The 72089-nt window shown below is 34.8% G+C and overlaps 2 protein-coding genes and 1 non-coding gene across 3 annotated transcripts; 2 read left to right on the top strand and 1 right to left on the bottom strand.

Annotated features, from left to right (window-relative positions):
* Positions 1–19277: 19277 nt before the first annotated feature.
* LOC124924494 (putative ETHYLENE INSENSITIVE 3-like 4 protein) lies at positions 19278–20504 on the bottom strand. Its single transcript, XM_047464526.1, has 2 exons — positions 20287–20504; positions 19278–20049 (listed from the first exon to the last, which is right to left on the bottom strand). The coding sequence occupies exons 1-2, from the start codon at positions 20502–20504 to the stop codon at positions 19278–19280; spliced, it is 990 nt and encodes a 329-aa protein (XP_047320482.1).
* A 21807-nt stretch (positions 20505–42311) lies between these two features.
* On the top strand, positions 42312–42393 carry TRNAS-UGA. Its single transcript has one exon. It is a non-coding gene; the product is annotated as a tRNA-Ser (tRNA).
* Positions 42394–45732: 3339 nt separating this feature from the next.
* Positions 45733–47467, top strand: LOC124925950 (nascent polypeptide-associated complex subunit beta-like). Its single transcript, XM_047466095.1, has 6 exons — positions 45733–45848; positions 46317–46384; positions 46503–46651; positions 46899–46955; positions 47039–47077; positions 47154–47467. The coding sequence occupies exons 2-6, from the start codon at positions 46317–46319 to the stop codon at positions 47318–47320; spliced, it is 480 nt and encodes a 159-aa protein (XP_047322051.1). The 5' UTR covers positions 45733–45848; the 3' UTR covers positions 47321–47467.
* The last annotated feature ends 24622 nt before the right edge of the window (positions 47468–72089 follow it).

Raw genomic sequence — 72089 nt, 5'->3', positions numbered from 1 at the left:
AGTGAACTGCTGGACATTTAAAGGCAATTCAATGATGAACGTCACAAGGAGACCTTAGAAGAATTCAGTCTGGTGAAGAATCAGATGGTGGAAATTCAGGGCTGTTTGAGTAGAAATGACAATGAACGACAGGAATTTGCTGACTCCATTGTAAGGAAGTTTCAAGCAAAGGAGAACGCAAAGGCCAATGCTGAATGTGCTCAACCTCGACCCGCTCAAGGTGAATCAAGTAGAAGAAACGACGGTGTGTCAACCGGAACTAGATCCAAGAGAGATCCAAGCACCGATGATAATCCTAGGCCAACCAAGAGAGGTGGAGGTCGAAGCGGTGGTGATCGTGGAAGTCGAAGTGGTGGTGGCCGTAGTAGGCTAGCCAATGTTGATCAAGGAGGACGTGGCAACGTTAATGAACATGGTGGTAGATCAAGTGGAGGTGGTCGTGGTGGTCGCGGTTATCCTACCTTCTTCAACATGGTTCCCGGTCAAGAAATGAGTAACCGATCCTCAAGTTAAAAGGGAAGAACAATAATCTGTTTTTATACTCTATTCAAGTCTTTCAAACAATGTTTCTTTGATGGTTCTCTGAATACTGGTTTTGAATGTTTGATGTAAGTGAACAAGGGTTCTGTTTATTTATATGATGAATGCATATTTTGGTATATGTATGCAGGTTTCCAATTTCTTCATCAAAAAGGGGGAAATTGTTGGGTCAAATTATTTTGACTAAGTGTTGAAATAATTTAACCACTGAGATTTTGATGATGAAATGACTTATGAGTTTTAATGCAGGTGTATTAAAACAATATTTCATAAGACTTGGCTCTAATGAGGGTATACTAGCCTAGTTTAGTTCACTAAGAACAACCGACATGTGTTCGATAGAATACATCAGGATTTCCCAAATGGAAATGTTGGCATTCGTCTTTTTAAGCTGAGCAAGAAGACTATTGTTAGGGTTTAGAGCTTTAGACTTGTTTTCCTTTCTTGGGTCATTAAATGGTCTAGGAATATTAACCGTAGGGGTTGTTTTCATGAAACTAGGTTAAAAATCATCTCCACTACGGGTTGTTGAGACTTTTGGCACACCTCTTCTTAGAGAATTAGTGCTAGGATTATCAGGAATCTACCAATTACGAGCTACGAGCGGTGGAGGTGGGATTCTTCGATTCTCCTTTTTGGGCAATAGATTGACCATATTAACCTCCAGAGGGTTAATAGGTTTGTATGTAGAGATCAGGTGTACCTTATGATTGGGTAACAGATTGCTCGCAATTTTAGTCTTGGAAATGATCTTTTGGTAAATCAGGTATTGACACTGATGCTTAAGGGCACCACAATTATCAGTAGAATGACCCTTCATTTGATGATATGTACATAATGCCCCTTCAAACTTTTCAAGGAACTCTATACCCTCTCTAGGAGTTAAGTGGATTGGAGGAGACGAAGCTTGTGAGCTCAATCGTTGTAGTAATTACTGAGACAAATAATTTATGTGACCGCGCATAGTGTTGCGACCTAATTCCATAACTATGACAAATTAACTATTGTCCACACAGCATGATGATAAGATATGAACCAATTCAAAAGACGGTTCATTAATATCATTATTAGATTATGGTGACCCAGATGTGTTGTGATAAAATAAAATCCTAACTATTTGATATTGGGCCCACTAGGCCTAACTATGTGAGTATAAATATATGGTCTTAGTTAGAGTTTTATGTACAGCAAACACACAGAATATTTGTCATTATTCTTTTCTCTCTCTAAGTTGTAATCTTCTACTTTAACTATAGTGAATTTTTCCTACTCTGCTCGTGGCTTTTTTCGTCTTGAGTTTTCACGTAAATTTTGTGTTATTTATCATGCTTTCTTAGTTTATACTTTATCTTTTTTTTATCTTAATTATTCATAGATTCATATCCTTTTTCGGCAATTGATATCAGAGCCTAATTTTTTATTTATTTTGAGAATATATCTATTTTTGAAGATGTCAAGTATGAAGTACAATATTCCATTATTGGATCACAACACCGGCTTTTCTTTATGGTAGATAAAAATGTGAGGTTTGTTCACTCAGATGGATTTGAACGAAACTCTATTAGGGTTTGATAAGATGCCTAGTTTGTGGATAGTAGAAGTGAAAAAGAGGAAGGATAGAAAGGATATGTCTCATATTCTACAATATTCTGCAAGGTGTTCTATAGAAGATGAGTGTTTCTGGGTTATGGATGAAGGTAGAGAAATTATGTTTGACGAAAAGTCTTACCTGTAAATGTTGCATCTGAATTAGAATATATATTTTCATCGTATGTCCAAAGGTATGTCTCTACAAGAGCATTGATCAGTATTTAAAGAAACTGTTGTTGATATAGAGGACTTGAAAGTCAAATATAACTATGAAGATCTAACTTTAATTTTGTTTCGTTTGTTCCCCCATCATATATCACGTTTCGTGATACTATATTATTTAGTCGTGATATTATCACGATTAAGAATTTTTATAATGCATTATTCTCTAAGGAGAAAATAAAACATCATGTTGATTATTCTGATGGTCCGACAAAGAGATTTATTTCTGAAGAGAGAACCCAAGAAAATAGTTCAAAATGTTATCAAACAAATGGATCAAATTCAAGAAAACTTTGAAAGACTTGCAATTACTACAAAAAAGGAGGCCACATAAAATATGAGTGTTTGAAGCTACAAAATAAAATTAAGAAAGATGATCATATTAAGCAAACATGAATTTGCGGCAAAACAAGTATTACGGACGCCAAAGATAGTGAACTCCTCATGGCTTCTGTTTGCGATGCAAGGTTGTAAGATGATTGGATACTCGATTCTGGTTGTATGTATTATGTCCCCCAATCGGGAATAGTTTTTAACATATGATACAGTTTCTAAAGGTGTTGTGTTAATGGGAGACAATTCATCATGCAAGGTTATAAGTATAAGAACAATAAAAATTAAGATGTTTGATGGAGCTGTTCGTACACTTGATGATGTAAGACATGTTCTTGATTTGAAGAGAAATATCATTTGTCTTAGTACCCTCGATTTAAAAGGTTACAAGTACACTGTTGAAGGTGGAGTTATGAAGGTTAGTAGAGGTGTTCTTGTCGTGATGAAAGCTACAAGAAAACTTGAAAAGTTATATGTTCTTAAAAACTTCACAATTGTAGGCGATGGTGTTGTCGTTACCTCCTCATTATCTGATGATGATGTCACAAAATTATGCAATATGCGACTTAGTCATATAAGTGAGAATGACATGATAGAGTTGAGTAAGCGAGAACTTCTTGATGGACAGAGTATTAGTAAATTGAAGTTATGTGAGCATTGCATCATCGACAGTTAGAAAAGAGTTAAGTTCTTTAAAGTAATCCACAACACAAAAGGAACATTAGATTTTATCCACTCTGATCTTTGGGGACCGTCTAAGGTGTCTTCTATGGGAGATTCTTATTATATGCTGATGATTATCGATGATTTCTCTAGAAAAGTTTTGGCTTTCTTCTTGAATCAAAAGAGTGATGTGTTCTATAAGTTTAAGGAGTGGAAGACTGGCATTGAGAAACAGACATGGAAACTAATAAAACGTTTACGTACTAATAATGGTTTGGAGTTTGTTGGGTCAAATTATTTTGACTAAGTGTTGAAATAATTTAACCACTGAGATTTTGATGATGAAATGACTTATGAGTTTTAATGCAGGTGTATGGAAACAATATTTCATAAGACTTGGCTCTAATGAGAGTCATTAGACCGATTTTGGCATTAGATGCATAGAATTAGACGTACAGTCTAACTCATCGGAGTTAGAAGTGTAGTCTAATGAATGCATAAAATTAGACGTACAGTCTAACTCATCGGAGTTAGACGTGTAATCTAATGAATGTATAGAATTAAACGTACAGTCTAACTCATCGGAGTTAGACGTGTAGTCTAATGAATGTATAGAATTAGACGTACAATCTAACTCATCAAAGTTAGACGTGTAGTCTAATGAATGCATATAATTATACGTACAGTCTAACTCATCAGAGTTAGACGTGTAGTCTAATGAATGTATAGAATTAGACGTACAGTCTAACTCATCGGAGTTAGACGTGTAGTCTAATGAATGCATAGAATTAGACGTACAGTCTAACTCATCGGAGTTAGACGTGTAGTCTAATGAATGTATAGAATTAGACGTAAGTCTAATATACACGGAATTAGACGTGAGTCTATTGTGTTCGAAATTAGACGTACAGTCTAACTCATCAGAGTTAGACGTGTAGTCTAATAGACTTGCAATTAGACGTACAGTCTAACTCATCAGAGTTAGACGTGTAGTCTAATAGACTTGTAATTAGACGGATGGTCTAATAGATATTCGGAGTTAGACGTGTAGTCTTACATATTTGCAATTAGACGGATAGTCTAATTTATTCGGAATTAGACGTACAGTCTAACTCATCGGAGTTAGACGTGTAGTCTAATAGACAGTGAAAGTTAGACGTGAGTCTAACTCCTTCAGACAAGTCTGATGTAGAATCGGAATTAGACGTGCAGTCTAACTCAGTGAAAGTTAGACGTGCAGTCTAATGGTTATTGGATAATTAGACGTGAAGTCTAATTAGTTGAAGTTAGACGTGCGTCTAACTCATGCAGACAAGTCTGAGGTAGAACCGGAATTAGACGTGCAGTCTAACTCAGTGGAGTTAGACGTGCAATCTAATGGTTATTAGATAATTAGACGTGAAGTATAATTAGTGAAAGTTAGACGTGCGTCTAACTCCTTCAGACATGTCTGAGGTAGAATCGGAATTAGTCGTGCAGTCTAACTTAGTGGAGTTAGACGTGCAGTCTAATGCTTATTATAATTAGACGTGAGTCTAATTCTATTAGACCAGGCGGTCTAATAGACGTTACTATTTGAAGGAGATGTTTGATTTCATTAGACTGATTTTACAATCCGTCTAACTGAAATACGTCTAATGCTCAGCTTAAGTAGTATGCTTGAAGCTAGCATTTCACCTACCCACGTGCTATAGCTGTACCCTACTCCTGTTCCACTTTCTAGTGAAGATTAGTACAACAGATATATGCAACCAATCAAAGAATGCCACATAAGAGAATTTTCCTCACAAAACTTGTTTTGTAGGTACATCCCTGATGGAATATTCGTCGTACTACTAGTAATGTACGACCACGATCCTTGTGCTCAGAACCTGTTGTGTACAATGGAGGCTTTCTAATGGAAGAGTGCCACATATCATTCTAAAAGATTCGACCGTTAGCTCATGCACTGTATTTAACAAATCTAAAGGACAATGGACAATCTGCTTTAACAAGCACAACTACTAACCTAACGAACTTGCCGATCTTGAGAGAATTCAAGCCTTTGAATATTCATACTGTGAAGCTGCTTTCTGATTGTATTGTGTGTGAATCAAGAAAGAGCTAGAATCAAAACACCTTTAGCTGAGTGATATTCTTCATCTTATAATTGAACAGAAAGTGTTCTGTTCAATAGTGAGCTAAGTTTGTGTAAATTGTATTTGATTCGAATCATATTATAGTGAATCCTTCCGGTGGTTGGAAGAAGGGGTGACGTAGGAGAGTTTCTCCGAACATCCATAAAAAAACTGATGTGTTCTTTCATATCTGTCATCTTTTCATATTTCATCTTGTGCTTCAAACCCAAGTAAACAATTCCGCCTTGAATTCGTTTCAAGTGTTTACAAGTGTTTGCGTAGAATAGAAAGTAAATTAAATCCCTAAAAGGATTTCTTTCAAACCGTTTTTCATAAACCTTCATCCTTAGCCAGACCCCTGTCTCTATCGATAAAGCCGATCCTATCAGAGTTCTATTCTGTAGAATTTTATTCTTTATGCATAACTGATAAACTCGTAAGGCACCACACAATGCATAACAGAATGGTGTAGTAGAGAAGATGAATAGAAATTTGATGGAGAATGTGTGTTGTATACTCCTTAATGTTGATTTATTAAAGTCTTTTTGGGCTGAAGTTGCAACTTTAGCATGTTTCCTCTTCAACCGTTCTCCGTCAACTGCAATTAGTAAACAAACTCCACAATAAGTATGGTATGGTATTCCTTCTAGTTATTCTAATTTGATAATTTTTTTTTTTCGGTATATGCTCATGTTGATGAAGGAAAATTAGAGGTTCGATCTATGGAGTGTATTTTGATCGGCTACAAGTCTGGTGTAAAGAGGTATAAATTATGGTGTCCTGAAACTAGAAAGGATATAATTAGTCAAAAAAACTTTGATGAGACACCTATGTTACATGACACACCTCTTATATCTTCTTATGATCAGATTGAGAAAAAATTTAACCATTTTCGAGATAAAATTCAACAAGAATTTAGGAAGAAGATGGAGTTTGAGAGCATATAATAATTTGAACTTGCAACACTAACGTCAACTATACTAGAGTTGTCAGATACTTCATCGCTTGCACCACAATAAAATATTGTTGTAGATAAGTTCATATCTAAAATTAGACCTCCTCAAATACTCGTTGAAGAAGGTTATATTCAAACTCCAGAGATTGATTTTACTGACTTATTTTTTCTAATTTGAATATTACTTGGCATCGTGGTGATGCATATTTTTAAATTAAGTTAAAGGGGGAAATTGTTAAATTAAATTAAAGGGGGAAATCGTTAAATTAAGTTGAATTATGAAAAACGTTTTAATGAATTAAAATGAACTTAGGATCTTTAAAATGAACACACATGGTTTTGATGAATGAATAAAATTAAGTTCAACAATGTGTCAATGCGCATGTAAAATCAAAGACTCGCTAACAGCATAGTTACTATCAACTTAAAATTTGCTAAAAACAGAGTTTCCATCTGCAGACTCGCTATCAGCTGAAGATGCCCTAATAGTAGAGTTGCCATCGGCAGACTCTCTATGAGCTGAAGATGCAATAACAGTAGAGTCGCCATCAATAGACTTGCCATCAGATGAAAATGCGTTAACAGTAGAGTTGCCATTAGCAGACTCTCTATCAGCTGAGCTGCTCCATCAGCAGAGTTGCTCAAACATTAGAGTTGCTCAAACAATAGAGTTGCTCAAACAACAGAGTTCGTTGACCGTAGAGTTTCTTAAATAACTGAGTTCGCTATCAGCAGAGTAGTTCATCAGCATAGCTGAACAACAACTGATTTCGCTATTAGCAGAGTAGCTCATCAGCTGCGTTGATCAATAACTGAGTTTGCTATCAGCAGAGTAGCTTATCAGTAGAGTTGATCGACAATTGAGTTCACTATTAGTAGAGTTGCTCATTAAAAGAGCTGATCATTAGCTGAGTTCCACAGCAGCTGAATGCGTATCAGCTAAGTCAGGTAGAAGAGAACTAATAAACTGCAATACAACGAAATGTACAACTAGTTCTCTATTCTGACATGCAAAACGACACACAAATATTCCATTATCATGTGCACTAAAACCCCATACGCCAGGCATACAACAAACGTACCATTTCCACGTATTGACAAAATGGATTTGGCCGTTGCCATGCTTCAAGTATAAAAAGGCATCAGAGATCAACGGTGAATTCTCTTCTCTCAACTTAGTTTTCATCTCTCCAAGTGCTGGTTCTTTGTAAGACACGAGACAATATATGTTGAGAGACGTAAACATACACGGCGGTCACACAAGATAGTTTACTCGATAATCCTTTATATTATTCGATAATTATTTTACTGGTGTAAGTTGAACATAGTGTCGTCTGTTCAATAAGATAGTGAGAGAGCTAGAATTTTAGACAAGCAAGTGTTAAGACATGTGATCTGAGTGAGTTTGTGTAACGTCTATACAAATCAAAGTCTTCTAGTGGAATCCTTCTGGAAACAGACGAATGGATGAGTAGGAGCTTTATCTCCAAACATCCATAAAATCTTGTGTTGTCTTTTCGTTCCTTCATTCATTTTTATTTTTGCCGCATAAATCCTGCAAGCATTTTCCGCACATGAAACTATTCAAGAGCTTGCTACGATTTGTCCAAGAATAGAAAAAGATTTTCAATCCTTAATAAGATTAAAATCGCATTTAAATGAAAAATAGAACAACAGTATTCAACCCTCTTATACTGTTGTCTTCAATCCTAACACATATTTTGGAGTTTGAGTAGCTAGATGTGAAGACCGTATTTATACATGGAGTTTTAGATGAAGACATTTATATGAATCAAACTAAAGGATTTATGGTCTCAATAGAAGATGACTGTATTTTTTATTTAAAAAAATTCATTTATGGCTTAAATCAATTGCCAAGGCGGTGGTATAAAAATTTCGACTCTCTTATGACCACTTATGACTTCAAGAGAAGATTTTGATAGTTTCGTCTACTTCAAAATCCTTTATCTATTCAACAATTTTTATGCTAGTTCTATGAGTTCTCTATTTATAACTCAATTTAAACTCTCTTCAATTATGTCACCTCAGTCTAATGAGGATATCGAGTATTTGTTATGAGCTACATATTTCATTGCAATTGGTTCACTTATGTATGCAATGGTTTGTACTCGATTAGATTAGATTTTGACATATTTAGTAAATACAGTTAGTAGTTGCAAATATATGGAAAATACAGTTAAAGAATATTGGAGAGAAGTTTGGTGGATCTTACGTTATTTAAAAGTTCAACGGACATTCACCTACAGTTTGGTAGGACTATATATGAAGTTGTTGGTTATGTCGACTCTAATTATGTTGGCGATCTTGATAGAAAAAGATTGCTTACAGGTTTTGTTTTTTGTATTGGCGGTTGTGCGATTAGTTGGAAAGCTACTCGACAAAGTACAATCGCGTTGTCTACTATAGACGCAACATACATGGCCATTACAAAATCTTGTAAATAAGTTATTTTGCTGAGAGGACTATTGGGGAACTCAAAAAGGATTTAGATATGACGACAGTCTTTTGTGATAGTCAAAGTGCTCTTTTCTAATGAAATATCAGATGTTTCATGAAAGAACTAAGCACATTGATGTACGATATCATTTTATACGTGTTATTGTTTGTTGTGATATTGATGTGAGCAAAATTAGAATTGTTGATAATCTTGCTGATATGATGACGATGATGCTTCCCATTGCTAAGTTTGAACATTGCTCGAACTTAGTTGGTCTTAGTTGTTGAAGCCCATAGGACTTTTTAGAAGAGGTGGAGACTACTATGGTTATTGTCTATATTTTGAAGATCAGATTTTCTTTTGACATACTGAATTTGTGTCAAGGTGGAAATTGTTAAATTATGGTGACCCATATGGGTTTTGATCGGGGTTTGGTCTTAGGCTCGCGATATAATAAAATAATATAAAATAAAATCTTAATTGTCTGATATTGGGTCCATTAGGCCCAATTATGTGACTATAAATATATGTCCTTAGTTATAGTTTTATTTACAGCAAACACACATAATATTTGTTATTAATCTTCTTTGTCTCTCTAAGTTATAATCTTCTACTTTAACCATAGTGAATTTTTCTTCATCTGCCCGTGGTTTTTCCCGTCTTGATTTTCACATAAATCTTGTGTTATTTATCGTGCTTTTTTGGTTGATACTTCATCTCGTCTTTATCTTGATTAGTCTCATATTCATATCCTGTTTTTCAACAATTATCAATGCCTCTTCTTTAATTAAAGTTGACTTAAACGACAACGTATATTATCACCTTAAAAATAAGTAGGTGTATAGAAATTTAGATAATAGGGATAAATAGATATAGAGTATATTTTTATGACTTTGAATTTTAAAACATTTTTTTCACTCTACTAGTATACAAGACACATTGAACAACAATTCTTTATCCTTTTCTACTTCTCATTCTTCTTTACTAAGAATGTCTTATTCTCTACCTTATTCTCTTAATTCATCTAAATATTTCTAGTTATAAGTTACAATTACTTGCTTAAATACGTTTGTTTGAGATCATGATCAAACGGGTCACGTCAATTGGTATTAGAGCTTTCTGTCCTTAAAAATAATTTCGTTGAAAATAATGATGAGGTCGCAAGCTATAAAAGATTTTTTTAACATGGAGAACGGATCGACAATATAAAGGCAACCATCATAATTAAATTCAAAGAGGTACATAAAGAAATCCAAAAATAGCAAAAGAATGACAAAATTAATTATTGTTTTCCAATTTGTTTATTGCAGCAAGAGAACATGAAGCAATTTGAGTTCATACAACAAGAAATCGCAAGACAACAACAAAACCTCAAGAAAATTACAATATACAACTAGACAACTAGAAACAATGCTTTCACAATTCTTGGCGAACAAAAAATCAAATCTAAAATCAATAACGATACCTACCAATAAGTCGATGAAGGATCAAATGGAGAAATTCTTCAAGTGTAGGGAAGAAAAACAATAGAATATGAAAATTTTCGACGACCGAATGGAGACATATCCACCAATAAATCATGTTTAAACTACATAAAGTTCACATACAACAAACTGGGTGGACTTACAATCAGCATGAAATGTATCGTTAAAATATTCGAGAATCGATCTTGATAAATTTGATGAAAATTTCATAATTGAGGATTGCACCAAAGTGAATTATGATATATATTGTTTTATGGGACGAGCTGATATTTGGATCATAGACTATTTTTTAGATCATAATATTCAATCCTAGAACATCTTTACTAATGAAGTTCTACTAGCATTATAAGAAGAGGTCACCATAATGTTATTATATATTAAATTTCATCAAAGACACATTTGGACATTAACAAATTACATTGACTAGTGGAGGGAGTTACGATAGTTAGTCATAGCCAATAATGTTTCTTAAAATGAAGGTTATTATGTTAAACTATTTTGGAGGTTTGTGTGATGAATTGAAGGATGCATTAAATTGCTAAAACCTGAAACTTTAAACAAAACGATTTGACTAGCAAATGTTAAGGATAAATTTTTGGTTCCACTACCAAATAATTGTAGACAGTTGGAAAGATCTAAATAAGAAACTATAAAGAAGAATAATCCATATCCATCATGGAAGAATACCACTAAAGATAAGGGGATAACATCATGCTCACATTGTAAACTGGGCATTTATATGAAAGAACAAACATAAAAGGATGTGTTTTAAATTTAACGAAAAATACACTAAAGGCCATATATTTGGAAGTCGATAACTTTTCATGATTGAAGGCTTAGATCATGAATTTGAAGAAATATTGAGATTGAAAAAAAGAGAGGATGATGATACAATGGTGGATGGGAGAGAGTTTTATGTTAAACCAGATAAACGATAGTGCAAGTTATTCAACTCTAGATTGTGGGACAATTCAAAAAAGAGTAAAACGAAATCATTATTTCTTTATTAATAAAGAGATTGATCGTCAATTAGGATGTGAACTTATACAAAATAATCTACTATCATTAACTATTTTAGATGGAGGAGTCTTTATAGTCAACATCTTATTTCTAATCTTAAATGGTGAATGTAAGAATATGAATGCATACTTAACGTAAGGACAATCAAACTAGGGGTTTTAATATGATTTTAAGAATCGATTGGATGACAAAGTTTGGACCAATAAATTAGAATTATCTGAAAAGATTTATGAAAGCAAGACTCAGCGGATTAAAAAATTGTCGTTGTCATACTAAAGAGAAAAACATTTTTAAGTTGATGAACGGAGAAGTGTAAGAGTATCAAGAAATCGTTGAGATGCTTTGTGGATCAAATATATCGTATAGATATTAAGGTGACAAAGAAATTACAAAAATAAAAGAGAAAATCGAGATAGAAGAAAACCTAATATAAATATTCAAAATTTGATCAACAAATATGAGTCTATTTTCAAAATTCCAAAAGTCTCTCACATGTGAAATCATTAACCTTAAATTTGGTTTGAATCCACCCAAAAAAAATCTATTGATATTCTTTTATTCTGAAGAGTGAGATTGAATCATTAGTGGCTAAAATGTAGACAATAGGCTTTATAAGAAGAAACACAAGTTTATTTGACTCTCCGGTGATCTTTGTCAAAAAGAAAGGTTAAAAAGAAAATTGAACATGACGGTTTTGTGTGGATTATAAATTGAATGAAATAACAGTTAAAAACAAACAAGAGAAGGATGTGCATAAAACAACTTTCAGAACTCATTCTAGAGTCTATGAATTTCGAGTAATGCCATTTGTATTATCCAATTCACATGCAACTTTTCAATTCACCTTGCCTTAATGCCGCTCGGGCTCCCCCAATCCGGTTATAGAAGGGATCTCATTGCTCTTAAAATAGATGATATAAGATCTTACTTTTTTTATATTGTTACTACAATGCTAATTTGGAACTATATCTTCCTTGCCATTGTGGGCGGGTTTTAAATTTCAGGTAAACGGGTCAGAGTTTTCTGTTATGAAAATGGGTTAGAGTATAAATTCTTTTTTTTGGTATTTTTTCTCATAATACATTAAGGGTGAGAGAGAGTGAACAGATCTAGGTTTTTCTACTTTTTCTTGTTCTTTGTTTGATCCAGAGTTAGAGGTTGGGGAAGCTTTTGATTGTGGAGGATTCCAATCATTCCTAGTGTAATCACTTCTTTCATTTGAGAACATGGCATGTAAGTTTATACTATTGACATTTCTTTAATTTAGTGAAACTTATCCTTCCCGTGGACGTAGGTCGTTTTTTACTAAGCCACATATATTGTGTTGTCGTTTATTACTTTGTGCTATTTCAGTTTTTGTTAAATTTGTTGTTCGTCATAGATGATTTGGAAACTGATTTGTTACAGGTTTGATTTCTAAGAAGATCTGTAGTTTTGCTATTGCAAAACCCAATAGTGGTATTAAAGCAGTATTGACTGGTTATCTATTTTAACATTAGAGTAGAGTGCTCTACTGGTTACTTGACGAAATTCAAAGAGGAGATCAACTAGTTTTTTTGTTGGGGGGTTTTTGTCAATTGTTAAGGCAGTAATAATGGGGAAATCTAGACCTGATATGGTGAGTCTAAATGGTACAAACAACAAGCAATGGAAACTGATGAATAGTGATCTGTTAGTTTCAGATGATTTGAATGAAGTAATAGAAAATGAGGGTGTTAAACATGAGACTACAAAAGAGGCTGATTGGAAAAAGATAGATAGAAAGGCCTGCAACTTTATTCATTCTTGGGTTGGTGTAAATGTTGTGCACCATGTTGAGAATGAGACTACGGTGTATGGTGTGTGGAACAAACTTGAAGCTCTCTACGTTGGGAGTTCAGTAGGGAATAAAGCAGTACTGATACAAAGGCTAGTGAATCTGAAATACATTGATAATAAATCAATTGTTGTGCACTTGAATGAATTTCAAATTATTTTGAATCAGCTGAGTAGTATGAAGATAAATTTGATGATGAGGTGCAGACACTTTTTGATAGAAAAATTAAGTAAGTTAATTTTCAAAACGGCCACACATTACAATTTTTGAATATTTATTCTAAATAATCAAAAAGGGAGAAATTGATAGAAAAATTAAGTAAAGTTAATTTTTGGAAACCGGCCAGAAAATTGAACAACTATTAACTTCTATGTGCAGGAATAGATCGAATTGCACAAACCGGCTGGAGCCTCACAAACCGGCTAAAGAACACTTCAAAGAAATCCAGTTCCATGTGATCAAGTCAAGATCAGAGGAACCGGTTTCAAACATTCTCAGAGAGACCGGCTAGCAAAGACAAGTCTACATTCTAGCCGGACTATACTATGTAAGAATCAACCGGAAACTAAAATCTACAGAGATGACGTAATATGACGAAATAGACGTGTCTCGAAAAGATAAAAAAAGATAAGATCCGATCAGAAGCATGCGATAAAAACAATGATGATTTACTGATCCGACTTCGACAGTCGGAGGGTGCATGCCTGACACGTGTTCGAATCTGCAAACCGGTTACGTCATCTTTACCTGAGGAGCATCTGCATGCTTGCCAAGTGTTGAGGAAGGTGAAACGTGCAAGCAACCTCTCTACACCGGCGTGACTCTGGATTAACCAATCCTACGGTGAGAGAAGAAAGTGACCGTTGGGATCATCTTCACTATAAAAGGAAGACGAAGCGACCTCATTAATGACAAGTTACGAAAATCTTAGAGAGATAAAGAAATCTCACGCGCGATCCAAAACCGTTGTGTCATTTACCGAGAGCTATTATTGTTGTGTTGTGTTATTGTATTACATCAAGAGTGAGTTGGTGTAACCGACGAGTAGCGAGTTAGGCTCGACCGGCTGTGTAACTGTTGTAACTTTGAAAGTTAGTGGAGATCCTTCTCATAACCTGAGAAGAAGGGGTGACGTAGGAGGGTTCGCTCCGAACATCCATAAAAAATCTTGTCTCGTGTCATCTCTTTTATTCCGGCTTACTCACTATAAAAACCGAACTATTACCAACCTAAACATAACCCCTAATCAAACCGATCCATATAGTTCATCTAACCGACTCCTTGTTAATCTCATCAAAACTAAGTCGCATACGTTGCTTCAGACTGAAACAGACATTTCCGCCCTTGAACCCGGTTCAAGAGTCTGTGACAGTTTGCGAAGTGCTGAGAACGGTTATAGTCTCTAACCGGACTATCACCAAAGTGTTGTGTGTATTGTAAGCGGCCACCCTTCCTGAAACCGGAAACACCCCGGTCCTCCAAGGGCGTCCCCGATCCTAACACTTTTTGTCCTTGGATCTTTACCTACAAGTTGGGAGACACTTATAATCACTCTCAGTAACTCAACACCAAATGGTAAAGTCAATATGGCATTTGTCACTAGTTTCTTACTTTATGAGGAGAATCGAAAGGGGGATAAACCCTCTAAGTCTGATATGTTGGTGACTGATAGAGGAAGAATAAAGGATAATAGAAGTGCTTCGAGCAGGGGCAAGTCTAAAGCTCCAAAGAAGGATGGTGCTTGTCATTATTGTGGCAAAATGGGTCATTGGAAAAACGAGTGCTGGAAATTTAAAAAATATAAAGTGAAGGGTACGGTGAAGCCCATAGAAAAGAAAGAACAAAGTGCAGATACATCTGCTTATGCTTCAGATGGTGAACTGACATATGCTTCTAACTATCAAGACTTTTGTCTTAGTACATCTTCAAATAAAAAAGCATGGATTGTTGACATAGGTAGCTCATTCCATATTACTCCACACGAAGGTTACTTCCAGTCCTACAAAGCTGGTGATTATGATGAGGTTCACATGAGTAGCAATTGTGTGTACAAGATAGTTGGTCTTGGTGATGTTAGAATCGAGACAAACATGAGTTGTTTCCTGACATTGAGAGATGTAAGACATGTTCCTGATTTGAGAATGAATTTGATTTCAGCAGGTAAGCTCGATGATGGAGGCTACCATAATGTTTTTAGTGGTGGAGCACGGAAGCTAAGCAAGGGTTCATTAGTTGTTGCACAAGGTAAGAAATGTTGTTCCTTATATAAGACAAATTTGAAATTATTTATGATACAGCATATTCTATCATGATGGAGTCATCTTCTGAGTTATGGCACAAGAGACTAGGTCACATCAGTGAAAAGGGGCTGAATGTTTTGATAAAGAGGAATAAGTTGATGAATCTCAAGGATGCTCATCTTGAAAATTGTGAGCATTGCTTGAAGGGTAAGCAAACCAGAATCTCCTTTAGTAAGTCGAAAGTGGAATTGAAAAAGAATGTCCTTGACTTGGTCCATACAGATGTTTGTGGTTCTATGAAGATTAAATCCATATGTGGTGCATCTTATTTTATAACCTTCATAGATTATGCATCTAGGAAGGTTTGGGCCTATACTATAAAGTCCAAGGATGAGGTTGCAACAAAGTTTGAGGTCTTTCACAAGCTTGTTGAAAGAGAGACATGAAGAAAATTGATGAGGGTGTGGTTAGATAACGGGGGAGAGTACAAAGGCTCATTTGATGATTATTGCAAAGAGCAGAGTATTCGACATGAACAGACTGTGCCCAAGGCTCCATAACAAAATGGTGTGGCAGAGAGGATGAACAGAACAATGTTGGAACGGATGAGGAGTATGCTCTCCCATGCCAATCTGGCTAAGCATTTCTAGGCTGAAGCCATGAGCACTACAGTGTATGTGATCAACCATTCTCCCTCCAAGCCATTGAATAATAAGTGTGTATAAAGCGTCTGCTCAGGTAAAGATGTTAATTATGATTATTTACGTTTTTTAGATTGCAGAGCTTTTGTGCAAGTTCCAAAAGATGAGAGGTCTAAGCTAGGTGCAAAACCAGGCAATGCATATTTTTGGAGTATGGTGATGAAAAGTGGGGATACAGGTGTTATGACCCAGTTGACAAGAAGGTTTTGAGAAGCCGAGATGTGGTATTCCTTGAAGATCAAACTATTGAGAATTTTGAAGATGGTGAAAAACTTGATGCATACATACGTGATCTTTCTGGTCTTGAATTGTCTCGTGATGTTGAGGAGACAAGGCCACATGTAGCTTCAGAATCAGATAGTGATGATGATGTTCCTTAGGGTTAAGCTATAGGCCATGGAAATGATACAGCAACTAATCTTGGTGATAATATTGAGGCTGATTTTGAAGTTCAGCAAGAAGATGGAAATCAACAAAATCAACAAACAGAGGTACTTAGAAGGTCTATTAGGGAGAAAAGATCAAGTTCTAAGTACCATTCTACAGAGTATGTCCTTCTAACTAATTGTGGAGAGCCTATATGCTATAAGGAGGCTCTTGAGGATGCTCATAAGGAAGAATGACTAGCTTCCATGGATGAAGAGATGAAGTCATTGCTGAAAAATGGCACATATGAACTAGTTGAAAGACCAAAGAATAAAAAAGTATTACAAAATAAATGGGTGTACAAGATCAAGCAATAAGGTGATGATAGTAAGCCAAGATACAAGGCTAAGCTGGTTGTCAAAGGTTTTGGCCAGAGACATGGAATCGATTATGATGAGATTTTATCACCGGTAGTAAAGATGACTTCTATTAGGGTGGTATTAGGTCTAGTTGCTTGTATGGATCTTGAGGTTGAACAACTTCATGTCAAGACTGTATTTCTCCATGGTAATTTGGATGAAGATGTTTATATGGAGCAACCTGAAGGTTACAATAAGAAGGGTGAAGAAAGAAATGTGTGCAAACTTGTCAAAAGTCTGTACGGTTTAAAGCAAGCACCAAGGCAGTGGTATCTTAACCATCCATGGGTACAAGAAGACGTCTACAGATCACTGTGTCTTTGTGCAAAAGCTTGCTTCTAATGATTTTATTATACTTCTCCTACATGTTGATGACATGCTGATTGTAAGGAGAGACAAACTCAAGATTGCCAAGTTGAAAAAAGATTTGGCTGAGTATTTTGAGAAGAAAAACTTTGGTCAAGCAAGACAAATTCTTGGAATGCAGGTCATTCGTGATCGGGTGAAGAAAAGACTATGGTTGTCTCAAGAGAGAGATATTGAGAAGATTCTGAAACGATTCTGTATGGATGAGGCAAAACCGGTTGATTGTCTATTGGCTACACACTTGAAAATAAACAAGTCAATGTCTCCCAAGGATGAAGAGGAAAGACAAGAAATGTGCAGTGTTCCATAGGAAGTCTGATGTATGCAATGGTTTGTACAAGACCAGATATAGCTCATGCGGTTGGAGTAGTTAGTCGTTTCCTTTCAAATCTCGATAAGACACACTAGGAAGCGGTTAAGTGGCTAATGAGATATCTTCGAGTGACCTCCAAATACGCTTTGTGTTATGGTACTCGAAAATCACATGTTGAAAGGTTTTCTGATTCAGATATGAGTGGTGATATTGACACAATGAGATCAACTTCAGGGTATTTGTTTACCTTTGGAGGAGGAGTTGTATCATGGCAGTCTCGTCTACAGAAATGTGTGGCTTTGTCTACTATAAAAGATGAATATATTTCCATTACTGAATGTTGTAAGGAAATGAGATGGATGAAAGAATTGTTGAAAGAAATAGGCATTGCACAAGACATATTTGTTGTGTTTAGTGACTCACAAAGTGCTATGCATGTGAGCAAGAATCCAAGTTTCCATTCACGTTCAAAACATATCCAAAGAAGGTACCATTGAATCCGTGAAGTGCTCGAGAAGAAGGAGTTATACTTGGAGAAAGTGCATACAAATGAGATCGGGTCAGATATGATGACAAAGGGTTTGCCAAGAGGCAAACATGAGATATGTTGTGCCAAAGCCAGAATGGTTGTGGCAGGAGCGTCACGATGATGAATGTTTATAGCAACATTCTCCCATGGCTCGAAAGGGGGAGAATTGTTGAGGTGTTCCTTGCCATTGCGGGCGGGTTTTAAATTCCGGGTAACGGGTCAGGGTTTTAGTTATGAAAATGGGTTAGAGTGTAAATACTTTTTTTGAGTATTTTTTCTCATAATACATTAAGATTGAGAGAGAGTGAATAGATTTAGGGTTTTCTATTTCTTCTTGTTCTTTGGCTGATCCAAAGTGAGAGGTTGGAGGAGCTTTTGATTGTTGAGGATTCCAATCATTCCTAGTATAATCACTTCTTTCATTTAAGAGCAGGGCATGTAAGTTTCTACTATTGACATTTTTTGGTTTAGTGAAACTTATCCCTCCTATGGACGTAGGTCGTTTTTGACTTAACCACTTATATTGTGTTGTCGTTTATTACTTTGTGCTATTTCAGTTCTTGGTAAATCTATTGTTCGTCATAAACAATTTGGAAACTGATTTGTTACAGGTTTGATTTCTAAGAAGATCCGTAGTTTTGCTATTGCAAAACCCAACCATTACTACCATGCTAATTTGGAACTACATCTAGCACATCTTGAATAAATTTTGACTACTTTAAAGGCCAGCATAACAATTTTAAAGGCATGCAGAAATAGGAGTATCTTGATCATTTTATTAGTGGTGAGTGGTTAGTTTGGCATACAAGAGTGGTTAGTTTTGGAAAATATAAAGGCTTAAGGAAATTTCTAAAGTGTATAGATATTAGAAAAAGTTTGTATGCAACTTTCGTATTAGTCTTTGCGGAGGTGTTAGCAAGAAAAAGAAAATAATATAAGAGAAGATATAGATAAATGTTCGATATGATTTATAAAGGATTGTACACTTACCGACAACATTTTATGTTACAAGAAAAGAAAGGGGAGATGCAAGGTGATGGAGTGGTAGGAAGTAAAAGTAGGCTGATTTGGGTTCATGTTTTTTTTTCATTTCAAAAGTAAAGACATATATGGCTTTAGTATTTTCACCGTGGAGAAGGAAGGAATTAAGGAGGGTAATCATAAACAGACTCTGTTCTCTCCTGATGAATTTCTTTTAAACTGAATCTGGGTTCTGAGTTTTGGCGCTTCCTTTTGTCACCAAAAAACACAAGTTGTTGATCATCTTTTGTTGTTGTTGGTAAATTAGAAGAGGTATTGTTGTTGAGATTCAAAACGGTCTCTTCTTGGTTAACTACTATTGACCAAGTGGATGACTCAGTTGCAGTCATCTTACTTTGCAAACACTTTGACTGACTAACCAAATTCCTCATTCTACTGAAACCAGGGCTTATATGCTTTATTATAGCAGCCAAAACAGACACCTTCCATCCCTTCTTTAAATCATGTGGCTTCTTATAAGCTGGTGGACCTTGTTTTCCGGCTATAATCCCTTGTTCGCCCCACCATATTTCAAGCCCATTAGGCCACCAAGGCGGTGATAACCCCTTCTCTAAAGGAAACCTCCTTTGGGGAGGGTAACAATGTGGCATTAAGGCAGATATCAATGAACCTAATGTTTTGTCCTGTAATTCTTGAAGCAAATGGATGCATGAGGAGGAGGAGGAGGATATTTGATTCATCACGGGTAATAAGCAATTGGAAATGGCGCTAGGGGCGCTATGCTCAAATTTTACCTTCTCCGTCCACCACCCGCGGAGGCTGTTGGAAGATCCCGTCATCGATTTCCCCTTCTCCGGCACGATTCCGTACACGAATCCTTTCCCTTTGCAGACTTCCATTATCTTCGTCATATGCTTTAGGATAGTGTTTTGTGACCTACTCAGGGGCGGAGCCAAGTGCAAAGCTGGCCCGGGCTGTAGCCCGGGGAGCCTTATGTATTTTTATCAATAATGACGGTAAATTACCGTCGTTATTGGTTATTTCCGTCGCTAAAGGGTTATTTTTCGTCGCTAAAAGGCATTAGTGACAGCAAATTATAAAACTAGCCCGGATAGATTTTTTTAATAAAAAATTAGCCCGGGTAGTTTTCAAATCCTGGCTTCGCCCCTGGACCTACTTAACTTTTTTCGGCGAGATCTCTCTAGCCAGAGTTCAGTTGGTTTGGGGCCGGAAACACAGATCCTTTCGCGCTCGTCCTCCATCTTCCGAAGCCGGCACCGGTCCTTCCGCATGCGCAGCTTCAGTTCGTCGTAGCTGAGCTCATCATCTTTGTCATCTTCATTTACTTCTTCTGGCTGAAGTTCTAGATCTTCGTCGGGAATTACTACCATGTTTGAGTATTTCCTATATCGATGAAGATTCGGAGAAATATGGATGGGTCGGTGTAAGAGGAGATGTATCTATACATTTCAGTATATATATATATATAAATATGGCGGTGCGGATACACTTTATTTTTATATGAATTTATTTGTATTAAATATATATTATCTTGAAGGGGTTGGATCAGTGATAAATGACAATCGCATTCGCTAGAAATATTTTTGTATTTTAATAAAATAATTATAAATTTAAAAGTTTTCTGTTTAAACAATTTATTTGATATTTTGTACAGATCGATTTGAATGAAAACTATTCAATAATTTGTTTAGATATCGATTTGATTTCAACTTTTAACATCTTAAATGAAAAATAAAGCTTTCAATGAAAAATTAAAAAGTATGACTACTGCCTAGTGTATAATATCCTGCACTAAAACAAATCAAAATAAATAAAAGTTGTCAACTAAAAAGTTGGTTTATTATCAGATTTTTTAAGAACAATAATGTAGAAAGAAAAATAAGGAAACTAGGAAGAACAATTATATATATTGAAGATGAAAAGTTTAAGGAGTCTTGACTCTTCAGTGTTGTATATCAATATTTGCAAACAATCCTAGACTAGCCTGAAACCCTAACTACTTATACATACAAGCCCAAAACTATTAATAATTAAATAAGTCCAAAAGGCATAAAAAACAATAAAGACCAATAACTTTCAAATTTGCTAACAATTAATGCTTAGACATACAATCTCCCCCGTAAGCTTGATTTGGTTAAAGATTTTTAACGCCGAGCAGCTCTCACATCTCCACGAATTTGACTTTTGCTAGCACATTGGTGAAAATGTCTACATGTTGATCTCTAGTGCTTACGAACTCTACGATGATTTGTCGATTCTCAACACATTCACGGATGAAGTGGAACCGAGTGTCGATGTGTTTATTGCGCCCATGAAACGGATTTTTCACTAATGTTATTGCGGACTTGTTGTTGACATAGAGAGTTACCGGCCTCGGCTCGCATCCGAGCACCTCACTCAATAAGTTTTTCAGCCAAAGTCCTTGACACGACGTTGTAGTGGCTGCCATAAACTCTGCCTCACATGAAGATAAAGTAATAGTTCGTTGCTTTTGAGATTGTCAAGTGATCAATTCCCGTTGAGATAAAACACCATTCCTCTAGTGCTTTTTTATCGTTTGTGTCACCGGCTAGGTCACTGTTAGTAAAACCAATGAGTTCTTTAACTTCTTGTCCTCTTCTTAACTGAATCACATAGCTTGCCGTTCCCTTCACGTAATGAATAATGTGTTTTACTGCGTGTTGGTATAGAGTACTAGGTTGCTTCAAATATCAACTCACTATGCTAACTACATAAGAGATATCGGGTCGAGTGTGCGTAAAGTACCTAAGACACCCGATGATACGCCTATACTCATACGGATCCACTAAGCTTCCTTTCACATCCTTTCCGAGCTGCAACTTTGCTTCCATCAGATACTTGCTCGGGTTGCAATCCTCCATTGAGAGTTGTTTCAACACCTTCTTCCCATAAGTTGCATTCTTCACATCGATGCTACCTTTCTTTTAGTATACCTCAATACTAAGGTAGTACAAGAGTATCCTGAGATCACTCATCTCAAACTTCTTCATCATCTTTTTTTAACTCCTCAACGTCCTTGATACTTGATCATGATACAACCAAGTCGTCGACATATACGCCAACGATGAGTACTTCTTCTCCATGGTTTCACGTGTTCACAACCTGCTCTTGAGAGCATTTTACGAAGCCAAGACTCATCATTCTCTTGTTGAGGCAAGTGTTCCACGCCCTTGGTACTTAGCGTAGTCCGTAGAGAGCCATGTAAATCTTGTACACCTTGTGCTCTTTATTATTTATGGTGAAGCCTTCATGTTGAGCGACGTAGATTCTTCTTCGATGTCACCATTGAGAAATGTTGATTTGATGTCCAAGTGGTGGATATCCCATCCGCGGTGACCTGCGATGGCAAGTATTAGCCTAACTGTGTCAAGTTTCGCCACCAGTACAAATGTCTTCTCAAAGTCAACGCCTTTCTTCTACACATAACCTTTTGCTATCAATATTTATTTTTGCTTGACGATGTTTCCTTCGTTTTCTCTTTTCAACTTGAAAATCCACTTTAACCCGATAGTCTTGTGACTAGATGGTAAGTCGGTGAGCTCATATGTCTTATTCTTCCTGGTGGACTCGAGCTCTTTCTTTATGGCCTCCGGCTCTTCAGCTACCACCTTGTGATATGTTGTTGGCTCGTCGATGGTGAGCACAACAATTCATTAAGATCCATCTCTACCAGTGATGCCTCCGCATAGACATCGGTGAGGGAACGAAGTTTGATGGCCAGTTCAGTTGTGGACCCACCCAATCTCTCTTATTAACGAGGGGAGTTCAATGTAGTTGTTTCATTTTTCCAACTCCTCTAGGTTTTCATCATCTGTAGGATTTTGAACACCGCGAAATTTTGTATGATCTCGTTGTTTTCGTTGCACCACTTCCATTTCTTCTCCTCCTCGAACATGGCATCTCTATTCACACGGATTTTCCCGCAAGCTGGATCAAGAAATCCGTGCGCCTTGATTCCATCTTCGAACTTCACATTTCAGGTGATTTTCTCATCGAGCTCATTGAACCTCTCTAGATGGCATGTCATATGGTTTCTTTCTCCATTGTCAAGGTACCACATGTCTATGTGATTGTACTCATCTCCACTTGTGAGGAGGTTCGCCATGAATTTCTCTTCATTGAGCAACAACACCTTTAGTTCCTCCTTTAAAAAATCTTGCACGAACTCTTCGAGGTTTGTCTCCTCATCTTCAAATAAACAGTTCGTCACTCCCTTAGCAAACATTAATGGTGGCTCCTCGTCATGGAAGCTAGTGAGGTTTTCCTCATCATCAGGCCTTTTGCTAGGGCACTCAGTCGTGTAGTGCCCATATTTTTGATAAGCATAATACTTCATTGAGCTCTTGTCTTTGCGGTGCTTGGTGTCTTCTTGTTGATGTGAGCTTTCTCCATGACCTTGCCCTCGACCTCGCCCTTTGCCATGACCTCGGTTATCTCCACGGCTGCTATTACGACTCGACGATCCAGAAGAAAAAATGGCTTCTCCGTTTTTCTTCATTCGTGACATTTATTCATCATGTGTGAGAAATAGGCACTAGTGAAAAAGGGTCATTACCGAGAGTAAAAATTGTCGGTATTGACCTTATATCTGTCGGTATAACTCAATACCAAAAGATTAGAAAATTGTTGGCATTCGTCGGTATAAGGGCTTTCGGTAAATCTTTTTAGGCGTTTCTCGAGAGATTCGTAAATCTCTCGGTATTTCTCTCAAGAAAAAATAGCGAAGGTTTTTCGAAAATATTTCGGTATTGCCTCCAAGAGAAAATACCCAAGGTTATTCAAAAATCTCTCGGTATTTCCCCCAAGAGTAAAAATCGAAGGATTTTAAATTTTCTCTCGGTATTTCCCCCAAAATAAAATACCGAAGGTTATTCGAAATACTCTCGGTATTACCCCGAGAGAAAATACATAAGTATCCCCGCGATCACGATCCATCTTATCTGTGCAAGCAAGTTATAGAATGACTTTTTTAGTTTCTTTGGAGTTTTTGTAAACTCATCCAAGTATCCCCGCGACCACGATCCATCCTGCAAACACATACCATTAGTATACCATAATTAATCTAGTATAATTCCCTAATTAATCAAGTAAAACAATACCACTAATAACCTAATTATACTCAACAAATCAAACATATTCATCAAATTAGATCAAACCCTGGAATCATCATAAATGAAGTAAGTAGATTCAAAATCAAAATCAAACCCTAATTAATTAATTATATTGAAAATATAACATAAATGTTAACAAATTATAACCTAAATCTAACAAAATCTAACCTAAATTTAACATAAATCTTAGCATAATATAAACTAAACTAACTTTGAAGAAACGGCATTGAAGAGGTGGAAATGGCAGTAGGAAGCAACGGCGCAAGGAGCTCGAAGAGGCGGTGGAGCGAGGAGATCAACGTCGGTTGGTTGGCATCAGCGGCGAGAGGAGATCGGCTTCGGTATGTTGTTAGTCGTCAATCGCCTGTAGAGAGCTTGGGAGAAGAGAGAGAAGCGCAATTGGGTAATCGGGGAAGAAATGATTTCGATCTAAATTATAAAGGTTCTTACCGAGAGGTTTACAGATATCTCGGTATTGACCTTAATTGTTAACGAGAGATATACAAATATCTCGCTATTGACCCCATCCAAGACTTATATTATTTTTGTGTTTTGGGATGTTATCAATAGAGAGAGATTTATAAAAATATCTCTTTATTGACCTTATCCAACACTTAGAAATATTTTCATATTTTTGGGATATGGTCAATAACGAGAGATTTATATAAATATCTCGCTATTGACCTCATTCAACAATTAGAATTATTTTCGTGTTTTGGGGATGTGGTAAATAGTGAGAGATTTATGTTAGGATCTATGTCGACAATAGAGACGAGAGTCTAACTATTGTTAACAGCTTACAAACTTCGATTCGATTTTAACTCTGTTAGAAGTTAAAATCTATTTCTATTCTTCAAAATATTCACAAAGTCTTGAACAAGTTCAAGTGCGGAATAATTTGTTGGATTTGAAGCTTTAGACAGATGAATGCAAATGGAAAAAAGTAAAGAACACAAGAAGTTTTATGGATATTCGGAGATAAAACTCCCACGTCACCCCTTCATCCTCAATAAAAAGGATATTTACTAGAAGACTTTGATCGGTATAGAACACACTACACAAACCCAGTTAGAAACCACATGACTTAACAACTATCTGCTTTTGAACTTCTAGCTGAGAGATATTAAACAATCAGATAGCAAGAGCTTAAGCAAGATATGACATATAGAGATTGTTGGATCAAGTTATGAGTTGTTCGTCTGTTGTCCTTAAGCTTCTATTTATACTTGAAGAGCACCAATAGTCGAATCTTCTTTGTGGACATGTGGCATGTGTCCGTTGGACGCCCGCCAATAGTACAATAGTACAACAGACTATGAGCATATAGATCGTGGTCGTACATGATTGATAGTACGCCGAATATCCTCTGATATTGTGTTGAACTGGATAGATACAACGTGGAAAATTTGAATGATAAATGCATACGTGTCAGTCTTTCATTTGTCGAGATTAGCTGACTTATTAGACTGCTGATAACGAACACAACAGACGCTCCTTCGGACGTGATTAAGTTGGAAGACGTCTAACTGCGCTTCTTCTTCATACCACATCTAACTATGCTTCTTCTTCAGACTGTGTCTAAGAATGTTAGACAATGTCTAACTACGCTTCTTTTTCAGACCGCGTCTCAAAAGATTAGACGACGTCTAACTACACTTCTTCTTCAAACCCCGTCAAAAAAGGTTAGACGACGTCTAACTGTGCTTCTTCTTTAGACCGCGTCTAAGAATATTAGACAATGTATAACTACGTTTCTTCTTCAGACCGCGTCTAAGAAGGTTAGACGATGCATAACTGCACTTCTTCTTCTGACCGCGTCTAAGAAGGTTAGACGACGTCTAACTACGCTTCTTCTTCAGACCACATTTAAGAAGGTTAGACGACGTCTAACTACACTTCTTCTTCAGATCGCGTCTAAGAAGGTTAGACGACATCTAATTGCGCTTCTTCTTCCGACTGCATCTAAGAAGGTTAGACGACGTCTAACTACGCTTCTACTTTAGACCGCGTCTAAGAAGGTTAGAAGACGTCTAACTACGCTTCTTCTTCAGATCGCGTCTAAGAAGGTTAAACGACTCCTAACTACACTTCTTCTTCAGACCGCGTCTAAGAAGGTTAGACGACGTTTAACTACGCTTCTTCTTCAGACCGCGTCTAAGAAGGTTAGACGACCTCTAACTACGCTTCTTCTTCAGACCGCGTCTAAGAAGGTTAGACGACGTCTACTCGCGTATTACTTAGACCACGTCTGAAGTAATTAGACAACGTCTATTCGCGCATTACTTAGACCACTTCTAAAGTAATTAGACGACGTCTACTCGCGCATTACTCAGACCACGTCTAAAGTAATTAGATGACGTCTACTCGTGCATTAATCATACCACGTCTGAAGTAATTAGACGGCGTCTACTCACGCATTACTTAGACCACATCTGAAGTAATTAGACGATGTCCGAATAGACAAACTTCTTCAGATCTGTACCTCCACAATAGTAAGTTACCTAACTTAGTTTTGTTCAAGTTACAACTTAGTTTTATTTAAACACATCATTAAAATTATGTCGTTCTTATCTCTTAAGTTAATTAATTTACTCTTTTTCTTATTTAATTTAATCCAACAGATTGCATGAAATATAAATTTGAAAACTTATCTCCTCGAGCTACAACGAGGTTACCTTTCGAAAGTTTCCATTTTCTAGAATCAAAAGAGCTTAATAAATCATCATCACCAAGTTTTCCAGTTGAAATCAAATTCAATCTCGTGTCTAGAGCATGTTAAACATCTTTATGTAGCAACTTCGACCCATTGCTAGATTCTAGGAAAACATCGCCAATACCAATAACATTACTTACGGTATTATTACCCATCTTTAATACTTCAAAATTACCAGAAGTATTAGATTTAAAGTAATATTTCTTTGGTTTAAGCTGTATGGAATCTCTTATGTCAAACACCCAAGTTGACTCATCGCATATAAGATTAATTGTATTCTCGTTGTGGATAGATCATAGGTAGTTGCTGAGATGCAATCTTCATAATCAACTTTCTTTTGCTTAGATCCGTTCGCTTCATTTTTTAGCTTGTAACAATTCTTCTTTATGTCTGCACTTTTATTACAATGGTAGCATTTAGTTGGATTGTATATTGACTTAGACTTGTTCCAACTCTTATGTCTCAACTTATATTTCTCACATTTACTATCATGTCCCGATTTTTTAACAACAAACACATTTGACTGTGATGAAGAACCTTGAGATTTTTGTCTCAATTCTTCATTCAAGACACCACTTTTGACCATCCCTAATATTGATGCACCATTAGAAACAAAGTTACATAGAGGAAAATTTAAAAGTCTCCCATGAATTAGGCAAAGTAGTTAATAACCAAAGCCCTTGAACATCGCCTTTAAAGTTCAGCAACATTCTTGACATCTGATCAAAATACCATGAAACTCATTCAAGTGATCATCCATAGAAGTAATATAATTATATCTCAAATAAATGATCTTTTGGAGCAAAATTAATTTGTTATTTTCTATCTTTGAAGCATACAAATTCTCAAGCTTTCTCCACAAAGTAGGTGCATTTGTCTCATGTTGTATCTATTTATAAACATTCTCTTCAACGAATTGACAAATTAAATTACATACATATTCATGCTCAAAAGTTCAATCCTCATCATATTTGGAGATGGACTTCTCATTACCAAAAATAGGCAAATGCAAAGACTTCACCAATAGAAGATCTTTCATTTTATCCTTCCAAATATGATAGTTTGAACCATTCAACAAAATAATTATGTTTGTGTTAATCTCCATAAACCAATCAAATTAAAAACGCTTAGAACCAAACTCTAGTACCACTATGCTTGGAATAAAGCAGATTATAATAAACTATTTCCACTTGATTGAATCTTTAGGAGTGAGAAACAACAAACATAAAAGGAAATATAATGACACAAGAATACTAAGAATTTAACGTGGAATACCTTCTCAAGTAGTAAAACCACTAGACTTTTATCCAAAAGAAGCTTCATTATAATTAAATGTTAAAACACGAAACAAGTGAAGATAAGAGCCAAACAAATGAGAGATGTCACTATCCTTCTACAAGTGTATAATAGTTGTCTTTTAGATGTGTTTTTGATAAAGACGATTCCTCCAGCTTCTATAGCAGTACGAGAATAGCTCAAGAGTCTTTTTCTAATAAAACAATGCCCCTGTTTAACATAAATGGGTTTTGGGGCTTCTGGACTTTTTAAACAAACTGGAATTTTTATTACATAGTTGAGAGCCCAACAAGTTATCATATTTGATTTCTATTTTCCAATAAAATATATATAATTTATGATTTAAAGAGGGGTCATTAGTAGGATTGATCGTGATAATCATTCCTAGAACAAACCCGGATCACAACAATTCTTTTAAAAAAAACTCCTAATTAATATTCAAATACTCATTTCTTAAAGTCATTATGTCTCATCACTTCCTAATATAAATTATATAATCTCCTCTCAATGTTATTTTATTTTGTTTCTGTTTTTTTCATTCAAATGTACCTAAATTTCTTTTAAGAGTTTGACATAGTTATTAGTGTTCTTTTTATTCTCTTTTTTTTGCTTTCAGTGTTTAGAATTTCATATTAGGGTAGGACCCTTACCTAATATTTGAGGTTATTTCTTTTTCATTGTTCTTCTTTCAAACCCCTCTTTCTTTATTTGTATGTAAGAATCGACTTCATGTCTCGTATTTACAACAATTCACAATATGCGAAGTTTAACTTAAAAATATTTATTTTAAATTTGTGATATTTTTCCTTTTCAACTAAAATATTTTATAATTTTGAAAGTGTCAATAAAGATTTTATTGAAATATTAAACAAAAATACATGTAGTTTAAGTCTACTTTGTACTTGAACAAATTCATATTTGTTTATATATATATAAAGGAAAAAGAAAAAAATTTGATATTTATGTTATTCAATTAATGGATTAGAAAACTGCTAAAAAAAATAGACAACAGACTTTGATAATTTATTATAAATAATTAAATAGAGAGAATTTGTTAAATTAAAGTAGCTAATTAACTTAGAATAATTAGCCAACGATTATAAAATTACAATGTTTTGAATATTTAATTTAAATAATTAAAAACGGAGAAATTGTTAAGTAAAAATTAAAAATAGGCAATTAATTATTAGTGTTAATTAGATATTAAATAAGAACTTAATTATGGTAATTTAATCATGTGCAGATTAAAGAAAATTGGAAAGAAAAAGATGACCGGTATTTAATTAAAGTCGGTTTTGACCAAAGTTCGGTATTATCTGCAAAATCGGTATCTTACAGGATCGGTAATTTGTGAAGACGCGTATCCGGTATTATAAGAATTCAGTATTATATGAAGCTAACCAGTTTGTTCGCTCTTTGGTATTTTATCAAAGCGTAGCCAGTAGTTTATGAATCGGCATTTTGTGAAGCGTAGCCGGTAGTCTATGAATCGGCATTTTGTGAAGCATAGCCGGTAGTTTATAAATCGACATTTTGTGAAGCATAGCCATTAGTTTATGAATCGACATTTTGTAAAGTGTAGCCGGTAGTTTATGAATCGGCATTTTATGAAACATAGCCGGTAGTTTATGAAATTGGCATTTTACAAACATGTAACCAGTATTCTATATCAGTTCGGTATTTTGCAAAATCGGTATTTTGTAAAACACACGTCCGGTATTTTTCAAATCGATATTTTGCAAAGCATGTCAGTTTTATCTTCCGGTATTATATAACTTTGGTTATATAAGAAGAGCGCCCGGTATTTTTTTATTAGAGCTCTTTCGTTAGTCATAGACGTCAGCTTTATGCGTCCTCAGTTTTTATTTCCATTTCGGTGCAAAGACTGATAAAGATCTTTTTGGCAGCGGCAGAGTTATGCTAAAAGAATCAAAGACAAGTCAAACCCTCTAATATACGCTCCTCATACATCGTGATCCCATTAATGACAATTTGGCTTACTATCATCCAAGTACAGACAAGATCAAAGAATATCTCATCTGATGCACTATTCTGGAACTCAACCAATCAAGATCAAGACAAATGTACTATGAAGCAGATATATCCGTTGAGCAGCAAAATATGTTCGTTGACATATACCTACTTAAGAGAACAAAGGACAACCTACTTCAAAAACCTTTTAACAACATTTTTACGAGCCTTGCATTTGTGATAACAAGCTATCAAGTCTCTCAAGCTCAAAAGTTACAAAATCTTTCACGTGTGTTAGAGTGTTAAAGTTGTATTACAATACTACATATTCTGTGTGAGTTTGTTAACATTGTAAGTTGACAGAATCCGTTTATGTTCAATAGAGTGTGTGTGCTAGGAGTTCGAAAATAGGCAGTAACTAAGTCTTGATTGTTCGACTGGGTTGTGTACAAGTGTTGTATTCAATTAAATCTTCTAGTGATTATCCTTCTCAAGGTTGAGAAGAAGGGGTGACGTAGGAGCTTTTACTCCGAACATCCACAAATATCCTTTGTGTCGTGTATTTCTTCCTACTGCATTACTCTAATCTTATTGTGTTGCTTCAAGTCGAAACAAACATTTATGCACTTAAACTCGGTTCAAGAGTTTGTGACATCTTGCGAAGAATAGAAATTGATATTAACTTCTAACATGGTTAATATCAACTGAAGCGTGTATAAGCGTTCAATAATAGTCAGACCCTAGTCTCTATTGTGTATCCCGATCCTAACAAGTGGTATCAGAGCTGCTAGTTTCTATTCTCATGCATTCGAATATAATCATGACTTCTTTCACGAAGCCTCCTATGTTCAAAAGTGAAGATTTTATTGACTAGAAGATACGTATGAACGTGTATCTGGCATCGCTGGATGATTACATGTGGTATGTCGTCACTGAAGGCTCGATCAAGATTGAGAATGAAAGATGCGATTGGACTAATGATGATAGAAGGAAAAACAACCTCGATAACTTAGCCAGAAACGCTATATATGGTACTCTAAATAAAAACACTTTTGCAAAGATCAGAACATGTACCAATGCCAAGGAGGTTTGGGAGAAGATCATTCAACTAAATGAAGGCAATGAACAAACCAAAGAGAACAAAATCATGGTGGCCACTCAGAAGTTCGACAACATCAAGATGCACCCCAGAGAAACGATAAACGAATTTGATGAACGCTTCACCAGCATCGTAAATGAGCTTTCCATCCTGGGAAAGGATTATGGTAATAAGGAAATCATAGTCAAAGCGTTGAGGGCTCTTCCTAGTTCCTGGGAGGTCAAGACAACGGTGATGAGGGAGTCTAGAAATCTCCACAAGATGTCGATGCATGACCTATTCGATGACCTGAAAGCCTATGAGTTCGAGATGAACTCAAGGAATGAAGATGAACCATCATCCTCGAACGTAACCAGAGCATTGGTGACATCTGTGGAACCAGCAGCTCCTGAGCCTATCAAGTTAGTTGAGCAGTTCAGCGAAGATGCAATGGCCTTACTTGTCAAGAAGTTTGGCAGATTCATAAAGAAATCCAACTCATCCTACCATAACAACAACAACTATTCTAATGATTATAAGGCTAACATTCGTTGTTTTAATTGTGATATTTTGATCACTACAAGTCAGAATGTCGAAAGCCAAGGAGAGACGACAAGAAGCCATCCGATCAGAAACCCAGGGAGGATCATCAACTATCCAAGAACAACAAAGATCAGAAAGCAATGGTGGCAGAGAAGAGAAAAAGCAAATGGGATCAAAGTGATTCTGATGAAGATGAAGAAGTTAAATGTTTATGGCCAACGATAAAGAGGTATTTGACTTTTCCTTTAAAGAGTTTACCCGAGATGACATAGTTACCGCACTCAATGACATGGTCATTGAGTACAAGAAATTGACTGTCCTCGCTTCAATTCAACCAGACAACACAATCAGGGAAACAGATAAACTATCCTCTAAGAACGAAAAACTCAAGGAGACAGTTCAACGATTGACAAAGGAAAACAAGAGAACTAACTACGTGATTGTTGCATGGACTAATTCTAGTAATGCGGTCAACTAGATGACGAGTAATCATAGGCCAACCAGCTGCAAGTTTGGGCTAGGATATGACAACAGCAACCCAAACAAGTCATGCAAAGAGTTGAAACCAAAAAAGGCAAACTTCCGTTCATAAGTTTTGTCAAGGGTACCTCAACCAACACTCAAGCAAGTCACGACGCATATGAGTCAATAACTAAAAAGGAAATAAAATATGTGGATCCAACCAACAAGTCACGGTGGCTTAGTCCTGAGAGAAGGAAAGACAGTCGGTTGGTTGGACATGAACATGATAAGCGGTCAAAAAGGTATCATCATAACTCATCTCCAAAACATTATGACTCATCTGAAGGCAGACAGAGAGATGTCAAACCTAATGTAAGTAGATTCATTAAGACTAACACTAGGAGGTTCATTAAGATAACACAAGTATAGGTCCCTAAAGGACTGATCAACCGTGGACCCAAATAAATATGGGTACCAAAAGGGTGTGAATAGTTTTATTTTGCAGGCTAAACAGGTCAGTTGCCTGGAAGACTCAAAATGGTACTTGGATAGTGGATGTTTAAGGAATGTGATCGAAAATCGCAAGCTTCTAACCAACATTGTAAAGGAATCTGGATCAAGAATCACATTTAGTGACAACTCCAAGGGTAAGACCGTGGGAAAGGGTAAGATTGTCCATGGTAACCTCACCATAAACAACGTGTTACTTGTTGAAAATTTGTACTTTAACATGCTTAGTATAAGGTAAATGTGTGATATAGGATATACTGTTGAATTTCATAAGCAAGCATGCTTAGTTAAGAATCAACAGGGAAGTACCATGTTGACAGGTCATAGGATAGGTAACGTTTATAAAGTCAAATGGAAGAACAAGACATCTAATTCCATTTGCATGATAGCTAAGAATGATCAAAACTGACTCTGGCATAAGAGACTGAATCACTTAAACTTCAAGAATATTAATTATATATGCACTAAAGAACTAGTTGTAGGTATGCCTAATTTGAAGTTTTCTAAAGATAAAGTCTGCTCTCTGCCAGATGGGTAAACAGATCAAGTCAACTTTTAAAAGTAAATGAAATATTCAATCTGAAAGATATTTAGAACTTCTACATATGGACATGTTCAATCCATTTAAAGTAACCAGTTTAGGAGGCATGGAATATACCTTAGTAATTATTGATGATTACTCTAGGTTTACTTGGGTTATTTTCTTAGCTTTTAAATATCAGGCTACTACTAATTTGATTAAAATACTTAAGAGAGTGCAAAATGAGAAATCGGTAAGTGTTAATAGAATTAGAAGTGACAGGGGTACTGAGTTTACTAATAGGACTCTTTCATGTTATCTTGAGGAATCTGGTATTAGACACGAGTTGTCTAGTGTCAGAACCCCTCAGCAAAACGGCTTAACTGAAAAGAGAAACAGAACCCTTAAGGAAGCGGGCGGATTTATAATAGCTGACTCTAGAGTGGCTTAAAAGCTTTGGGCAAAGGCTATCAATACAGCATGTCATACTCAAAATTGGTCAATAATTAATAAAAGATTTAACAAAATGCCAATTTACCATGGTAAAGTCCCTAATATCCAGTATTTTAGGATCTTTGGTTGTAAGTGTTATATTCATAATAACGGCAAAAACTATTTGACCGCTTTTGATGTCAAATCTGATGTTGGTATTATGTTAGGATATTCTGAAGTTAGTAAAGCGTATAGAGTATACAATACTAAAACTCTAACCATTGAGGAATCATCCCATGGTGTGTTTGATGAATCTGTCGAAAGTAACACTTCAACATCCATTGATTTGTCTAACAAATTAGAGGATGTCAATCTCAAATCTAATAGTGAAGATGAAGTCATAGTCATCTGAAACATTGTTTCTGACTAGACCGCTGAGAATGTTGAAGCTCAATAAGACCAGACCGCAACTCAGCAGGCTATTAAAAGCCTAGTTAACTTTGAGCAAATCGGTCAGTCTGATTCTGATCAACCTACTAGTTTATCAAATCTTGATCAAATAACCGGTCAGTCAGAAAATGTTTTAGGACCAAACTTTAAATAGAACAGCAATCATTAGATGAATTCGCAAACTCGGCTTTCATCTCACAGATTGAACCTAATAAGGTTGATGAAGCACTACAGGATTTAGATTAGACTCTTACAACGCAAGAGGAACTAAACCAATTCGAAAGAAAGAAAGTATGGAATCTGGTTCCAAGACCAGCAAATCAATCGGTCATTGGATCCAGATGGGTCTTTCGAAATAAATTAAGTGAAGATGGTATGGTCACGAGGAACAAGGCTAGACTAGTGACCTAAGGATACAGATAGGAAGCCATTGACTTTGAGGAGTCATTTTCTCATGTTGCCAGACTTGAGGCCATTAGAATTTTTCTAACATTTGCTTCTTTTAAAAATTTTAAAGTTTTTCAAATAGATGTTAAGAGTGTCTTTCTTAATGGAATAATAAATGAGGAGGTGTATGTTGAACAACCTCCCGGTTTTAAAAATCCTGCTTTGAAAATTCATATTTTAAATTGGATAGAGCACTTTATGGTTTTAAACAAGCTCGTAGAGTGTGGTATGATACACTTACTAAGTTTCTATTTGATCATGACTGTATCATAGGAACTGTTGATAAGACATTGTTTAAGTTTGAAAAAGACTCTCATATTCTACTTGTTCAAATATATGTTGATGATATTATATTTGGGTCAACTAACCCCAAACTATGTGAGAAGTTCTCTAAGTTAATGAAAGATAAGTTTGAGATGAGCGTGATGGGGGAGTTAAGCTTCTTTTTAGGCCTTCAAGTTTGTCAAATTGAAGGAGGTACTTTCATCAATCAGGTCAAGTACACAAAGGAGCTGTTAAAGAAGTTCAGCATGGAGAGTTGTTATGCTGCCTCAACTCCAATGAGCTCATAAATCAAACTTGACAAAGATGAAGATGGTCAAAGTGCTGACATCACTGCCTATCGTGGAATCATCGGCTCTCTTCTCTACTTAACAACAAGTCGGCCAGACAACCTCTTTGTTGTTAGTGTTTGTGGGAGATTTTAGGCTAATCCTAAACAATCTCACTACGTAGCTGCGAAAAGAATTTTGAAATATATTAAAGGCACTCAAAATGTGGGATTGTGGTATCCGAAAGATTCTAGTTTTAATTTGACAAGTTATTCTGATGCAGATTATGCATGATGTAAGGTGGACAGGAAAAGCACTAGCGGAACATGCCAATTCCTTGGTGATCGTCTTGTCTCTTGGTATAGCAAGAAGCAAACATCCATTGCAACATCAACGTCTGAGGCAGAGTATCTTGTTGCTGGAAGTTGTTGTGCTCAGCTATTGTGGATCCAACAACAATTAAAGATTTCGGTATCCATGATGAGGTGTCCCCAATCTTTTGTGACAACATCAGCGTCATTGCCATAACATACAATCCGGTATTGTATTCAAGGACCAAGCATATAGATATAAGGCACCATTTCATCTGAGACCATGTGGTGCAGAAGCACATCCGGTTGGAATATGTCTCAATCGATCAATAAGTGGTTGATATCTTTACTAAGCCACTCCAAGAGACTAAGTTTTCTTACTTTAGAAATATTTTGGGTCTTGCAGATATTAACTAAATTTTTCTAAAATACGGCATGTACTTAGGGAGAACCTTTCTCTTTTTTAAAATGTTCATTTTGCATATGTTTTCATATAAAATTGGGCATGCATTGAGGGAGAAGCTCGTGATTCTCAAAATTATTTGTGTTAAAACTGTTTTCATAAGAACACCATGCACAGATTTAGGGAGAAGCCTCCGCTTTTCAAAATGTTTTTGTTGCATGATTTTATAAAATATATGTGTGCATAAATTTAGAGGGAAAATAAAATGATCAGATAGATAAAACCAGACGGTTTTCTCCTTTTGAAACCGACAAAATCATTCTGCCGAAACAACTGTAGATAAAATCGAACGGCTTACGCAAACTGAAAATCAAGCTGATTGGTTATGTTTTTATGAGATTGAACAACTACCGTTTGGTTAAATCTCCGCTTTAAGCGGAAGTGGTTTTTCTTTAACCTTAAATAACTAATCTCTTAAGTTCAGGATATGCAGATAGTTGCTTTGGTTAATTTACATGAATGTTTCGGTAGTTTAATCTTCAAATCAAAATGGGGCAGATGTCTAGTCTTTGTCATTATATGTCTGAATATATTCCCTCTCACAAATCAAACAGTCATACCTCAAATAACGTGAAAACTTTTGTCTCACATCGTTCAAACAGATGACTAGCATACTTGTAACGGTTACCTTCATTTACTGTAACGGTCATTTCCTTTGCCCAATAGACGTTAGGATGAATCTTAAGCAATAATTTTTCCCTATTTAATGATGTCCTCATTAAGATTAGCCCACACACTTGAAGCTTTCCAAATCTCTATTAGTAAATCTAAGTTCTATACTCTTCCTATCTAGAACTCTCTCTCACAAATAAAAAAAGTCCTCTCCTTTCTTCGAAAATCTAGAAATGGATCTTGTGTTCGCCCGTAATACACTCATCATCGATTTTGACTCTGTCCTATCTATCGATGATGAAGGAATCACATCCATGTTTAGATCCCTAGAAAACTCAGGGCTAAGAGAATTTCTCGAAAGCTCACAAGTGATTCGCGAAGACATCGTTTTCGAATTCTTTGAACAAGCAATGGTACTTGATGATTCAAGAATCCTCTTAGGAGTGGCAAGAATGGAATTTTGTCTATACAAAGAAGACTTTGCTCATTCCTTCGATCTTCCTACGGAAGGGTTCTCCGAGTTCCCTTCTTCTCCGGATGACATTGTCTACGAAATGTCACTCCTGTTCTCAAATACTTCTACTCGTGTTAGAACCCATGGGGTTAAGTCCTCTCTCATAATCGAATTCCAAATTCTCAACGACATCATTGCCAAATGCATTCTGGCAAAAGACTCTTCACACATGTACTCCAAATTTTTCGATAAAAAGACTTAAATTGATATATATTAATATATAATAAAAAAATAATTTTAATATTTTGATAAATGAATTAAGTGATATAATAAATGAAAAAAAGAGTGAGATAAATATTTTTTGTATTTAGTTATTTAAATAATCTAAACTTAAAAAAAACAATTAATATTAAATCATTCCTAAGTTTTTATGTAATATGGTAAGTTATTTTTAATACTTTAACTTAAAAAGAATTTTCTTTTACTGTATTTTTCTGTGACAAATATACTATATATATGATTATCAAATAAAAATAATAATTCTTTTCAGTTTTTTTAAATAAATAAATGGAGGATATATATTTTAGCGTTTTTCTGCTTTAACAAAAATTATTGAACCAAAGAAATCAAAACGATCATAGTTTAATTGTGCTTAGATGAATTGTTTGTTGTCTTTGTGCTTGAAATGTAAAACATTCAATGTTTGATTCATTTTCTGCAGTCTCACCACAAAATAATTGGGTCCAGTTTAAAAAATAAATAGTTATTTAAAAAATAATAATTGATTATGATTACAAGAAGATAAGTTTATTTTATTTTTATTATATATATATATTTATAAAAAGACTTAAAAACATTTAGAAATTATAATGATAAAATAAAAAATAAAAAATTTTTAAAATAAAAATTAATTTATTATTTTGATTAATATATTGAATAATATGAGAATGAAAGAAAATTATATGATGCTTTTTTATTTGTGTTATTTTTGTGTGTGTAATGAATGGTAATATTTTATTTAAAATATATATATATATATATTGTGCATTGAAACGTTTACATCCTTATTTGAGTTTATTAGTTGAATTACTAGGTTGTGGGGACGAATTTATAGTCACCCATGTGAAAAAAATTATTTCACGTTATTGATTTTTTTAATTTAATTATTTTTTTAATTCTAAAAAATGAGTACTAACCTACACTAATCTATCCATTTCATTCATAAATTTTATTAAAATATTTCAAACTCATCCTATTTTTATATTTTTATAAGTGCACCCTAACTTAAAATCATGATTCTCTGTTCTAAGCTTTTTTTCCCTAAAATTACCAAATTAATGAAATTACACCAAGATCTTGTTAGGGAGGAATTTCAAACAAAAATAAATGTACAAAGAACAATTTCAAACAAAAATAAATATATAAGGAGTAATTTAAAATAATATGATGTATAAGAATATATTTCAAACTTAGTTAAATATTTAGGAAGCATTATACCTATTAGACATTATACTTATTTTTAGCTTATACTAATTTTGTGAGTCGTCTAACCTTCTTAGACGCGGTCTGAAGAAGAAGCGTAGATAGACGTCGTCTAACCTTCTTAGACGCTTCTGAAGAAGAAGCGCAGTTAAACGTCGTCTAACCTTCTTAGACGCGGTATAAAGAAGAAGCATAGTTAGATGTCGTCTAACCTTCTTAAACGCGGTCTGAAGAAGAAGCAGAGTTAGACGTTGTCTAACCTTCTTAGACACGGTCTGAAGAAGAAGCATAGTTAGACGTCGTCTAACCTTCTTAGATGTGGTCTGAAGAAGAAGCGCAGTTAGACGTCTTCCGACTTGATCAGACGTCCGAATGAGCTTCTATTTCTTTACTCAGCTCGTTTGTTGTATTCGTTATCAGCAGTTTGACAAGCCAGCTAATCTCGACAAATGAAAGACTGACATGTATGCGTTTATCATTCATACTTCCCACGTTGTATCTATCCATTACAACACAATATCAATGGATATTCGGTACACTATCAGTCTTGTACGGCCACGATCCATATGATCATAGTCTGTTGTAATATTGTACTATTGACGGACGTCCAATGAACACATGTCATGTGTCCACAAAGAAGATTCGACCGCTGGTGCTCTTTAAGTATAAATAGAAGCTCAAGGACAACGGACGAACAATTGATAATTTGATCCAATAATCTATATTTGTCATATCTTGCTTAAGCTCTTACTATCTGATTTCTTAATCTCTCTCAAGCTTAAGTGTGAATTAACTACTCACTATGTGATTACTCTATAATTCATTCATTGTTACTCTATAATTCATTCATTGTTATTTCTGTGTGAAACTTCAGTGTTATAAGTTGAACAGAGGTTGTTCTTTTCAACAAAGAGTTAGCTAGAAGTTCAGAAGTAGGTAGTTGTTAAGTCCTGTAATTTCTGACTGAGTTTGTGTAGTGTATTCTATATCGATCAAAGTTTTTTAGTGAATATCCTTCCTGTTGAGGAAGAATGGGTGACGTAGGAGTTTTATTTTCGAACATCCATAAAACTTCTTGTGTTCTTTACTTTCTTCCATTTGCATTAATCTGTCTGAAGCTTCAAATCCAACAAATTGTTCCGCATTTGAACTTGTTCAAGAGTTTGTGAAGATTTGTGAAGAATAGAAATATATTTTAACTTCTAACAGAGTTAAAATCGAATCGAAGTTTGTAAACTATTAACAATTGTCAGACCCTCGTCTCTATTGTCGACATCGATCCTAACACAATCTTTAATAAGTAAAGATAATATGAATGTTGTACGAAGTAAAGAAGCTTCAATGTTATGACACCGAAGACTTGGTCATATTAGTGAAAAGGGGTTGAATTTGCTGGTTAAGAAAAAAGTTATTTCAGGTTTGAGTGAGACAAATTTAGAGAATTGTTCTCATTGTCTTCTAGGAAAGCAAACTCAAGTATCGTTCAAGCATAATCCTCCTTCAAGAAAGTCAGATCTCCTAGAGCTGGTGCATTCAGACGTTTGTGGATCTTTAAAAGTACAAACTATTAGTGGTGCTCTTTAATTTGTAACGTTTATTGACGATCATTTCAAGAAACTTTATATCTATGTTTTAAAAACTAAAGATGAAATTTTAAACAAGCTCAAGGAATTCCATGCTTTTGTTGAAAGAGATACTAGAAAGAATATCAAATGCATTTGTACTGATAATGGTGGTGAGTATTTTGGTCCATTTGATGCATACTACAAACAATATGGGATTAGACACCAGAAGACACCTCCAAAGACTCCTGAGTTGAATGGTCTTACAGAAAGAATGAACATGACAATTGTTGAGAGGATTAGATGTTTTCTTTTAGAAACAATGTTGCCCACAACATTTTGGGGTGAAGAATTACACACAGTGATAAATGTTATTAATTTGAGTAATGTAGTTTCTTTGGACAGTGAAGTTCCAAATAAGGTAGGGACAAATAAACATGTTTTTTATGATCACCTACGAGTATTTGGATGCAAGTGCTTTGCTCACATTCCAAATTATGAAAGATCAAAGTTGGATGTGAAGAGCCGTGAGTGTATCTTTTGGGTTATGACAATATATATGAATATGTTGATATTCACATCTAATCAATATAAAAGTTGATTCCTCAATAATATCTACTGTCACTCCTATGTCATTTGATGCTCTAACATATACGCATACTTTGTTAAGATCCGCAAACAAAATAAAAAAAATCAAAAGACCCCTGATCAAGAATTAATCCCTTTATGTAACTACCAAAGAAAGATTAACAGCCATAAATGAATGCTCGAAAAACTTCGACAAAACGTGGACAACAGAGTTTGAACCTGCACAAGCAAAGTCTAACATATTTTAAGTTTGTCTCCTTAATCACTCGGACATATCAACAATATTGCTAATTTAGGTGAACCGGTGTCATTTGTCATCCAAAACAAATTACCAATCTCTTTGTTGCTTTGATTAAAGGAAAAAGTCAAAACAAATATCCCATGATTTGTATGAATTTATCACTATTTTAGCCATATATGAAGATTAATCAACGAATTTGGTTAAGTATCGGTCGAGTTCCACTTTTGAAAAATTAAAATTTTTGACCGATTTTCATCATGTTCGTCGCGAAGAAGAAGAAAAGCTCGAATTGAAACGTCGTCATTTTGAGCTAAAACATGAATGAGCGTCTTGGGCAGAGTGTTTCGTCTTCCTCCGTTAGCGTTTGGGTGTTCCATCCGCATTTGGGCTAACGATGTTATGGCGCGCGTTAATTAATTCGGTGTTAAGCGGAAGCGCTCAATTTTTGTTGTAGCGGGCGACACGGTCTTCTGTGGTTCGTTGGATGGAGTCTGTGTGCTCATCTGATGGTCGTGTTGTCTGCTGCAATCGATTTTTTTATTTTCGGTTGTACTAGATCACGATCTTTTTTCAGCCTTGGAGCTTGATTGAAATTTATTTTTCTTCATTCCTTTTGGCTTTATTTTCAACCTACAAAATACTTAAATATAGATGAATATTTATTTTGTCTATTTATTTATTTTTTAAATATATTTTTAGGGTTTTATAAATAATTAATTTAGAATTTAAATGGATACAACATTTATCTCAAATTATTTATTTAATTTATTTTAGTCTTTAAAATTAATTTAGGATAAAATGAATACAACATTTATCTCTAATTATTTTATTTACTTGCCTTTGTTTTAATTATTGGAATTAATTAATATAATATTGAATCCAAATAATCATTTAATCTTTGTTTGCCTTGATTAAATTATTTTGAATTAATTTATTCAAAATAATTATTTTAACATTTATAAATTGGGTAGGTAAAATATTATTGTTTACAGAATGCTACTCTCAAATCGAGTTTGAATACAACAAACTATATTTTTTAAACGTGGATTCGAGTTTGAGATATGGACATTATATTTTTCTGTCCAATTTATAGTCCTTTTATGAGGGTAATTTGTATTCATTATTTATGGTAAATATAATGTATTTTATATTAGTATTATATAAATTAATATATATTGTAGAGTTATGTTAATGGAGGTTCGTACCTTTGATTTTGAAGATCTTAGAGAAGACAAAAAAAAAATATAAGTTGTTTGCTTGTTGATCACGGTTGACTTTTGCCTTTAATCAAAGCAGCAAAGAGACTAGTAAGTTGTTTTGGCTGACAAATTACCTCGATTCACCTAAACTAACAACAGTGTCGATATGTCCGAGTGGTTAAGGAGACAGACTTGAAATCTGTTGGGCTTCGCCCGCGCAGGTTCGAACCCTGCTGTCGACGTTTTCTTTTATAGTAGCATTTGTCGAAATTTTCCGAGCATTCATCTATGGTTGTTAATCTTTCTTTTGTAGTTATCCTAAAGGGATTAATTCTTGACCATGAGTTATTGTAGATATTGTTGAGGAATCAACTTCTATTTTGATTAGATATGAATATCAACATATTATGAAAGATCTATCTTAAATGAGTGTATTTTAGATTCATTTCATGCAATCTAAGTTTTAGAGGAATGCTATGTCAATCAATAATTACATCTTTTGCGAAATTAGTTATCAACGGTTTATACTTAAATAACTTGCAACATAAATAGCATACCTTATTCAACTCATTTGAGTACACAAACCACTTCTTTTCTTGATTTTCTTCATTTGAAAGATGATGAACATAAAGAGAAGACGGAAAGTTTCTCCCTTGAACACTTTCTTTTGGATGCATCATTTTCTTTTATGATTTTAATTGGACCTTGAACAAATAACATTATCCTTATTTTATCGTTAATACTTCCCCACAACTCGGATTGTAGCTCACATCTCTAATAACATATCCATCTTCATAATCTTCTTTTAACACATTTCTCTTAGTCTTCATTTTCTCATAAATATCTTTCTTCTTTTTTCTCATTTTCTTCGTTAATATCTTGATACTCATTTTCTTCGTTAACACCTTGATCTTTAAGATTATCATTAGATTGTTTTAAAATCTTATATTTAAGAGTATCATATTTTTCATTACCACATTCATCTCTAATGGTATCATTTTCTCTATCGCGTATTTTTTCATCTCTAATGGTATCATTTTTTCTATCACTTATTTTTTCATCTCTAAGACTTGAACTTAAAAGGATAAAATTTTGATTTTTTTGCATTATATATTTTAGAAATTGAGCCCTCTAGTAACTTTGTCATTGCATCATTTTGTCGATTGATTTTTCCATTATAAGATCCGAAAATTTGTTTTTAAAATGAACGAAACTTCACTCTGTTTTGATTTTAATTTTTAATATAACTCATAAAAGACCTATATTAATTAAAACAATTGAGTTTTGTTGCATAACAATTTAGCAAATATGTTGTGACATTATTTATATATAACATAATTTTAAATCATAATTTTTAAACTCAAATATAATATAAATATAAATTATCATATTAATTACTAAATTTATTAGCCCAAGTGCAGAAATAAAGTATGATAGTCAATAGTTACAATATTTATCTCAAATTTATTTTCTCCAAAATAATTGAGATAATTATGGAAAAAGAAGATCTTTCAAACTACTTAGCCCGTGCATTTTCACGAGTAATAATATAAAAATCGTGAAAAAAAATTACGGATAACATTTTTTGACATTTTTTAACCGTTTTAAGTTTATGGGTGAGTCAACCCATAATCCGACCCAAGTATCCATTTACTCAACATCATTATATATTAGTTAGTTAAAAAGTTGAACTTATATTAATATTAAAACGTCTCGCGTTTATCAAATTTGGTGTTGAATTTAAAATATAAAGTCTTTGTAGCCTAGTTGGTTAAAGAGTTGTACTTGTTTTGTTAGGTTGCAAGTTCGAAACATACATTAACCACAGCTCTCGACCCGGCAATCCGGACACTTTAAAAATTAAGCATCATTATATATATATATAGATTATCATATTAATTACTAAATTTATTAGCCCAAGTGCAGATATAAAGTATGATAGTCAATTTGTTAGTGACAACAATAAAGCAATTTATAGGATGTTATGACAATATTTATAGTTACATAATTCCTAAATCCTAATTTCTAAACTCAAAATTTAATATAAATATGAACTAACATATTATTTACTAAATTTACTAACCTAACATGATAACATAATTGATTTTTGTAAAACCAAATAAAGTTGCAACTTTATTAATGTAAGACTAGGTATTTTCTCCAAAATAATTGAGATAATTATGGAAAAAGAAGATCTTTCAAACTACTTATACGCCATAGCCATTAAAACAATGATGAATTAATGTAAGGGAGCTTAAGCATTTCAACATTAAATTCCTAATTTCTTTGAATTGATATTAAATAACTAAGAATCTAACTTACTATTATACTAACATTAAGTATTAACAATAACATATATAATAATTATAGTTTACTAACATATTAATTTTTAACATATATAAATACCTAATTCAAAAAATCAAAATCATATATCTATAATAAAATATTAGAGAATATATTTTGAATTTGAAGAAGATTAGAAAAATACATTAATAAATTTGAGAATCCATTGAGAAATCAGTAAAAAACCAATAAAATTAAAATAAGTTGTGTAGAACTTATAAGCAACTGAGTAAAATGAGAGAAAAAAAATCAGTGTACTTTTTTTAACAAAAATTGGGATGTCGAGGGGTGAATTTACAGTAACCAAGCCCATGAGCGGTCCTAAATTGTGGTGCCCAAGAGTTGAATATGTATGGGCTTTGTTTGGTCGACCCTAAATTTAGACTAGTGCAAAGATAGAATTATATAAAGAGAGAGAAAAATAATTTTTTATAATTTCTTTTACAAAATTGAACTACCCAAGAGAGTGAGTTTGTCATAGCCCATAGCCCGGTCCCAAATTTATCTATATTCTTATACAAATATATATTGATTCATTGAATTTATATAAATATAATTAATAATTATTTTTTCTAAGATTCATATTTTATTATTTTCAATTTTTTTTTCTTTTATTTTTGTTTAGATTTATTTTTAAATAATTTTTTTTCAATTTTAATTATTAAAAATGAGTTATTTAAATAAATGATATTAAAATATAATATATAATATAAATATAAAATTATCTGTTGAATTATTTTATATTAGTTTTAAATAATTTTAATTTATAAACACTTAATATATAAATTATTTTTTGAAAATAATTTAAATTTGTGTAATTTTTTTTTCAAATATTGTAATTTGTGTCTTTCATTTGTTTTTTAAAATTTAAAAGTCATTTTATTTATTCATTAAATTATGAAAATAAGAATATAATATTTTTTTTTATAAAAAATAAGTAAGTTTTAACATATTTTTGTCATAAATAATTTAAATATTATTACACTGTAAATATAATTAAAATAAAATTAATTAACAATTACATAACTCATCATTGCCTCACAAAGCGGATTTTGTCTTTGTTTATTATTAAAAAAAAAATCATAATATTTTTTATACATAATAAATCTTAAGAAATATAATTAATATAATTTGTTTTTTTATAAAACTAATATGAATATAATTATTTTTTATTTAAAAAATTTGCTAAGAAATTAGAAAAAAAAAATAAAAGTCCAAATTGTGCCGCACGGACATTAGCAGGTGGAATGTAATTAGGGTTCCGTTTTCATGATATAGACACACCTCTCACATCTGTTCTTCTTATCCACCTTTGTCTAAACTCTCTCTCTCCTTTCTCGGGATTTCGGCAGAGGTAAAATCCTGAATCCCTCCGAAGTGGTTCCTTAGTTAATTGATTGTTTGTCTATTCTAATCTGCTGTTTGCCTATAATTGTTCAACTTTTTATCAGTCCAATCGCCTTTGTCTGATCTGAGTTTCTTCAGACTTGGATGGGAAATTAAGGGTTTTTTCAACTTCTTCTATCTCTTCCAACCGTTTCACTTTGATTTATCTATCTGATTACATTCACGTCTTAAAGGGTTCTCAAGGAAGTTCTTTTCTCTTCATTTTTTTCAGCTGAACTGACTGTATTAGCTAGTTTAAGTTTTGCAGCTATAATGAAATGGTTTTAAATCGACTAGTCTTAGTCCTGCCGATTTTTATGATTATGGTATTCTCAATAGGAGGTCGACGAACATAAATTTGCAAGCTTTATGGTTTAGAGTCATGGTAATTGTTGTAATTCGGGTATTAACTATTCTTTGCAACCATCTCTGACAGATGAACGTAGAAAAGCTTATGAAAATGGCCGGTGCTGTCCGTACCGGTGGCAAGGGTAGTATGAGAAGGTTTGCTATGAGTTAATTATGTTCATAAAGTGTTTTCTAAGATTTATAATCTCCTTTCTTTCATTTGTGAATGTTTTGTTTTGTGTTTACAATGAATTAATGGCTTGACTGAAAACAGGAAGAAGAAGGCTGTTCATAAGACTACTTCAACAGATGACAAAAGGCTTCAGAGCACCTTGAAGAGAATAGGGGTGAATGCCATTCCTGCCATTGAAGAAGTGAATATATTCAAGGATGATACAGTTATCCAGTTCTTAAACCCCAAAGGTAAAGCCTGCTGTATATTTATGTTGGATTTTGTAATTATTGCCAATGGTTTATTGAATTGACTTCTTTCTGTTAGATTATTTATTTCATATATTATGGTTCTTGAAGTTGAGACAAGCAAATAAACTGTAACTGCAAATTGGTGGAAATTTTGAGTTTGAGGGGTTTAACTATAGACATCTTAGATTGCCATGTTTTCTACTATAATTAGTTCTTCACAAATAACTCATAATTGTTATAATTTCAGTTCAAGCTTCGATTGCTGCCAACACTTGGGTCGTGAGTGGTTCTCCTCAAACAAAGAGTATGTTGTCTTTTCTCTATTAACATAAATGTTGGGTTTTTGTAGCAAATATCATAATTAATTTTTCTCTATTTCAATTGCAGATTTACAAGATATTCTTCCTGGAATTTTAAACCAATTGGGTATGTGATATGTTCTTGCTGTCTTCTTCATATATGAATCATATTTCTTAATAACATTTGTTATGAATTGTTTCAGGGCCTGATAACCTAGACAATTTGAGGAAATTGGCAGAGCAGTTCAAGAAACAGGTACCTGGAGCAGGGGCAGTTAAAGACGATGGTGAAGATGATGATGATGTTCCAGAACTTGTTGCTGGTCAGACGTTTGAAGCTGCTGCTGCTGAAGAAGTTCATGCTTCTTAAGAGAGTTGAGTTAGATACAAATTCTATTACGCATTTTGATTTTATGTTATCTAATTTCATGTTGTTGCGACCAATACCAAAATGTTATTTTGTGAGAAATTCTTCACGAGTTCAATCTTCATTTTAAATAGTGGTGTGTTCAGTTCATTGTTGGATTTCTATTTAATGTTGTTATTGCAGGTAATTCTGAAATGTAGTATCTATTCTATATTGGTTCTTATGTTTGTAAAAATAGTTGATGTGATGTTTTGACTTGTGATGCCTGATATTAAAAAATTTCTGTGATTAAAATTTTAATTTTTTATGGGCAAATTGAGTTTGTGGATCAATCTTACTCTGAAGAAATAGATCTTGAATCTGAAAATATTTTATCAGTACTTTGTAATTGATTAAACAAATTAGATAATAATTTGTTATTTGTTAATAGTTGTAATACATAAATTTGTTATTGGTTAATGATTTTTAATGAAAGTCTGGTTGATAGATTTTTGTGGCATAAATTTTATCAGTTTTTTTCTTTTTCTCATTTTGTTTACTTCTCAGTTCATTGTTGTGCTGATACATATGGTTCCAGATTTTCATATTCATGCTTACAGTTTCAATTCCGTTTTTACTAATCATGTTCAGAAGGAAGTAAAATAATCATTCATTTAGTGGATCATTATGATCTTAATATTAAGGTTAAACATTAGCACTGCAAGCTAAGATCAAAATAGGTTTTACTGACATGGACTGAGAATGTATGACCTGCAATTTGTGCAGCAAAGATTACTTTTAAGGTTAGACTTCTTTGGGGCGTCTTAGTTTAAATTGTGATGGTTGTCATCTTGAAATATTTGTTTTAAGAAGATGAAGAATTTAAGTTGTTAAGAGTTCCTAATGGGTCTCGATGCGAGGTACAAATTTATAAATCGTTTACAATGTTGAAAAATACGAAAAAGAAGTCACAAACAGAAAATACTCTACTAAGAGTCAGTTATGTAAATCAGTCACTTGAATAAGAATAAAAATGCTTATTATTTTCATTGTGCAAGAAAATAACATATTAAGAAGGGTTGCTTTAAAATAAATGGTAACCAGAAGTTTCTGGAAGGAGGAAGAGTTTAGGATCTGCACTTAGAATATGTAAACATGTCAGATAAATGGTTAATAGCTTCTGGAGAAATATACACTGATATTAGGAAATTAGATATACCTAAAAGTTATGTATTTGGCAGATTGAACAAGTAGAAGATTTATTTTGATAACATTGAACTAAAACATGTATTGTTTTTCTTTCTTTTAAATATTGTTTGATAGCAGTTTCAAAACTAAAAAAAAAAAAAAGAAAAAAAAAAGAAAAAGAAAAGAGGAATGAAGTGTATTTCAAATTGTTTTTTTTCAGTACATTAAAAAGAGGTGAAAAGAATATTGAGAAAATGATTGAAAATCTATATTTCTGAGAAGTTTTTAGATTGAATTATGTTAATAATTTCTCTTAAATTTACAAGAGTCTTGGAAACCCTGCAGATTGTGCAATAAAATCTTATTTTCAGAGCTTATTAATAAGAAAAACCATAGTTTTATATGTCCACTTATTAAAATGCAAAGTAACCATTTTCAAAAAATGTTTATAAAATTAAGAAGATTTTTTAATTAATACATGTTCACTTCAAGAAGTTTATTTTGAATTGATCATATTGACTACTTACTGTTGATAATTTTTTACTTGGATATTTTAGTTTCCAACAAAATTTATGTATATGGTAAACTTTAGAATTTTATATACCTATTTAGAATGTATATGATATTACTCTTAAAGATTATTGGATTAAATAATGGAACTGAATTTGTAAATGAAAAATGTTTAAATTATTTAATTTCCTAAGAATTATACACCAGACTATCTATGCTTATTTATCACAAAAAAAATCTGTCAAAATTATAAGTTTTGGTTTTTTTTTATTGATTGCAAAGTATTTAATTAATAGAACACTAGTGATGTTTTAAATTGTAAAATTTCAATTGAAATGTTATGTTTAAAATACCAGAATACAAAACAATTGAGTAACAAATATATATTTTTGGGATATCCTTTAAAATAAAAAAGAATATACAATATGATATTACAGTGAAGTTATATATTATATTTTTGTTTTAATTTTTTTTAACACCATAAATTGTTTTATAAAATAAGTTTAGGTTAATGAATTATACTACTTTTTATATTCTCATTCTTTATTAAAAAAAAAAAAAATAACTAGAGAAGTCAGAAAATTATTTTTTCCTCGGTCCAGTTTTTTTTTTTTTTTTAGCATAAGAGGGTATATTATTTTTTTATCACTCATATTTGAGTTAATATTTTGTTTTGTTCGGTCTAATATTCTATTTAGTTGGATCTCTGTATTTTTGTCTCGAATTTTTATAGTCCGAATAATATACTCTCAATTGTTGGTGGGCCGTTTGCTACTCACCCTCCGATTGTGTTGGTAATCCATTCTCGAGTCCGTGTCCGTATCTTTTTAGCAGCAAAGGAGATGAAATAATCGGATCTGGAGTTATTTTTTATTTTTTCAATAAAAAGTTATTCGATTTGATATTTCATATAAATGACCTCTTACATGTATCATCTCATGATTTGTATAAATTTTTTTACTATTTCGGTCATATATATAAATGTTCAATTTTCACTTGACATGACATTTTTTGCCGTTGCATACCAACCATCGGGTAAGGATAATTTTAACAGTCGTTCAAAATCTTTGGTAGAAATTTTTTCGACACTGTTTCATTAGTTCGTTCGGCTTGCTCTATTTCAACCATCATCGTTTATGAACTAAAATGAGTTCGAGATGTGAGTCAAACCTAAATTGGGTATTTATAGGACCCAAATTATCAATAGGCTCTTCAAATCTTTTTTTGGCTTACACCCATTATCTCAAGTTTTAGATCGAACTAATCCATTGACACAAATAATTCATGGGAGAAAAATGAGTTATTTAGGCCAGGGGTTGACAACGCGAACTGCTAGATTTCGGATACAAGATATTCATCCTAGTCAGGTCCAATTAATGTCTTCTTTCCCATTATTCAAGGAATCTGCCCAATAACTAATAAAAAGGAATAGGGATTGATGGTTGTTCTTTATTGTTGAATTCCATCTCTGCCTAGATGTTGTCGGAGTAAAGGCTCGTCAACAGGGGCGTTAGGCTCGTCAACAAGGGTGTTCTAGTGCGTTGTAGATTCTTATCCAAGACTTAATAGTTTTATTTTTGTAAATTATTTATGTAATGTGATATTTAGATTATCAATTATTGATTTTGATTTTGTAGATGTCATTTTGATATTTTAGATGTTAACTTGTATTATTTATTAATTAATTTTTTTATACGTAACTTTTATTTAAATTTAATAAGAATTAATCCTTATAAAAAAAATTAAGTTTACAGTGAAGTTATATATATGGTATATTTTGTTTACCTTAATTTTATAAGAATCATAGTTCACATAGTTTAATTAAACTTATTTGTCTCGTGGGAAAGTCATATTTTTTTGGGTTGACTATGTTCATATCCAACCAATCTTTCAGTAAAAATATTTTATTTTTTCAAATCGAATACTCATTTAGAATAGAAGTACAAATGATAGGTGCCAAAAAGAAATATTAAAAAAAAACTCATTCCAATATTAGGATGTCATTTTAAACTATTTAATTATATTTAAAACTGGAAAGATGTAATTTCATGCTTTAAAAATACTTTATGACCTTTTACAATAAATCATTTAATTCCAAAAATATATAATATTTAACTTTATTAATAATGTAAATATTGTTGAGGTGTTCATTGCCATTATGATTGGGTTTTTAACTTTCGGGTAATTAAACGGGTCAAAATTTTCTATTATAAAAACGGATTATGGTATAAATACATTTTTTAGTATTTTTCTCTTAAGACACAATAAAGCTGAGAGAGAGTGAACAAATCTAGGGTTTTTTATTCATTCTTGTTGTTTGACTGATCTAGAGAGAGGTTGAAAGAGATTTTGATTATAGAGTATCTCAACCATTCCTAGAATAAATACTTCTTTCATTTGAGAGCAGAGTTCAATTTATAAGAAGATCTATGGTTTTGCTGATGCAAAACCCAACAGTGGTATAAAAGTAGTATTGATTGGTTATAGGGGTGAGCAAATGGGTAAGACCAATCCGTTTTTTCCGATCCGTATTAAATCCAAATTAAGTTTATCCAATCTATAATCCAAACCATTTTACTAATTAATACGGATCGAATACGGATTGGATTGAAAATGGTTTGAATAATTCAAACTAAAAAATATTTATATATATCAGTTTAAAATTAGTCAACAATTTTTTTTTATTATTATTTTTAATTTCTTTTTTAACTTTTTTTTTTAAAATTCAAATTTTTTATTATTATTAAATTTGAATCTGAAAAAAAAAATTATAAAAAAATAAAAAAAAAAAAATATCGTTGTCAAGTGATGATAAGTAAAATATGTATTATATTGAGATAAAATTTAATTTAAAGAAAAATAATTAAAAAATATATTTTTATTTAGATAGTTTGGATAATTTGGATAATCCTAATCCAATCCGATTTAATTCAATCCGAACTCAATCCGATCCGATCTCAATCCAATCCAAAATATCTAATCCGAATTAGTATTTAGGATTCGGATTGGATTGGATTTCGGATTAAACCACCCAATGCTCACCCCTAATTGGTTATGTGTTTTAACATTGGAGTAGAGTGCTCTGTTGGTTACCCGGCAAAATTCAAAAAGGAGATCAATTGGTTTCTTTGATGGAGTTTTCATCAGTTGTTAAGACTATAATAATGGAGAAATCTAGACCTAATATGGTGAGTCTAAATGGTACAAACTAAGCAATGGAAGCTAATGATTAAGGATCTATTAATTTTATATGATTTGCATGAAGTAATTGAAAATGAGAGTGTTAGACCTAAGAGTACAAAAGAGGCTGATTGGAAAAAGACAAATAGAAAGACGTGTAGCTTTATTCGTTCACGAGTTGGTGTAAATGGTATGCACCATGTTGAGAATTAGACTACGGCGTATGGTGTGTGGAGAAAACTTGAAGCTCTCTACGTCGGGAGGTCAGTAGGGAATAAAGCAACACTGGTATGACGACTAGTGAACCATAAGTAAATTGATAATAAATCAATTGCTGAGCACTTGAATGAATTTCAAAATATTTTGAATTAACTAAGTATTATGAGAATAAACTTTGATGATGAAGTGCAAGCACTTTTAGTCTTTGACTCTTTATCTACAAGTTGGAAGACACTTATTATCACTCTCAGTAACTCGTCACCAAATGATAAAGTCAACATGGAATTTGTCAATAGTTCCTTACTTGATGAAGAGAATCTAAAGGGGGATAAACCCTTTAAGTCTGATTTGTTGGTGACTGATAGAGGAAGATCAAAGGATAATAGAAGTGGTTTTAGTAAAGGCAAACTAGAAGCAAGTCTAGAGCTCCGAAGAAGGATGGTGATTGCCATTACTATGGAAAAATGGGTCATTAGAGAAACGAGTACTGGAAATTTAAAAATGATGAAGCAAAAGGTTTGGTGAAGCCCAAAGAAAAAAAAGAAGAGAGTGTAGATACATCTTCTTATGCTTCGGATGGTGATATGACATATGCTTCTAAATGTCAAGAAGCCTGTCTTAGCACGTCTTCAAATGAAACAACATTGATTGTTGACACATGTGCCTCATTCCATATTACTACATACAAAGGTTACTTCCAGTCCTACAAAGATGGTGATCATGATGAGGTTCGCATGGGTAATAGTGGTGTTTCCAAGATAGTTGGTCTTGGCGATGTTAGAATCGAGACAAACATGGGTTGTTTTCTGACTTTAAGAGATGTAAGACATGTTCTTGATTTGAGAATGAATTTGATTTTCCGTAGGTAAGCTCGATGATGGAGGCTACCAAGCATGGAAGCTAAGCAAGGGTTCCTTGGTTGTTGCACAATGTTAGAAATATTGTTCCTTATACAAGACAAATTTAAAAATTGTCTATGATGTAATGTATTCTGTCATGATGGAGTCATCCTATGAGTTGTGGCACAAGAGACTAGGTCACATTAATGAAAAAATGATGAATGTTTTGATCAAGAGAAATGAGTTGCCGAATCTCAAAGATGCTCATCTTGAAAGTTGTGAGCATTTCTTGAAAGGTAAGCAGAACATAGTCTCCTGCAGTAAGTCGAATGTGAAATTGAAAAAGAATATCCTTGAGCTAGTTTATACAGACGTCTGTGGTCCTATGAAAATTAAATCCATAGGTGGTGCTTCTTATTTTGTAACCTTCATAGACGATGCATCTAAGAAGGTTTGGGCATATGCTATAAATTCTAAGAATGAGGTTGCATCAAGGTTCGAGGTCTTTCACAAGCTGGTTGAAAGAAAGACGGACATGAACTGATGAGGGTGCGGTCAGATAATTAGGGAGAGTACATAAACTCATTTGATGATTATTGTAAAGAGTAGGGTATTCGACATGAACAGACTATGCCCAACACTCTACAATAAAATGGAGTGGTAGAGAGGATGAACAGAACAATATTGGAACAAATGAGGAGTATGTTATCTCATTCCAGGTTGGTTAAGAATTTCTGGGCTGAAGCCATGAACACTACAGTGTATGTGATCAGCCGTTCACCCTACAATCCATTGAGTAATAAGTGTGCAGAAAACGTCTGGTTAGGTAAAAATGTCAATTATGACTATTTATGTATTTTTGGTTGTAGAGCCTTTGTGCATGTTCCAAAAGATGAGAGTTCAGCTAGATGCAAAAACCAAGCCATGCATATTTTTGGTTATGGTGATGAAAAGTGGGGATACAAGTGTTATGACAAAGTTGATAAGAAGGTTTTGAGAAATCGAGATGTAGTATTCATTGAAGATCAGACTATTGAGAATTTTGAAGAAGGTGATAAGCTTGATTTGCACGTGCGTGATCTTCTTGGTCTTGAGTTGTCTCATGATGTTGAGGAGACAAGGTCACATGTAGCTCCAGACTTAGATAGTGATGATGATGTTCCTCAGGGTCAACCTGTAGGCCATTGAAATGATACATAAGGTGATCTTGGTGATAATAATGAGGCTGATTTTGAAGTTCAACAATAATATAAAAATCAACATAATAAACAAACAAAGGTAATTAAGAGGTCTACTAAGGAGAAAATATAAAGTTCTAAGTACCAACTACAGAGTATGTCCTTCTAATTGAGTGTGGGGAACCTATATGCTATAATGAGACTCTCGAGGATGCTCATAAAGAAGAATGGCTAGCTTCCATTGATGAAGAGATGAAGTCATTGCTGAAAAATGGCACATATGAATTGACAAGACCTACAACAACAGGGAGATTGCTATCAAGGTCATGCGAGCTTTACCAAGGGAGTGGGACATAAAGACGATGGCAATGAGGGAATCCAAAGACCTCAACAAGATTGGGATCTTCGATCTTTTTGCTGATCTTAAGGCCTATGAGTTGGAGTTGAACTCAAGGATTGAAGAAGATCAACCCTCATCCACCATCATTACCAAAGCCTTGGTGACTGCAGAAGAGCCACCAGTTGCCCCTAATGTGAAGACAGTTGCCCAGTAGCTCAGCAACGATGTTATGTCTCTCTTCGTGAAGAAGTTTGGCAAATTGATGAAGAAGAGCAATTATAACTCAAGCTCCTCAAATACCAATGACAATAAGAAATCTAAAGCTAATGTTAAATGTTTTAACTATGGTATTTTAGGTCATTACCAATCGGAATGTCGGAAGCCGAAAAAAAGGAGTTGATAGCTCTCCTGGCAGGCGGCGGGAAGAACAAACGGAACTATAGTGATTCTGTTTCATCATCCAGCGATAGTGATGATGACGAGGTTGCTTACTTAATGGCAAGAGAAGAAGAAGCAACTTAGGAATCTGAGGTATTTGACTTCTCCTCTGGAAAATTTTCAAGGGAAGAACTAGTAGCTACACTAAATGACATGGTCATAGAGTACAGAAAGCTATCAGAATCCCAGAATGAAATAAAATCTTCCTCTAAAGTGTCTCAACCTATTTTATCTCAAACTCGAGAATCAAACACTCTTGAAAATGGCAAGGTTGAGATCTCATCTAAGAATGAGATGCTCAAAGAACAGATACAAACTCTCTCTTCTAATAACAAACGATTAAACTATATTGTTAGTGCTTGGACAAGGTCTAGAGAAGCTGTCAAATATCAGATCAGTCTGTTGAAACCTGCTGGATCCAAATCCGGTTTAGGATTTGATAGCAATGACCCAAACTAGTCCTGTAAAAAGTTAAACTCAGGAACTGACAAGCTTAATCTAATAAGTTTTGTCAAAGGGAGTCTAACTGACACTGAAACTGATCCAATCCATGAGGAGTTAACTTTGAAGGATGAAATAACTTATGTTCTGCCGACTGTTAGTTGGCTTAAAATTAAGTTAGATACAGTTAGCAAGTCTGGATATCTAAAACCTAACAAGAAGTCAAGGAGTTTTAAAAGAAAATATCCTCTAAATCTAAGGGATCAGTGGTTAGCATGAAGACGTCTGCTAAGTCTAGCTCATACGCATTAATTACAACACAAAATTGAAAATCCATAAAAATAACTCAAATATGGATTCCTAAGGGACTGATTGATCGAGGACCCAAGTGAATGTTGGTACCAAAGTTTGTAAATATTTTCTTGTGTAGGTGATACAAAGAAGGTACAGGAAGGAATCTTGGAGCATACTCTTCTAAGTACATGCTCTAGAAGATCAACAGTGGCACTTGCCACTCCTAAGGATTAAGTGTTTTTTGTCTTAAAATATTTTTGGTCTTAAGGACCTCAAAATATTTATTTATTCTTTTTGTACATGCATAAATTGAGAGGGAAATTATTGTGTAAATAAAGATGCACACAGACTAAAGCTTTAATCGGTCTATTAGACGAGGTCGTCTAAAAGAAAAAGCAAAGACTTAGACGTATTCTTACTTACACATTCTATGCTTCTAAGTTAAATTGTCTTGGTTAAAAACTTGTGCAGTTAGACGTTGAAGTCTAATAGACGTTTAGACGTTTATAAGACAAGAGCAATTGGACGCTCATGTCTAACCAAACACACGTCTAATACGTGTTGTTCGTGCATAATTAGACGTTGATGTTTAATAGAAGTTTAGACATCTATAAGACACATGATTAGACGCTTGTGTCTAATAGACTCATGCGTCTAATAGACGCTTAGATCATATGGATTATAGAAGTAAGAAAAATGTCTAACTATGTATGATATTAGACGCTTCTTTTTCAAAAACTGATCAAGGATAGTTGTCCTCTATGCGGTGTCATCTAACTCTCCCGCTCAAATATTAAAATAGTCACTTTCAAATAACATGAAAACACGTGTCTTTCAAGTTAAAATAGGATGACTGATATACCCTTAATTTAATGATGAGTATCTATTGGAAAAGACTTCTAACATTAATGAATGGGTCCTACCATTATGTAAAGTGACGGTTAAGACATGCGACTCTTCGAAGCCGGCAAAGTCTTTCGTTTTAAAGGATGATAAGTTTAAGGCGCCTAGGGCGTCTAAATCCTCCAAAGTTTCCTCAAAGGTAACTCATCCTCCTTCTCTAGCCGAAGTGCCTACTTTTAATGTTCCTATGTTGGCACAAGTTGTATCTACTTTTGTTCCTGTGTTGAAACAAGCTGTCGGGCCAACTGTTGAGCCAGTTGGTCCAAATATTGAAAGTATTGACAAGATTTAGTCTCTTGTCCGCTCAAATGAACCTATAGCTGCTAAAGTTATTGCTACTGCCGAAACAGAGCAGGGTGTTGTTCTTACCCCTGTTGTTGTAGTAATGTCTGAATAGGCTCCCATTCTTTCGAATGTCGAGCCACATGTATCTAAGAGTGTTCAAGAAAAGTTTGTTGTCACGGGAAAAGGAATCCAGTCTAACATCTTAACAGAGTATTTTTCCAAGACCTTAACACCTCACAAAATCATGAGAGCCTCTAAGAGAGCTTCTGGCATATCTATCGGTGAACCAAGGCCAATTCCTAAACCTGTTGAGGTTATTGGAAAGGGCAAGGCTATAACAAACGAATCTGATGAGGAAGTCTCTGAAGCAACATGCATTGTCAATCTAATGATGGATCAAGCCAATGCGAAAGCAGTTACAAAAATTAACATCTTCGATACTTGGGTTATGAACATAATGGCCAATAGGTATGATCAAGTTATTAAAGGAAAAGGTGTCAGCGAAAAATGGTTGAAGCGAGTCAATGTGGAGAAACAAGTCCTGAAGTGGGTTAAAACCTCTAAGCTCTATGAAGCTCTCAAGAGGAAAGATCTGGTAGAAGCCAATATCAGAGGTCGAGCTCTTTTTCCTGTCTGTTAGACTGCACGTCTAACTACGTATCTGTTAGACTGCACGTCTAACTACGTATCCGTTAGACTGCACGTCTAACTACGTATCTGTTAGATTGCACGTCTAACTACGTTTCTAATAGCCAATCAGTCTAATGAACCTCATTCAGACTTAGTCTAATATAACATGTTTTTGATACACCTGCGCCAAAAACAATTAGACGGCTTAGTTTAAGTTTTATACCAACACATCATCAAAATTACACTAGTTATAATACTTTTACCCTTAGTCAAAATAATTTGACCCAACAGAGTAGTGAGTATTGTAAGTTGACAGAATCTGTTTCTGTTCAACAAAACGAGCTATTAAAGGGTCGAAAACGAGCAGTCATTAAGCCTTCGTTGTTCGACTAAACCTGTGTGCATTGTAAACCGATTGAATATTCTAGTGAATATCCTTCTAAAAGGTTTGAGAAGAAGGGGTGACGTAGGAGTTTTATCTCCGAACATCCATAAATCTTATGTTGTGCTCTCTTTCCTTTGTTGCTTCCTAAACCGATTACGAGTTGCTTCAAGTTAAAACAAACACTTCCGCGCTTGAACTCGGTTCAAGAGTTTATGACAACTTGCGAAGTATAGAGACCGATATTAACCTCTAACAGGGTTATTATCAACCGACGTGTGTGTAAGAGTTCAACAAATCTTCGATAGACTAGAACTTCATCTTCACTATCAGATTGAATATTTATATTTTACAATCTATTAGATAATTTAATGGTTGAGGAATTGTTACTTTCAAAAGATTCATCAAATATAATGTGAGATGATTCTTCAACAGTAAGGGTCCTATTATTATAAACTCTATATGTTTTACTAACTTCAGAATATCCTAACATGATACCAACATCCGATTTAGCATCAAAAACGGTCAAGTAGTTTTTGCCATTGTTGTGGATGTAACCCTTACATCCAAATATCCTAAAATACCGGATATTAGGAACCTTGTCATGGTAAATTTCAAAAGACGTTTTATTAAGACGTTTATTTATCATGGACCGGTTTTGAGTATAGCATGCGGTATTGATAGCCTCTTCCCAAAGTTTTTGAGCAACACTCAAATCAGCTATCATGGATCTTGGCTCGGTTTCTCCTCTCATCTAGTCCATTTTGTTGAGGGTTCTTGCACTAGATAACCCGTGTCTAATACCAGATTTCTCAAGATATGAATTTAAAATTATATTAGTAAATTCGGTGCCTCTATCACTTCATATTTTGTTAACGCGTACATAATTTTCATTTTGTACTCTTTTAAACATCTTAATCAGATTTGGGGTTACTTGATTTTTGGAAACTAAGAAAATAACCCAAGACTATCTAGAGTGATCATCAATAATTACTAATGTGTAGTTCATTCCTCTTAAGCTGGTTATCCTAATCGATCCCAAAAGATCCATATGAAGGAGTTCTAAACATCTGCTGGATTGAATGTTTCCTTACTTTTAAAAGTTGATTTAATTTGTTTACCCATTTGACAAGCATAACATACCTTATCTTTTGAAAACTTCGTATTAAGAATGCCTTGAACTATCTCTTTAGTACATATGTAGTTGATCGTTTTAAAATTCAAATGATTTAGTCTTTTATGCCATAGTCAGTTTTGATCATTTTTAGCAATCATGCAAACAGAGTTAGGACACTTAATTTTCCAGTCTACTTTATAAATGTTTCATATCCTATGCCCTGTCAACAAAGTACTTCCCTGTTGGTTCTTAACTAAACATGCGTGTTTGTGGAATTCGATAGTATATACTATATCACACATTTGACTTATGCTAAGAAGATTATAGTATAGGTTTTCAACAAGTAACACGTTATTTATGGTTAGGTTGTCATGGACAATCTTACCCTTGTCCACAGTCTTACCCTTAGAGTTGTCACCGAAAATTATCTTTGAAACCGGATTCTTTCACAATATTAGTTAACAGCTTGTTGTTTCCTATCATATGTCTTGAACACCCACTGTCCAAGTACCATTCTAAATCCTCCAATCGTTTAATTTATTTACCCTGCAAAAATTTAACTATTTACACCTTTTAGTGCCCATATTTAATTGGGTCCACGGTTAATTAGTCCTTTGGAAATCCATACTCGAATTATTCGAATGAATCTCCCGGTGATAGTCTTAATAGTTATACTTGTATTAGGCTTGACATCTAAATGTCTACCATTTCTGACTTTTTGTCGTGTTCTTGTCTAACCAGCCAGTTGGTTTTCCTTCTCTCAGGACTAAGCCACCGTGACTTGTCGGTTGGCCCTACATATGTCGGTTTATTTGAAGCATGACATGTTTCATTGTGAGTTAATGTACTCTTGACAAATGTTATAAATGGAAGCTTGTCTTTACAGAGTTTCAACTCTTTGCATGACTTATCTGGATTGCTATTGTCATAGCCTAGACCGAATTTGCAATTGGGAGGTCTCTAATGACTCGTCATCTGGCTCACAGCATCTCTAGATTTCTTTCATGCAGCAATCATGTATTTGATTCTTTCGTTTTCTTCAGTCAACAATTGAACTATCTCTTTAAGCTTCTCATTCTCATAGGATAGTTCAATCGTTCCACTAGTTTGATTATTTAGCTGGGTTGGTATGAGATTAGAAAGATTCTTATACTCAATGACCATGTCATTGAGTGCAGTAATCAAATCTTCTCGGGTGAATTCCTTAGAGGCAAAGTCGAATACCTCTTCCTCGTTTGCCATAAGACATTTGATTCCTTCATCGTCACTGTCCGAATCACTATGTCCCACCACTGGCTTCCACCACCATCAACTAGTAAGGCCTTTTGGATCTCCTTATTTTGATTGTTTGACTAGTGATCTTCTATTTGGTTCTGATCGGTTGGCTTTTTGTCATCTCATCTTGGCTTCCGGCACTCCGACCTGTAGTGACCTAAAGCATCACAATTAAAACAGTGAACGTTAGCTTTGTTACCGTTTGAGTAGTTGTAGTTGTAAGAGTTGGTGGGTTGGTTCTTCTTCATTGTTGGGATCGGCGGCACCAATAGAGACGGGGGTCTAGCTATTAATGACGACTTCGGATAAACAGTTTGATAGAAATCCTATTAGGGATTAATATCTCTTTCTATTTTTCGTAAATCCTTCGAACTCTTGAAACAGATTCAAGTGCGGAATTGTTCGTCGGATTTGAAGCTTTGAACCAATGAAAGATGAATGACAGAAAGTAAAGAACACAAGAAGTTGTTTATGGATGTTCGAAGCAAACTCTCCTACGTCACCCCTTCTTCCAACCACCGGAAGGATTCACTATACTTTTTTGAATCAAATACAGTTCACTAATCTAGCTAACTCTGTTGAACAAAACAACATTTGTTCAACTTACAACACTGAAGTTTTCTCACAGAAAAGACAGTATGTAATACAATGTATTCACAGCTAGATGATAAGTGAGATGTTTCATTTCAGGAACTTTCTTGAAAGAAAAATTAATGAAGCAGCTCTCTCTCTATTTCTTGTATTTTCCAGCCAGTGATTTGTCCGTTGTCTTAGGCAACAATTTATTCTTGAAAAGCTTCAACGGTCAAATCCTTCTTTTGGACACATGTCATCTTTCCGTTGGATGTATTATCCATGAGGTACTAGGTAGTACATCAGAAAAAGATTCTTGAGATCGTTGTAGTACAATGCAGTACATGCAATTTGAATTATGGCATACGTGGCGGTTATTCATTTGTTGAGCTCTGTTGTCAGCTGCCTGGAATACTCTACTGCCAGCTGCCAGGAAGAGCATCTGCCTTCAGATGCCTATCTAATCATCTCGGCCACGGCCGTTCATCTGATTAGACGCAATTTGAATTATGGCATACGTGGCGGTTATTCATTTGTTGAGCTCTGTTGTCAGCTGCCTGGAATACTCTACTGCCAGCTGCCAGGAAGAGCATCTGCCTTCAGATGCCTATCTAATCATCTCGGCCGCGGCCGTTCATCTGATTAGACGCAATCAGTCTATTAGACGCCCCCATCTAACATTAGACCCCCATGTCTAACCACACTTCTAACCACACTGGTTAGACTCCACGTCTAACTTTCTCTTTCTAGACTGCACGTCTAACTTCTTGCATCTATTAGACTCACACGTCTAATTCCTTGCATCTATTAGACTCACACGTCTAATTCTTTGCATCTATTAGACTCACACGTCTAATTCCTAGCATCTATTAGACTCACACGTCTAATTCCTTGCATCTATTAGACTCCACGTCTAACCTTAGACGTTTTTCATAAAATCGGTCTAACTCTGTGTTGACTTTTCTCGCGCGCGTTGACTTTCAGCTGTGCCTGCAAATTAACAAAACTCTAATTATTAATTCTGTACCTGGTGAGATTCGAACCCAGGTCACCTGTATGACAGACGGGCATTCTTACCACTACACCACTTAAAATGTTGATATCTAAATATATATTTATATATTTGATATTACTAACAATTATTGAACTTAGTTTATCCAAAAACTATTTCATCAATCATCAAATCAAGATTGTTAAGTATTTTTAAATCAATTAAAAAATTCAACCCAACAATTTCCCCCTTTTTGATTATTTAAATTAAATTATCAAAACTTGTTGAGTTCATTAAAAAATTCAACCCAACAATTTCCCCCCTTTTTGATTATTTAAATTAAATTATCAAAACTAGTTGAGTTCATTATTTAAACATAATCTAGACATTATCATAATCTAACAATCCTAAAAATATTTTTAAGGTAAGAAAACTTACACTCGAGAAGTGGCTTTGAGAAGATGTCAGCCACTTTAGGCTGCTGATTGTCATATGCTATGTTCGAGCAGTCGGCTGTCCAGATGTCGTCTAGCTCTTCCAAGCTGCTTTCCTGTTTTACCTGCATTCAAAGACAATAATGAATCTGGTACCCATTTTTTTGGGGTCCATGGCTTATTAGTCCCTTGAGAATCCATACTTTGATTATTTTTATGGATTTTCCATTTTGCGTTGTGATCGGTGCGTATGATTTACGCTTAGCAGACGTCTTTCTGCTAGCAGCTGAACAGTTAATCTTAGAGGATGGTTTTTGTCTAAAACTCTTTGACTTCCTGTCAAGTTTTAATATGCCAGACTTACTGGCTGCTTCCATCTTAAGTTTTAGCCAGCTAACAGTTGGCGGAACATAAGTAATCTCATCCTTTAAGGTTAACTCATCACAGCTTGGATCAGTTCCATTCTCAGTTAAGCTCCCTTTGACAAAGTTTATAGACTTAAACTTGTCAGTTTTTGGGTTTAACTTTTCACAAGACTTGTCTGAGTCATTGCCATCAAATCCTAAACCGGATTTGCATCTGGTAGGCCTCAGCATACTTATCTGTTGTCTGACTACATCTCTAGACTTCGTCCAGGAACCGACCACATATGTCAAACGTTGGTTTTCAGAAAACAGAGTTTGAACATTTTCCTTGAGCTTCTCATTCTCAGATGAGAGCTCAGCCATTTTGTTTTCAAAAACTTCAGAATCATTGTTTTGAGATGAAGAAGAGCTGTCAGATTTGTTTTTCAAATTTAGTTCATCAAAAGAGTTTGACAGTTTCTTGTACTCAATGACCACGTAATTGAGTGCAGTAATTAACTCATCTCTTGAGAATTTTTCAAAGGAGAAATCAAATACCTCAGAGTCAACTTCTTCTTTTGCCATGAAGCAAGTGACCTCTTCATCATCACTGACGTTGGATGATGAATCATCTGAGTCGATGTCGGCCCACTTGGCTTTATTTTCAGCTTCCATGAGAGTCTTCAGCTCTTTCTTGTTCTTTTTCTCATCTTTTTTTCTCATTACGCTTCGGCTTGTTGTTTCCTTCCTTGAAGTGTCTCTTCTTCATGAATTTGCAGATTTTCTTCATGAAAAGAGCCATGGCATTGCTGCTAATCTGCATAGCAGCAGCCTTCACAACAGTGACAGTAGATGGCTCCTCAACAGTCATCAATGCCTTTGTTATGATGGTGGATGTGGGGTGCTTCTCTTCCCTTTAGATCGGACATCAAGTCAAAGAGCTCCATCTTATTGAGGTCTTTAGATTCCTTCATCGCCATCGTCTTAATATCCCACTCTCTGGGCAAAGCACGCATGACTTTGATCGCAACCTCTCTGTTGCTGTAAGTCTTGCCCAGAGTGGATAGAGAAGTGATAACCTTACTGAATCTCTCATCGAACTCAGTCATCGTCTCTCCAGGACGCATCTTGAAGTTATAGAACTGTTGAGTGGCAACCATGAGTCTGTTTTCTTTTGTTTGCTCGTTGCCCTCACACATTTTAGTCAACTTCTCCCAAATATCTTTGGCAGTGGGATATGTAATGATCTTGAATGCCATGTTGTCATCCAATGTCTTGTAGAGGATGTCTTTTGCTATGTTATCAAGGTTGTTCATTCTTTTATCTTCACTTGTCCACTCAAATCTAGCCTTCTCAATCTTTATCGGACCGTCGGTGATGACAAACCACATGTCATCATCTATGGCAGCTAGATGAGCGTGGATTCTCGCCTTCAACACAACATAGTTTTCCTCTGAGAACATAGGAACATTGTTGATGACAGTCATAGACATGATTCAGATTCTTTAGAAGCTTGAGAATAGAAAACGAGGCTCTGATACAAATTGTTAGGATCGGCGGCACCAATAGAGACGGGGGTCAAGCTATTGATGACGACTTCAGATAAACAATTTGATAGAAATCCTGTTAGAGATTAATATCTCTTTCTATTTTTCGCAAATCCTTCGAACTCTTGAAACAGATTCAAGTGCGGAATTGTTCGTCGGATTTGAAGCTTTGAACCAATAAAAGATGAATGACAGAAAGTAAAGAACACAAGAAGTTGTTTATGGATGTTCGGAGCAAACTCTCCTACGTCACCCCTTCTTCCAACCACCGAAAGGATTCACTATACTTCTTTGAATCAAATACAGTTCACTAATCTAGCTAACTCTCTGTTGAACAAAATAACATTTGTTCAACTTACAACACTGAAGTTTTCTCACAGAAAAGACAGTATATAATACAATGTATTCACAGCTAGATGATAAGTGAGATGTTTAATTTCAGGAACTTTCTTGAAAGAAAAATTAATGAAGCAGCTTTCTCTCTGTTTCTTGTATTTTTCAGCCAGTGATTTCTCCGTTGTCTTAGGTAGCAATTTATTCTTGAAAAGCTTCAACGGTCAAATCCTTCTTTTGGACACATGTCATCTTTCCATTGGATGTACTGTCCATGATGTACTGGGTAGTACATCAGAAAAAGATTCTTGAGATCGTGGTAGTACAATGCAGTACATGCAATTTGAATTATGGCATATGTGGCGGTTATTCATTTGTTGAGCTCTACTATCAGCTGCCTGGAATACTCTGCTGCCAGCTGCCAGGAAGAGCATCTGCCTTCAGATGCCTATCTGATCATCTCGGCCGCGGTCGTTCATCTGATTAGACGCAATCAATCTATTAGACGCCCCCATCTAATATTAGACCCCCACGTCTAACCACACTGGTTAGACTCCACGTCTAACTTTCTCTTTCTAGACTACACGTCTAACTTCTTGCATCTATTAGACTCACACGTCTAATTCCTTGCATCTATTAGACTCCACGTCTAACCTTAGACGTTTTTCATAAAATCGGTCTAACTCCGCGTTGACTTTCAGCTGTGCTTGTAAATTAACAAAACTCTAATTATTAATTCTGAACCTGGTGAGATTCGAACCCAGGTCACCTAGGTCACTTGTATGACAGGCGGGCATGCTTACCACTACACCACTTAAGATGTTGATATCTAAATATATATTTATATATTTGATATTACTAACAATTATTGAACTTAGTTTTATCCAAAAACTATTTCATCAATCATCAAATCAAGATTGTTAAGTATTTTTAAATCAATTAAAAAATTCAACCCAACAATTTCCCCTTTTTGATTATTTAAATTAAATTATAAAAACTTGTTGAGTTCATTAAAAAATTCAACCCAACATTCATGAACTTTCCGAACTTCCTGGCCAGCATAGCCATTGCATCATCGCTAAACTGCTCGGTTGTCTTGACAGGTACTAGAGCTGCCGGTTCCACGGAGGTCACTAGAGCTCTAGTAGCTGTTGAAGCTGAGGCCTCGTCTTCATTTCTTGAGTTCATCTCAAACTCATAGGTTTCATATCTTTGAAGACATCATGCAACTTCATCTTATGAAGACCTCTTGATTCTCTCATCACCATGGTTTTGACATCCCAAGCGCTAGGAAGCGCTCTTAGAGCTTTGACGATTGTCTCTTTATTGTCGTATGTCTTTCCAAGAAGTAAGAGTTCATTTACAATGGTTGTGAAACGGTCACCAAAATCCTTTATTGTTTCTCCAGGGCGCATCTTGATATTTTCAAATTTTTGAGTAGCCACCATGATCTTGTTTTCCTTGGTTCTCTCGTTTCTTTCGTGAAGCTGGATGACTGTCTTCCATACTTCTTTTACAGTAGTGCATCCTCAGATTTTAGCGAACGTGTCCTTGTCTAAGGTTTTGTAGATGGCATTTCTGCCAAGACTATCAAGGTTGTTCCTTCTTCTGTCCTCACTAGTCCACTCGTTCCTTTCCTTGTCAATCGTTATTGGACCATTAGAGATGACAAACATCATTTCATCATCTATGGTTGATAGGTTCACTTGCATACGTAGCTTCTAGTCAATGAAGTTTTCGCTTTCGAGTAGTGGAGCCTTGTCATTGTAAGACATGATGACGTCTGGTTGCTTGAGTATAGAGACGAACTGCTCTAATACCACTTGTTAGGATCAGGATCGCCAAAAGAGACTGGGGTCTCATAAAGATGAACGCTTACACACACGTCGGTTGATAATAACCCTGTTAGAGGTTAATATCGGTCTCTATACTTCGCAAGTTGTCACAAACTCTTGAACCGAGTTCAAGCGCGGAAGTGTTTGTTTCAACTTAAAACAACACGTAATCGGTTTAGGAAGCAACAAAGGAAAGAGAGCGCAACACAAGATTTATGGATGTTCAGAGATAAAACTCCTATGTCACCCCTTCTTCTCAAACCTTTGAGAAGGAGTCAATTCCAGGTTATGTCCTCACATTCAGATTCTTAGTGACATAGTCGGTAGATCCATCATAGCAAAAGAATCTACTCATTTCTACACAAAGAAAACATTTGAGATGATGATCGCCATAGTCAATGTCATTCCAATCAACTAGTCACACGTCATCTTTGAAAATTTGAAGAAAATGATTTCTTCACCAAGGACAATGATCGGATATATCCCTTAAATCAGCAGCATCCTCCTTTCCCTCAATATCAATCTTGGACCAGGAACCTACGTGAGATCATCCAATATTTTGGCCAAACAAAAGGTCGAAAGTTGGATCAATAGGTTAGATGCAGCTCAAACTAGAAGGGATAAAATCTAAGATTTTCAAGTTATTATGTTATTTTCAAGCTTAAATGAATGTAAACCAGTTATTTTGCCTCAAAACTGGGACTATATAATTTTGAATTAGCATTTTTTAAATAAATGAAATTATTTTTTAAGTTGCAGTTAATAAATGTTTGTGAAGAAAAACATTAATTAAAGTTTAAACCGTTAAATGTTCTTGAATCGGCATTTTAATTAATCAAACGATTATTTATTAAGTTACAGTTAATAAATATTTTTTAAAATGTTAATTAAGGTCTAAACGGTTACATTCTTGCATTTAACTTTTGCCTTGGGAAAAGACTCATTTTCAAAAGAGGCGCCATTTTTTCGATTTTAGGGGGCGTGGGGACACACGTTAAAAAGTGACGGTTCAATACCTATTTTGACAATCAATCACTCAACCGGCACAATTTATCATATAAAAGGAAAGCTTGCCGGATTTCAGGAATACCATATCCGCCAAAAACCCTAGAATATCTCTATTATTCTAACTTCTCTCGGGAAATTATATCCTTTCGTCTTCTCCGTTCAACTAAACTTATCAAAATGGGAAGAGATAATGCCTTATTTAATCATATTGTCCGGGTCAACTTCGAATGCATCTATCGTGGAGGATCGGTCGAGATGCGAACATTAATCCAATTTATTGAAGAATCCGGCTTGAGGAACTTTTTGGATGGACCGGTGATTTATTATCCAGAAGCGATTCGTGAGTTCTTCCGCAGAGCGAGGTTAGTGAACGGTTCTATCGTGACCAAGGTTAACGGTGTGGAGTTCACCATCATCGAAAGCCTCTTTGCCAAAGTTCTGAAACTTCCAACAAGGGGCTGGGATTTCTCAAAGGAATTATCTCACACCTCGACATCCAGGCTTCAAATGCTATTCTCAGATACCGACATTCCTGTACAATTTAACGGAAAGAATAAGGCCCTGAAATTCGAATATTGTGTCCTATGCGATATCATTTCATAAGCACTACAAGGGAAAGGCGGAAATTTCTACAGCCTGACTCGATCCAAGTTCGACATGATGGGCCCCATTGTGAGAGGCGACATGATAAAGTGGGGACTCATTCTCTTCAATACTGTATGTGAGATGGTGACTCCTCAATCTAACAAAAGCCTTGCCTCACAATGCAGATCGACTAGATTCTAAATCATCTAAACGTACCTACCGGCCCAGGTACTCCTCTTACCTTAAGAAAATTTTAACATCTGTTAGCATGGGGAGATATTTTTTTCGAATAAGTAAGGACAAATGATCCATGTCCGGAGCCCCTAGCCAACAACCGACTAGCGTAGAAGTCACTAGCGAAAAGACCGATAGCGTTTCTAAGCTTCCCAACCCTGACGACCGGTCGGAATCATTTAAAAGACTTTGGTTTGTCGCCGAGTCTACTTCCAATGCTGCTAGTCTGGCTAAGACAAAATAGAAGGAGACAAACAAGATCTCCTCATATCAACTGAAAACTCAACATGAGGTAAATATTCCAATCCCACCTCTTTTTGATTCCATAGTTGTTGTTCACCCTCAGAAGGAAGCATTGGTACTTACTAATACTAAGATTAAGCCTACGGTTTTAGAGGTTCAATCGGTAGTATCTAATATTATACAATAGGTTGTTGATGAAACCGATTAGATGGCTGAAACCGATCGGATAAATGATGTTGATGAAACCGATCGGATGGCTGAAATAGATCGGACAAATATTGTTGATAAAACCGGTCAGATAGCTGAAACAGATCAGGAATATCTTGATAAAACCGGTCGGTCATTTCCACCTAAAACCGATCGGCCCACCGTGCCAAAAATCGATCAGTCGGAGAAGGTAGCTAATGGTCAAACCGATGTAAATCAAAAGAATCAGGAGAAGATCCCAACCAATATTGTGGACACTCCAACTTTAAAAGTAAAGGTGGTCAGGACAGTTGTTCCGAACACCGTCAAGACAATAGAAGATGATAAAGTCCCAGCTCCTCACAAAGATGTAGACGTTGAGGAAACTGTTAAGCTTATTCTCAAGGAGGTTGACGAAAAAGCAAGTAAAACCATAGATCTTTTCTATGTGTTGGAAAACACAAGGTTGGAAATGAGCTTCAGTGAAGTCTTTCCTAAAGTTCCAGAAGAGAAGAAGTGGTCTACACTCTTGTCCTTGGAACAAGTGATCTTTTCTCTAACAAAAACCTCATCAGTGACTAAGGCTTTGCTAAGAAGCGGACTTGTTGAGGCAGTTACTAGAAGAAAGATATTGCTTCTAATCATTGAAAATGCGAAGAAGATTTTAATCTAAAGGGGACTACAATAAGAGCAGATAAGAATGTAATTCTGCTACTAAAAGCTGTCATGGAGGATTTTCTAGTAAATATCTCGAAATTTGAAGAAGTGCCCATATCAGTTGAAGAAGTGACAACGCCTGTACCGGTTGAAGAGGGGCCTCTTCCTCTTCAAGTTGAACTTCAAACTATCGAAACCGAGCAGCCGTTGGTTGAAAATGATCAAACTTCTAAGCCTACCTGGACTCCATCTGAGGAACGAAAACTATTTGATGGTTATGATGTTAAGGGCCCATGCGTTAAAGAAAAGTACCTTAGAATGGGAAAACATGGGTATGAACGAATAACCAAAAGACAAAAAGTCACTTCGGATGACGTGATAAGCTTCAGATTGCTGGGGTCAACCTCAAATGAAGAAGAAAATGAGGACGGGCAAGATATCGCCAACTCCAACCCACCACTTGCCGAAAACGAAATTGAAATCCCTGCCAAATCTATATTGGGTAAGTCCTCTAGTCATAATCACACGACGAAGAATAATAGTGTCGAAAGACCTGCCTGCACAAAATGTTCTCTTCAAATCAGTTCTCACAATATACTACCTCTTCAATCACGTGCTCTTGGATCAACTTGTTCCACTTCTGAAGAAATCCCAAGGCCGAACACTGAGCAGATTCTTCAAAATATTCTAACTCTATGGCAAGCATCTATAGTAGCCCGATTGGATGAAATGGACAGAGAGCGAGCATCCTCGTCAAAGTCTCACAATAAAAGATTGGCAAAGGTGAGGCAAGAATTGGGACAGATAAAGCCCATCGTCACCAAGACAATCTCGGTTGTCGAAGTCGTCTCATCACAACTTTTCGAGATGGTTAAATCTCAAAGCGCTGTTGATGTTAAGAAACTAAGGGAGCATGAAGAAGCTTCCTGTCGTATTTAGGAAGAAGAAGACGCTAAAGCTAAAGTCGTTGAACAAGTTAATGAAGAGGTTGCACGATGTCTTCAGGAGGAACTTAATACAGATGATACATTTGTACCAGCACCTACCGCCAAAAAGTCTAGGGCGGTTAAACGAAAGAAGTCCAAGAAATTTTAGGCAGCGGAGAATAAAATACCGTAGAATGAAATGCCGGAGGATGAAATACTGGAGGATGAAGAACCGTTGATTCAACGTAAAATTGCGAGACCTCGGCCGCAACCGGAAGTACCCCCACTAGAAATTCCACATAGTACTCGGTCAAGCCGAATAATACGAAGAGGCGGTGGGAGCTACGTTGACAACAATCCTAATCATCCAAGCGAAAGAAATGTTGAAACCAACATTGCTGGTCAACCAAATCAGGGCTTCATGTCAAAATGGATAAACAAAGAACTCTCACAACAGGTTTCAAAACTGAAAAGAGGGAGACACTAAATCTTTTCCTTCTATCTATGCTTTATCATATATGTTCTTGCTATCGGTACTTTTGTGTTAAAAACATCTAGTTTACGCTACTAACATTATTTATCATTATGCTTATTGAATAGGAATGCCTCATGATAAATATGATTTTTAAAAATACTGATTTTGATAGTTTTAAAGTTAAAACAATTAAAAAGGGAGAACTTGCAAGAAATCAAATCACCGTTTTCAATAAATTAAACTGGCTTTGATAATTTCTTCTAAACTATCAAAGAAGGGGGGATTATTAGAATCAAATGAAAATTAACTTAATATAAGTGGCCAACGATTACAAGGTTTTGAATATTTATATTAAATAATCAAAAAGGGGAGAAATTGTTAGATAAATTAGATAATTAATTAGTAGTAATTAATTATCTAAGAACTTAAATAGTTAATTTTGTGCAGGATAAAGAAAACCAGAAAATAAAACTGCTCGGTTTTTCCTTAAAGACGGCTGCAAAATTCAGCAAACCGATATAAAGAAGTGGAATTGGTAGAGTAATCGGTAGCATCTTCGGCCATATAAAAGATGGCGCAACCGGTAGTATGATCAATTATCTGCTCGGTTATTTATTAAAAAGGCGCACTAGTATTATCTTTAGTCGTATAAAGACGGTGCAACCGGTAGTCTGGTCGGTTGTCTGTTTGGTTATCCATAAGAAGCGCAACCGGTAGTCTGATCGGTCGTCTGTTCGGTTATCCATAAGAAGCGCAACCGGTAGACCAACCGATAGTATCTTCGGCTTTATAAAAGACGGCGCAATCGGTAGAATGTCTGGCTATCCGTTCGATTCTATGAGTGAAACAGAACCTGTAGTATTCTTACTTCGGTCTTATCATATGCGGAATCGGTACTATCTATCTAACGGTAGTTTGCCCGGTTATTTACAAAAGGCGCAACCGAAAGACTTCTCGGTAGTTTGCCCGGTTAGTTATAAGAAGCGGAACCGGTTATATGTTAAAACAATCTTATACCAGGCGCAGCCGGCATTTTCCAAATCAGTGTTATGCAAAACACTTTCAGTAAATGCAGAGGGCAGTCTTCACGCGTCCAGACTGTATTATTCCCACTTTAATGCAAGTCCGATGAAATCTTCTTGGGAGCATATGTCTACCAATTTAACCTTAATTGTCATTTCGGTGCAAGTTTAATAAAGTATT

This window comes from Impatiens glandulifera, chromosome 2 (assembly GCF_907164915.1).
Source record: "Impatiens glandulifera chromosome 2, dImpGla2.1, whole genome shotgun sequence".
NCBI lineage: Eukaryota > Viridiplantae > Streptophyta > Magnoliopsida > Ericales > Balsaminaceae > Impatiens > Impatiens glandulifera.
This window is presented reverse-complemented; position numbering and strand designations above follow the sequence as displayed.

What these genes read in the sequence shown, in the direction of transcription:
- LOC124924494 (XM_047464526.1), bottom strand. Translation starts at nt 20,504, where the DNA reads ATGGTAGTAATTCCCGACGAAGATCTAGAACTTCAGCCAGAAGAAGTA. An exon ending in CGCCGAAAAAAGTTAAGTAG is followed by an intron (nt 20,050 to 20,286) that starts GTCCAGGGGCGA and finishes GCCCCTGAGTAG; the next exon opens with GTCACAAAACACTATCCTAA.
- LOC124925950 (XM_047466095.1), top strand. Translation starts at nt 46,317, where the DNA reads ATGAACGTAGAAAAGCTTATGAAAATGGCCGGTGCTGTCCGTACCGGT. An exon ending in CCAGTTCTTAAACCCCAAAG is followed by an intron (nt 46,652 to 46,898) that starts GTAAAGCCTGCT and finishes TTATAATTTCAG; the next exon opens with TTCAAGCTTCGATTGCTGCC. An exon ending in TGGAATTTTAAACCAATTGG is followed by an intron (nt 47,078 to 47,153) that starts GTATGTGATATG and finishes GAATTGTTTCAG; the next exon opens with GGCCTGATAACCTAGACAAT.